The sequence below is a fragment of the Pteronotus mesoamericanus genome, unplaced genomic scaffold, assembly GCF_021234165.1.
Source record: "Pteronotus mesoamericanus isolate MK-2021 breed Mesoamerican mustached bat unplaced genomic scaffold, CSHL_Meso_final contig_40, whole genome shotgun sequence".
NCBI classification, from domain to species: Eukaryota; Metazoa; Chordata; class Mammalia; order Chiroptera; family Mormoopidae; genus Pteronotus; species Pteronotus mesoamericanus.
The window spans coordinates 14393894-14465982 of record NW_026555150.1 but is presented as its reverse complement, the minus strand read 5'-3'; the positions used below and the strand labels follow the sequence as shown (position 1 = coordinate 14465982).

The 72089-nt window shown below is 38.1% G+C and overlaps 1 protein-coding gene across 1 annotated transcript; it reads right to left on the bottom strand.

Moving 5' to 3' along the window:
- Positions 1-40232: 40232 nt before the first annotated feature.
- CCDC160 (coiled-coil domain containing 160) lies at positions 40233-56227 on the bottom strand. Its single transcript, XM_054576971.1, has 3 exons — positions 56149-56227; positions 55003-55060; positions 40233-41216 (listed from the first exon to the last, which is right to left on the bottom strand). The coding sequence occupies exons 2-3, from the start codon at positions 55036-55038 to the stop codon at positions 40233-40235; spliced, it is 1020 nt and encodes a 339-aa protein (XP_054432946.1). The 5' UTR covers positions 55039-55060; positions 56149-56227.
- Between the last annotated feature and the right edge of the window lie 15862 nt (positions 56228-72089).

Sequence of the window (72089 nt, the reverse complement as noted above, 5' to 3'; positions counted from 1 at the left end):
AAATATACTAAAACAGGTTTAGTTTCAACAAATAGTAAAGGAACAATTAAAATAACATCATTGTGACAATCACATTAATGAGTATTAAAAATATTGGTACTATCCAGTATTGGCAACTTTGAAAGGAACTGGGTATTCATAGACTCTTTTTCTTCATTTTACAGCAGCCCTTCAGCATATTTTGCAGTGCTGGTTTGGTCAAGGTGTATTCTTTTAGCCTTCTTTTGTCTGAGAAACTCCTTATTTTGCTTTCCAATTTAACTCAGAGCCTTGCTGGGTAGAGCAGTCTTAGGTGCAGGTCTTTGCTTTTCATTACTTGGATTATTTATTGTCATTCCCTCCTGGCTTGCTGTGTTTCTGTTGAGAAGTCAGACGCTAGGTGTATCGGGTCTCCCTTATATGTTACTACCTATTTCTCCTTTGTTTCCTTTAGGATTCACTCTTTGTCTTTGATATTTGCCATTTTAATGATGATGTGTCTTGGAGTGGGCTTCAGTGGGTTCCTCTTGAATGGGACCCTCTGTGCTTCCTGGACTTGTGTGACTTTTCTCTCCTCCAATTAGGGAAGTTTTCCATCTTTACTTTTTCAAACAGGTTCTCTATCCCTTGCTCCTCCTCTCCTCCTTCTGCTATCCCTATTATATGGATATTATTACATATCAGGTTTTCCTGCTTTTCCCTCAATGCTTCTTCATTCTTTTTGAGTCTTTTTTTATTTTCTTGCTCTTTTTGGGAGCTTTTTTCTACCTTGTTCTCCAGCTCGCTGATTTGGTCCTCAGCTTCATCTAGCCTGCTTTGGATTCCTTCTACAGTGTTCTTCATTTCAGAAATTATATTCTTTATTTACTCTTGTCTCTTATTTATAGATTCTATGTCCTTTTTCATGTGGATATAGTTTGCAGACAGTTCCTTGTAGTTTCCCTGTAGTTTTTGGTAATTCTCTCTGAGCTCACTGAGCTCATTGAGCTTCCTTACAACCGTTGTTTAGAACTCAATATCAGATAGTTTACTTGTCTCTATTTCAGTTAGTACTCTTTCTGTGGATTCTTCCTTTCCCTCGAGTGGACCATATTTCTTTTGTCTTCCATTATTTGTGAGACTCTTATGTTTTGCTTTTGATTTCTACGGTGATCTGTCTTGATTTCCTGACTTTGTGGTGTGAACTTCTATGGTAGGAGACTGCTGTTTTTACTTTCTGGATCTGCCTCTGATGATGTCAGATGTTGACCCTGTCTGACTTTAGGCAGTCTGTTCGAGACTTCCAGTAATCTACTGTTTGTGGCTGTCTCCTTCAGCTGTTAATCTATTCACTCTGCACTTACCAGGTCACCTTAGATAGTTCAGGGCAGGGCTGAGTCCCTCCTGGGGACAAGGTTATTGAGTCCTCTCACACTGCTGCCGTATGGGGGAGGAGTCCGCACTGGGATCCCGCTGACTACTCTCTCCATTCTCTCCCCAAAGCCTCTGTCCCCAGTCTCTCATTAAGTGTCACCAGACTTCTCTGTGCCCCCTTTAGCCAGGGATCTACTGTCTGTGGCTGCCACTGTGCACTCAGCAGGCAGCCTAGATAGCACAGGGCAGGGTTGAATCCCACCTGGAGGGTGGGGCTATTGGGTCCTTTAATGCTGGTGCAACTGGTGGGGGAGTGGCCCACCTGAGCAAGATGGCTGCTGCCGCATGGGGGATGAGTCAGCACTGAGATCCCACCGGCTAGTCTCTCAGCTCTCTCTCCAAAGCCTCCTTCCCCAGTCTCTTCTCAGGCATCTCTAACCTACTCTGCCCCCGCCTTTGCCAGAGACGAGGGTAAGTGGCTGCAAATAATAATTTTGCATTGGCCCTTTAAATGACCCTTTGTGTCTCCAGCCGCCTGTCTCTGGCAGAGAGCATCCCTGCGGCTATTCGGAGCTGGCTGTTTTCTGTGTATTTTTTGGGCTCTGGTGCTGTGGGGTAGAGATTCCCACTTTTGATTTAGACCCCGCTCTTCTCAGGGGGATCCAACTGGCCGTTTCAATATCCTTCTGGTGCTGCCGCCCATGGGGGCCCTGCCTGCTTTCTCAGGTCTGTACTGCACTCCTTACCAGTTAGATTGCGCTGAAGCCGATTCTTCTGTCTCCGAAGTTACAAGGCTTCTCTCTCGCTATTATTCAGTTGTTTTCTAAGTGATTTCTCCCCAATTTAGTTGTAATTCCAGATGGGTCCTGGGAGGAGGTCAGTGTAACTTCCACTCACTCTTCTGCCATCTTGATTGTTCTTTCTTTCTTTATTTTTAAAGATTTTATTTTTATTTTATTTTTAGAGAAAGGAAGGGAGGGAGAAAGAGAGGGAGATAAATATCAATGTGTGGTTGCCTCATGCACACCCCTTACTGGGGACCTAGCCTGCAACCCAGGCATGTGCCCTACACTGGGAATCTAATTGCTGACCCTTTGGTTTGCAGGCTGGCACTCAATCCATTGAGCCACACCGGCTAGGGCTCGAGATGAGTGTTTTTTAATCATGAAAGGATATTTGGTTTTATCAAATGTTTTTCTGCATCTATGAATTGATCATGTTGTTTTTACCTTTTATTCTATTAATATGCTATATTACATTTATTGATTTTTTAATGTTGAACAAACTTTGTATTTCTGAAATAAATCCTACTTGGTTGTGGTGTACAAACCCTTCCCTATGTTTTTGGACTTGTTGGAATTTTTGGATCTGTATTCATAAGGGGTTTTTATGTGTAGTCTTATTTTCTTATGTCTTTGTCTGGTCTTGTTATGAGGGTAATAGTTACTCATAGAATGAGTTGAGAAATTTTCTGCTCTTTTCTATTTTTGGGGGAAAGTTTATGAAACATTGTTGTTAATTTTTCTTTAAACTTTGCTAATTCACTAGTCATGGACATTTCTTTGTTAGAATTTTTTGATGAATGTCTCTATATTTACTCATTATAGTTCTATTTCTAGTTTCTTCTTAGGTAAGTTTCAGTAGTTTGTGCCTTTCTAGCATTTTGTCCATTTTATCTAGGTGATCTAATTTATTGGCATGCAATTGTTCATAGTGTTCTCTTATGATCCTATTTATTTATATATGGTTACTCATAATGCCCCCTCTTTCTTCTTGATTTTAGTAGTTTGAATTTTCTCTCTCTATTTTTTAGTCAGTCTAGTTAAAACCTTTTCAATTTTGTTGATCTTTTCAAAGAGCTAATTTTTAGTTTTGTTGATTTTGCTTATAATTTTTCTATTACCTATTTATTCCTTTTAATTTACTTGTGTTTGTCTGGGTTTAGTTTGCTCATCTTTTTAAAGATTCTTAAAACAGAAGATTGGTTTATAGACTTGCACTATTTCTTTTTTTTTTAAATATTGGTCTTTATAGCTGTAAAATTCTGTTAAGCATTGCTAGACCCGAACCCCATCAGTGTTCTATGTTCTGCATTTTTTTGCATATATCTCAAATTATTTTCTAATTTCCATTGTGATTTCTTATTTGAACCTTTGTTAATTTAGTAGTATGTTGTTAAATTTCCATATATTTATGAATTTCCAAAATTGCTTTGTGTTATTGATTCGTATTTCCATTTCATTGTGAATGGAGAACATACTTTGTATGATATAAATCCTTTAAAATTTATAAAGACTTGTTTTATACTTTAATATATGATATATTCTGGAGAATATTCTATGTGTACTTGAGAAGAATGTATATTCTGTGGTTTCTGGATAGAATGCTCCATAGGTCTTTGTTATGTATACTTTGTTTAGTGTTATTCAAGGCCTCTATTTCCTTGTTGATAGTCTGTCTACTTTTCTTATCCATTATTAAGTAGGGTATTGAAGTCTCAAACTACCATTATGGAATTGCCTATTTCTCCCTTTAATTGTCAATTTTGGCTTCATGTATTTTGGGGCTCTGCTGTTAGGTGAACACATGTTTATAATTGTTATGTACTTTTAAATCAATTTTTTAATCCTTATTAAATGTCTTTTTGTGTAGCAATAATTTTTTTACTTAAAGTCTTTTTTGTCCAGTATCAACATAGCCACGCCAACTCTCTACTGGTGCTGATTGCAAGGTAGATATATCTTTTCTCACCTTTTTACTTTCAACTTATTTGTGTCTTGAATCTAAGAGTGTCTCTCGTAGTCAGAATATTGTTGGATCATTTTTTTCTTACCTGTTATGACAACCCTTGTATTTGGATGGCATGTTTAATCCATTTAGAGTTAATGTAATTACTACAAGGTAGAATTTATATTTGCAAAATTTCTATTGGTTTTTCTACATGCCTTTTGCCGTTTTTTGTTCCTCTATCCTTTCATTATTACTTTTTTAGGGGGTGCCTAAGCCTGACTGCTGAGTGAAGAGTGACTAGATTAACAACTGATGGAGACAGCCACAGACAATACATTCCTGGAAGTCTCGAACAGACTGCCTAAGACCAGGTGGGGTCAACATCTGACTTCATCAGAGGCAGATCCAGGAAGAAAAAATAGCGGTAAATAATAGAGGCTACCAAAATGAAATACACTGTGGTTTTCTCCATGATTTGCAATATTTTCTTCACTACATAGCTTTTTAATGTCCATTTCAAGGCCATCAAGGTTGTGCATATTCAATCATTAGATTTTATACTAATAGTTCATTTCTCTCCTTTCTTGTAATAGTCTTAATACCTTTTTAGCCTTATTAATACTTGTTCATTTGCAGTTGATAGTAGGATTGCAGGGGAGAGTATTTGTGGAGATGTGGGCTTGTTTCCTGGGCTTTGTGGTTTTCTTCTTGAAGCACCTGCACAAAAACACACAACAGGTGGTGGGAAGAGTGACCATTAGTCAACTCGCTGGAGCATAGGACCCACCAAAGAATGACCAAACAACAATCAAAATGCAATTACTTCTAGAGAGCCATTATAAAAATCATAAAAGGCATCCAAAGAGCAGTAAGTTCAGAAGATTAAGGAGACTGCACCACTGAATCTCACAGGTCTCCTACCATAAAGTTCATACAAAAGTCAGGAAGTCAAGACAGATCAATTTAGGAAGCAGAAGCAAAAACAGAAAAGTCTCACAAATATGAGAAGACAAATAAACACCCCCCACAACTGAAAGGAAAGGAGGAATCCCCAGAAAGAGATCTAAATGAAGCAGAGTCAAGTAAACTATCAGATATTGAGATCAAAACAATGCTTATGAGGAAGCTCAATGAGCTCATTGAGCTCAGAGATAATTACCAAAAACTACAGGGAAATTATGAGGAACTTACTGCAAACTATATCAGCATGAAAAAGGACATATAAACTATCAACAAGAGGCTAGATGAAGTGAAGAATACCATTTCTGAGTTGAAGAACACAGAAGGAATCAAAAGCAGGCTAGAAGAACCAGAGGATCAAATCAGCAAGTTGGAGGATAAGGTAGAAAAAAGCTCCAGAAAGAGTAAGAAAATGAAAAAAGACTCAAAAAGAATGAAGAGGCATTTAGGGACATGCAGGACGACCTGAAATGTAATAATATCTGTATAAGAGGAATTCCAGAAAGAGAAGAGGAGCAAGGGATAGAGAACCTATTTGAAAAAGTAATGATGGAAAACTTCCCTAATTTGAAGAGAGAAAAAGTCACACAAGTCCAAAGCACAAAGGGTCCCATTCTAGAGGAACCCAATGAGGCCCACTCCAAGACACATCATCATTAAAGTGGTAAATATCAAAGACAAACAGAGAATGCTAAAAGCATCAAGGTAGAAAGAGATAGTAACATATAAATGAGCCCCAGTACGGCTAGCAGCTGACTTCTCAACAGAAACACTACAAGCCAGAAGGGAATGGCAAGACATATTCCAAGTAAGAAGATGAAGAAAAAGGGTGAGAAAGAGAGAAACACAGGTACAAAGGGGAAAAATGAATAAGTACCTATCAATAATAACTTTAAATGTAAATGGATTAAATGCTCTAATCAAGAGACAGAGTAGCTGAATGGATTAGAAAACATGACCTGCACATATGCTGCCTACAAGAGACCCACCTCAAAACAAAGGACCTACACAGTCTGAAATAAAGGGTGGAAAAAATATTCCAAGGAAATGGACAGGAAAAAAATTGTCATGGTAACAAAACTTATATCAGACAAAATAGATTTCAAAACAAAGGCCATAAAAAGAGACCCAGAAGGACACATCAAAATACTCAAAGGAAGAACCATCAAGGAGACATAAACATTGTAAACCTATATGCATCCAACATAGGCGCGCCTAAATATATAAGGAAAATCTTGGAGGACTTCAAGAAAGATATAGACAGCAACACACTGATAGTAGGAGATTTTAACACCCCACTGTCGACAGTGGATAGATCTTTGAAACAAAACATCAACAAGGGTATGGTGGAACTGGATGATTCATTAGATCAAATGGACTTAACTGACATGTAGAACCTTTCATCCCAAAGAAGAAAAATACACATTCTTTTTTAATGCACATGGAACATTTTCAACCATAGACCACATGATAGGACATGAAACAAGCCTCAACAAATTTGAGAAAACTGAAATCATAACAAGCATTTCCTCAGACCACAAGGGCCTGAAAGTGGAAACGAACCTCAAGGAAAAAACTCAAAAACATTCAAACTCATGGAGACTGGACACCATGCTATTAAAAAATGAATGGGCCAATAATGGGGTGAGAGAAGAAATCAGAAAGTTTTTGGAAGCAAATGAAAATGAACACACAACAGTCAAAAACCTATGGGACACAGCAAAGGCAGTGCCGAGAGGGAAGTTCATAGCAATACAGGCCAACCTAAAAAAAAGTTAGAAACATTTCAACTAAACAAACTAACCCTCCAGTTTCAAGAACTGGAGAAACAACAAACAAAACTCAGAGTGAGTACAAGGAAGGAAATAATCAAGATCAGAGCAGTACTGAATAACATAGAGACTGAAAGAACAATACAAAGGATCAATAAATCCAGGAGCTTTTTCTTTGAAAAGATAAACAAAATTGACAAACCTTAAAGCAGACTCATCAAGAAAAAAGGGAGAGGACCCAAATAAATAATGTCAGAAATGAAAGAGGAGAAATAACAACTGATACCACAGAAATTCAAAGGATTGTAAGAAATTACCATGAACAGTTATATGCCAAGTAATATGAAAACCTTGATGAAATTGACAAATTTGTAGAAAAATATAACCTCCCAACACTGAATGAAGAAGAAGCAGAAAGCCTGAACAGACTGATAACAGGTGGTGAAATTAAAGCAGTAGTCAAAAAACTCCCAGTACACAAAAGCCCTGGACTGGGTGGTTTCACAGGAGAATTTTATGAAACATTTAAGGAAGAGCTATCCTCTGTCCTTCTCAGATGATTCAAAAAAATCCAAGAAGAGGGAAGACTTCTAAACTCTTTTTTATGAAACCAGCATCATCCTAATCCCCAAAACAGGTAAAGACACAACAAATAAAGAAAACTACAGACCAATATTGCTGATGAACATAGGCACTAAAATCATCAACAAAATATTGACAAACAGCATCCAGCAATACATTAAAAAGATCATCCACCATGATCAAGTGGGATTCATCCCAGGGATGCAAGGATGGGTCAATATTTGCAAATAAATAAATGTAATATATCACATAAACAAAAGGAAAGACAAAAACCACAGGATCATATCAATAGATTTGGAAAAAGCATTTGAAAAGGTACAGCTTCCATTTATGATTAAAAATAGTCGGCAAAGTGGGACTAAAGGGGGTATACCTCAACATAGCACAGGCCATATATGAACAACCTACAGTCAACATCATACTGAATGGGCAAAAACTAAAAGCTTTCCCACAAAGGTCAGGAACAAAAAAAGGTTGTCTGCTTCACCACTTCCGTTCAACATAATATTGGAATTTCTAGCCACAGCGATCAGATAAGAAAAAAAAGGCATTCTAATTGGAAAGGAAGAAGTAAAACTATTGTTGTTTGCAATTGACATTATACTGTACATAGAAAACCCCATAGACACCACCAAAAAACTATTCGACCTAATAAGTGAATTTGGTAAAACAGCGGGATACAAAGTCAAATTCAGAAATAAAAGGCACTTTTGTACAACAATGAAATATCAGAATAGGAAATCTGGAAAAAAAAGACATTTTCTATATCAACAAAAAAATAAAGTAACTAGGAATAAACTTAACCAAGGAGGTAAAAGACCTGTACTCAGAAAACTACACAACACTGAGGAAAGAAATTAAGGAAGACACAAATAAATGAAAGCATATACTATGTTCATGGATTGGAAGAATTAACATCATCAAAATGACTATATCACCCAAAGCAATTTATAGATTCAACGCAATCCCTATGAAAATACCAATGATGTATTTCACAGATATAGAACAAACATTTAAAAATTTATATGGAACCATAAATGACCCCGAAAAGTTGTAGCAATTTTGAGACAGAAGAATGAAGGAGGAAAGATCACAATACCTGATATCAAACCCTATTACAAGGCAAATGTAATGAAAACAGTTTGGTACTGGAATAAGAACAGACACATAGATCAGTGGAACAGAATAGAGAGCCCAGAAATAAACCTATATCTCTATGGTCAGCTAATATTTGACCAAGGGGACAGAATCATAAAATGGAATAAAAATACCCTCTTTAACAAATGGTGTCTGGAGATCTGGACAGCTACATGCAAAAAAATGAAATTTGACCACCAACTGACACCATACACAAAAATAAACTCGAAATGGATAGAAGACTTAAATATAAGTCGTGACACCATAAAAGTCCAAGAGGAGAACATAGGTAGGAAACTCTCAGACGTTCCATGCAGCAATATTTTCACCAATATGTCCCCTAGAGCAAGGGACATAAAGGAAAGAATAAACAAATGGGACTTCATCAAAATAAGAGGCTTCTGCACTGCTAAAGAAAACATCAGCAAAATGAAAAGGGAGCCAACCATATGGGAAAATATATTTGCCAATGATACTTCAGCAAGGGTTTGATTTCTAAAATGTATAAAGGACTCTCATGACTCCACTCCAGGAAAACAAATGATCCAATTAAAAAATGGGCAAAGGACCTGGGCAGATGCTTTTCTAAGGAGGAGATACAGAGGGCCCAGAGGCATTTGAAAGGATGCTCAGCATCACTAGCCATCAGAGAAATGCAGATTAAAACCACAAAGAGATACCCCTTCACACTGGTCAGAGTGGCCATCATTAACAGATCAACAAACAACGGGTGCTGGCGAGGCTGCGGAGAAAAGGGAACCCTAGTCCGCTGTTGGTGGGAATGCAGACTGGTGCAGCCACTGTGGAAAACAGTATGGAATTTCCTAAGAAAACTAAAAATGGAACTGCCTTTTGACCCAGTGATTCCATAGCTTGGAATATACCCTAATAATCCCAAAACACCAATTCAAAATAATCTGTGCACCCCAATCTTCATAGCAGCACAATTTACAATAGCCAAGTGCCAGAAGCAACCTAAGTGGCTATCACTAAATGAGTGTATAAAAAATTTACAATGGAATACTACGCAGCAGAAAGAAACAGAGAGATACTACCCTTCGTGACAGAATGGATGGAACTGAAGAGCATTATGCTAAGTAAAATAAACCAGGGGGTGAAAGGCAAATACCATATGACCTCAGCTATAAGTCGAGCCTAATCAACAAAACAAACAAGCTAGGAAAATATAACCAGCAACATTGAAATAAAAAGAAATCGACAGTAATGTGAGGGAAGGGGGTAACAAAGAAGAGAAGGGGAAGGGTCGAATCAAGGAACATGCATAAAGGACCCATGGACAAAGCTAAAGAGGGGAAGGATTGAGGGTGGGAGGTTGGGTGGGTGAGGCAGGGGAAAGTGGTGGCTGGAAAATGGAGACAAATGTATTTGAAAAATTAAAAACAAATAAGAAAGATCAAAAAACATTCTATATCACTTAAACACTGAAAACAATCCAAGTGTTCATCAGTAAAGGCATGGTTAAATAAGTTATTGTGCATCTACCCAACGTAATATTATGTAGCTGTTAAAAAATAAGTTCTCTATGTATTAATATGAAAAGATATGTTGTTAAATATTAAGAAGCAATGTGAAGGAGAGAAAATATATTTCATAAACACTGGAAAATACAGACAAAAATGGGGTAGAAAGGGAGAGGGAATGAGACAGCAATATATACCTTTTTTGTACATCTGATTTTTGAACCTTCTTAAATAATGTATTATTAAATTATTAAATAAAATAAGAAAAAGGACAGCAATTGATTACTCCTGGAAGAATAGAAATAGAGGGGATGTGTCAGAAGTCTGATGTTTTGCATTATAAAAATTGTTGGTACATTTTCAATTTTTAAAATGATGGATGTGCTATTTAGCAAAAAGTGGGTGACCACCAGAAGAATTAAAAAGAGTAATGGTTAAAAATGGTTACTTTTAAGAAGTATGTCTGAAAATAGAGAAAAGTGGGGGCAGAGTACTCTTGAATGTCATTAAGAGCCTGTTCTCTTTCATATGTTTAAACTTATGCTTGTGTTACTTTGATGCAAATTAAAATAGAACACCCTTTACCCCATCAAAAAGAAGGAAGAAAACAGAAGCTATATTATTGATAACGATAAAATATCTACTATTCACAAAGAGGTACTGTATTTACTCTGTGAGCTTTCCTATTCCAAATTCTTTAGTTCTGAGTTAAGATGATGTCTTTTGGCTACAGGAATCAAGACTCAGCTTCTTCAATAGGAAAACCAATGTCTGGTTATGATAAAGATAAAATGAATTTTAAAGAAATATATGCATCAGGAACCATTCCATGTTCAGTTCATATGGATTAACAATTTTTTTATGCTGTTGCATAGATTTAACAGCATGGAAATATTATAACTAAGGTATTTTTCTTTTGATGGGCATTTCTGTTTCCAGCATTTTACTGTTACAAACAATGCTACAGTAAATATCTATACACATCACAAATAATTGAGCCCATGTGCAAGATAGATTCCTAGAAATGGGATTGGTATGTCAAAGGGCATATTCTATTTTCTAGATTTTCCATAATGAATATGTATTACTTTTATAATCAGAAAAATATAAACTTAAAAAGTTAACTGTTGGGTGGAAGTCTTTTTCTAGTATCTTATTATTTACAATTCAATTTTTTAAACTTTCAGATTTCATGTAAGTCAAGGGAAGAGGATCTGGACTGAAATAGATCGTGGTGACTTGTTATGACTCATTCATTGTAAACTATAGTCACTGCTGCCTCAGACACACAGACATGTCTGGGAGGAAGCTGCTTTAGGAGAAAGCATTTCATTTTGTTTCACTAGAGTTTCAAAGCATTCTCAAAACCTATTGCTTTAAAATGAAATAAAATAAAAAGTGAAACAATAATCTGCTATGTTTATGAAATTCTGTTTTAATATTGAGTGAGATTTGATAAAAGTCTCATTTTATCAGCTGTGTTCTAATTACTAAAAGACCCAGGGGCCCAAATAATAATACTCCCAGTATGAACTCTAAGGATTATGGTGTCATTGTAATCATTTGCTTTTAGGTAGTATAGAAAATGTAACAGAAAGATTCTCATTTTACCCAAGAGCCAAGAATTTTGCCCAAATTACCAAGATAATTAGCACCTTGCAGGACATTTTATCCTGTCCAAAAACATGAATGGAGACATTTGGTCCATGTCAAAAGATTCTTGAAATTTGTCCTGGTCAAAATACCCATGGAGACACTTGGTCCATAGTTAACATAAATTCTGCTCTTCTGCAGTTTTTAACCTACCTATCTAACCCGACGTGCCATGAGTGTTACGTTATGGGAGAACATGAGAGTTTAGAATTAAGGTGAGTATGAGGGTTAGTTTCCAAGTTGGGGTAAAGGTAAGAAGAGAATGGAAGAGGCCAGTTGTTGGCTAACTTAGCCAGTTTCTTTATATTCCTATTTAAAATACTATCTTGAGCAAGGAACCCAAGCTTATGTTTGTGAGGCGAACACAGGAAATTGGGCCAATCAGGCAGCAGTCCAAGAAGTTAAAGAGGTTGGCAGTTTAGACTGAAGCGAAAAGAAATTTTTTTAAATGTTAAAATACAACAAGTTCTTTTGACTGTCTTGTGAAAATAACATCAGAAATGAAACTAGTGAGATATAAGTAGTGTACTCAATTTTTCATCATTTTCCAAATCAGAGTAAAAATGTTTAATCTAATTAAACAGAAAGAAGACAGTATATAAATTAAATAGTAATGGCGAATTTGTAATTATCCAAAATTTGAATATACGTCTTTGTTTAATTGTTATTTTTAGTTGTCTAATTCTATTTTTGATTAAGTTGATAATTAATTTGTTTTTTGTTCCCTAAGCAGACACCAATGATGATGGGATATGTGAGTAATAGGGATGCAAGTGTGAGATTAAATTAGATGGTGAATAAATCCATGAAGTAAAACAAATTTACATGCTGAGAATTAAAAGTCAATTTTCAATTAAACATACCCAGAATTTATTTATTTATTCATTTATTCATCCATTTATTTATTTATTTTATTCCCTCAAGCAATGTCTCTACCATTGCTCATGGCCATGGGTCCTGTGAATAAGTTCTTTGGCTAGGCCATTTCCTAAACTGTCCTTTACATCCCCATGGCTGTTCTGAAACTGCCTGTTTGTACTTTTAAAATTTTTTTTATTTTAACAATCTAAAATATGTGGTTTTTATTCTTATATATACTTTTTATTTTTAAACCATGTTTATTCTATTACAGTTCTCTCAATTTTTCCACCTTTGCCCTCTTCCACCCATCCCACCCTGCCCCCCTCTCCCACACTCAATTCCCACTCTGTTGTCCATGTCCATGGGTCATTCATACATGTTCTTTGTCTAGTCCCTTCCCCTTCTTTCTACCTCTGTCCTCTTTCCCCATCCCCTCTGGTCACTTTCAGTCTGCTCCATGTTTCCATGCTTGTGGTTTATTTTGCTCATTAGTTTATTTAGTTAAATAGATTCCACTTATAGGTGGGATCAAATGGTATTTGTCTTTCACCGACTGGCTTATTTCACTTACCATAATATTCTCCAGTTCCATCCATGATGTCACAAAAGGTAAGAGTTCCTTCTTACTTTTCTTTTTAAATGCAGATTGATTTTATTTATTTATTTTAAATGTCAAGATCCATTATAAAATATTAAAAAAAAATCCATTATAAAGTCTCAGCAACCATGACATCAGCACAGAAATAATCATGTAGATCAATGAAATAAAATGAACTTTCTAGAAACAAATGTATATACCTGTCTAACAATGCAATATGTGATTAAATTGATATTTCAAATCAATGGGGAAAATAAAACTTATTCAACATATAAGGTGCATGGATCACTATTACTTGAAATTAAACAAATATAGAGCCCTATTTCACATATTATACAAGAAATATTCAGGTGAGTTAAAAATCAATATGTAAAATCTAAGGAGTTTCAGGAGAAAATACAAAATAATATGTTTCTTACCCTGAAGTAACATATTCGAACCCAGAAGCTGTAAAGTAAAATATTAACAATATGATTATATTAAACATTTAAGAATATACAGTAATATCCATGTTTAAAAAAGTTAAAGGACAAATAATAGAATAGGAAAGTATTTGCAATGCACCTATAAAAGGGTTAATAGCTTTTTGTTCTTGTTGTTATTGTTATTTGGGGTTTTTTTTAGGGAAAAAATTCTACAAACATTTAATCAAAAAATGGATAAAGTCATTTAAGATTTTTAAAAAATATAATAGAAATAGGTGAGAAATATACTAAAACAGGTTTAGTTTCAAGAAATAATAAAGTAACAATTAAAATAACATCTTTTTCACAATCAGATTAATACGTATTAAAAATAATGGTAATATCAAGTATTGGTGACTGTGAAAGGAACTGGGTATTCACAGACTCTTTTTCTTCATCTTCTTTAAACAATCCCTTTAGCATATTTTGCAATGCTGGTTGGGTGGAGGTGTATTCTTTTAGCCTTCTTTTGTCTGAGAAGCTCCTTATTTTGCCTTCCATTTTAATTGAGAAACTTGCTGGGTAGAACAGTCTTGGTTGCAGGCCTTTGCTTTCCATGACATGGGATATTTCTTGCCATTCCCTTCTGGCTTGTAGTGTTTCTGCTGAGAAGTCAGCTGCTAGCCATACCGGGGCTCCCTTATATGTTACTACCTGCTTCCCCCTTGCTTCCTTTGGGATTCTCTGTTTGTCTTTGATATTTGCCACTTTAATGATGATGTGTCTTGGAGTGGGCCTCATTGGGTTCCTCTTGAATGGGACCCTCTGTGCTTCCTGGACTTGTGTGACTTTTCCTCTCCTCCAATTAGGGAAGCTTTCCATCATTACTTTTTCAAACAGGTTCTCTATCCCTTGCTCCTCTTTTTCTCCTTCTAGTATCCCTATTATACAGATATTATTACATTTCACTTTGTCCTGCATTTTCCTCAACGCCTCTCCATTCTTTCATTTTTTTGAGTGTTTTTTTAATCTTCGTGCTATTTCTGGGAGCTTTTTTCTACCTTGTCCTCCAGCTCACTGATTCATTCCTCTGCTTCATGTAGCCTGGTGTTGATTCCTTCTACTGTGTTCTTCAATTCAGAAATTGTATTCTTCATTTCCTTTTGCCTTTTGTTGATAGTTTCTATGTCCTTTTTCATCCTGATATAATTTGCAGTAAGTTCCTTGTGGTTTCCTTGAAGTTTTTTTGTAATTCTCTCTGAGTTCACTGAGCTCATTGAGCTTCCATAGAAGTGTTGTTTGTAACTCAATATCTGATAGTTTACTTGCCTCTACTTCATTTAGATCTCTTTCTGGGGATTCCCCCTTTCCCTTCGATGTGGGGGGGCATGTTTCTTTGTCTTCTCATTATTTGTAAGACTCTTCTTTTTTGCTTTTGCTTCCTAAATTGATCTGTCTTGATTTCCTGACTTTGTGGTGTGAACTTGTATGGCAGGGGACCACTATTTTTTTCTTTCTGAATCTGCCTCTGATGATGTCAGATGTTGACCCTGTCTGATCTTAGGGAGTCTGTTTGAGACTTCCAGGAATCTACTGTTGTGGCTCTCTCCTTCAGCTGTTAATCTAGTCACTCTGTACTCTGTAGGCCAGCTTAGAGATACCACAGGGTGGGTCAGAGTCCCTCCTGGGGGCAAGGTTATTGGGTCTTCTCACACTGCTGCCACTCAGGGGAGTGGTCTGCCTGAGCCAGATGGCTGCTGCCATATGGGAGAGGAGACAGCACCAGGATCCTGCCGGCAACTCTCTACATTCTCTCCCCAAAGCCTCCATCTCCACTCTCTTCTCAAGTGTCTCTAGACCACTCTGTGCTCCCCTATAGCCAGGGACCTACCATCTGTGGCTGCCACTCTGCACTCAGCTGTCAGGTTTTCGCACCACTGGGTCTGGGCAGGGCATCCTGGGGCAGGGCTATTTGGTCCTCTCACGCTGTTGCTGTTCAGGGAAGTGGTCTGCCTCAGCAAGATGGCTGCTGCCATCTAAGGGATGAGTCAGCACCAGGTTCCCATCGGCTACTCTCCCAGCTCTTCTCCAAAGCCTCCTTCCCTAGTCTCTCCTCAGGTGTGTCCAGCAAACTCTGCCCCGCCTTTGCCAGAGCCCAGGGTAAGTGGCTGCAAGCAAAAATTTATGTGTTGGCCCTTTAAATGGCTCTTTGTATTTGCAGATGCCCGTGTCTGTCAGAGAGCAACCCTGCCATTTTTCACAGCTGGCTGTTTTCTATGCCCCTTTTGGACTCTGGTGCTGTGGGCTGGAGATCCCCACTTATGGTTTAGACCCCGCTCTTCTCAGGGAGATCCAACTGGCCATTTCAATATCCTTCTCATTCTGCCGCCCATGGGCGCCCGGCCTGCCTTTCGAGTCTCTACCACACTCCTTACCAGTTAGATTGCACTAAAGCCGATTCTTCTGTCTCTGAGGTTACAATGCTCCTCTCTTGCTATTGTTCAGTTGTTTGTTCTAAGTGATTTCTCCCCAATTTAGTTGTAATTCCAGATTGGTCCTGGGAGGAGGTCAGTGTGACTTCAACTCATTCCTCCACCATCTTCATCCTCCCCAATTTGTCTAAGCACACTCAGAATTTATTAACAGTTTAAACATATATTTAGCATATGACCCAGCAATTTGACTCTTGTAGAAATGAAAACATATGTCTTGCATAAACTTGAACATGAATGTTTATGTCAGCATTACTCAAAATATCCAAATAAGTGGAAACTATCTAAATGACCATCAAGAGATGAATGGATGAACAAAAGTGGTTTTTCAATACAATGGAAGTATTATTTGGCCATAAAAAATGAATAAAGTACTGATACACGCTGTAATGTAGATGAATCTTGAAAACATTAAGCTAAAGGAAAGAAAACAGACACAAAAGGCCACATACTGTGTGTTTCCATTTATCTGTAATATCTAGAATGGGCAAATCCATAGAAACAGTAAGCAGATTGGTGGTTGCCAGGGGCTAGGAAGGAGGAGAAATGAGAAGTAACTGCTTAATGTTGCTTAATGGGTACAAGATTTCCTTTTGGGGTGATGAAAATGTTCTAAAATTAGATAGTGATGATGGTCACACAAGACTGTGGATATAATAAAAACCACTGAATTGTACACATTAAATGGATGAACCGTATTTTATATGAATTATATCTCAATAAAAGTGTTATCAAAAAAGAAATAAGCAATTAGGACAGATCAGGAAAAGAAAGCTGGTCATCTATGATTATATCTCCTTGAAAGGCCATGGCAGGAGTTCCCTGCATATAGGCAGATCTAATGGTGAGCTTGTGAACACAGCTTAAAGTCTCTCGGGCTTCTATTCTCAGACCCTTGGGTGTTTGTAGGACCCACAGTTATTTGCGAAGTACCTGAATGACTCCAGTATTTTCAGCCTGTCATAGGCATAGAGAAATATTTGAGCTGGAAGAAGCAAGGTACTTGGTCTTTATGGCAATCTGGCGGCTTTCTAGCTATCTAAGTCCATGGGTGAATGAAATAAGCTATCCAGTCAGAATCACCACCACTGGGAGCTGGGGAAATGGAAGTCAAGGGGCCAAGTATGGTTGGTTCCGCCTGGAAAAATATACAGTAAAACAGAAGGTAGGTGGGAAACAATCCCTTACTTGGGATGTCAATGGAATAAAAATGGAGACTCAATAGCCAAGTTCGATACAGGAGATCAATAAATGCTAACTACAAAATTATTTTTTAAAGGAAAAAAAGATACATGAACACTTTATTCTACCTTAAACCTGTACAGGTGCTCACCAATCTATTGATTTAAGGCCAAGGCTTTTTTTTTTCCCAGCTGCAAATATGCTGATAGTTTTTTCTCCTTGTCACTCTTATTTAAACAGCATATTTATGCTTCATTTGATTTCCAGTTTCTGTTTATTTTAAATGATTAAAGGAACTTAGAGCCATGAGCAAGGAAATATAGGAGCAGGGCATTTCTAGGTTTTCATATTTTCCCATATTTACAGATTATCTCAATCAAAACTAAATTGACAATGATGTTTTAGCAACCTGAGTCTTTTAATAATAATTTATAAGCATTAAATTTAATTATAAAAACGCTTTTTTTCATAGCCATATCTACTCAATTCATGTAATATTTAATTATAAAATAATGTAATTACAATACCTGGTATTATCAAGTTTGGGAACTGCTATGGTCTGAGTGTGTCACCCCCCAATTCTTGTGTTGCAATCCTAACCCCCAAGGTAATGGTGTTAGGAGGTGAGGCCTTTGGAAGGTGATTAGGCCACAAGGGCAGAGCCATCATGAATGAGATTAGTGCCTGTATAAAAATGACTATGGAGAATTCCTTCAGCTCTTTCACCATGTGAGGACACAGGGAGAAGTTGGCAGTCTGCAATCTAGAAGAGGACCTTCATCAGGATATGACCATACTGGCACTTTCATCTTGGACTTCCAGCCTCCAAAAGTGTGAGAGATATATTTGTTGTTTATAAGCCACATAGTCTGTGGTATTTTGTTATAGCAGCCCACATGGACTAAGACAGGTACAAACTCAACCCACCCAAATGGGTTGAGGCATACAATCTCTCAGAGCTGGCCTGAGGGAGGCCTTCCATCTTCCCACCCTCCCACATGCAGTTTAATGAGCAAAGGTACAGATACTGGAAGGTGTTTGTTAGTTCATCTGATCAGATTAGTGGAGATTGACGAGGAGACTTTTTGTTGTATCCAGTGTACTTATTGGCCACATCCAGTCTAAGTAGAGCCCTGCTCATGAGTGTCTGAGCATAGCACTGAAGGCTGTTTTGAACCCTTGATCTTGTCAACCAACCTGAAGTATCACAGGTATGACACATTGGCTTTTATATGCTCCCAGTGGCCCCCTCTCCTGGCATTCACACCTGCTGTAATCATCTCCGCTCAAGTGAGAGAGACCCTTGCCTTCCTTCTAAGCAGTAGAATGTAGCAGGCATTATGTGATGTCACTTCCATGATTAAATTAGATAATATTGTACCTTCTATCTTGTTGGCAGACACTCTGTCTATTGTCTTCTTAGCTTGCATGCTTTGATGAAGAAAGCAGCAATGTTAGGAAGGCCTATGTGATAAGGAAATGAGGTAAGCCTCTGGACAATGGACAGCAAGAAACTGAGGCCCTTAGTCCAACAGACCACAAGGAACTGAGTCCCGACAAAAACATGAGATCTTGGAAATGGATCCTTACCCAGATGAGTGTCAGCTGAGACTCTAGCACTAGCCAACACTTTGATTTCAGCCTTGTGAGACCCTGAAACAAAGGTTCCAGCTAAACCATGCCTGGACTCCTGAAACTGAAGTAAAAAATTTGTGTTGTTTTAAGCTGCTTTAAAAATGTAGGACTAAATATCAATGCTGCCTTGTTGAGAATATTTGATTTTATATCTCTCTCAAGAGAACTAATATTTTTATAGACACCAGTAGAGTAAGCAAACAAGACATGGCAAATACGTCTTTCAATTTTATAGATAAACTGAAGTATTAATAGATGAAATCATATGCTCTCTGTGATTCGCTTTAAAATTGTCCATAGGAGATGGGTGAAGAAGAATGGAGAGAATATAGATGAAACAAATTGGCCATGTGTTAGTAATTATTGAAGCTTAGTGATGCATATGTGGGAGTTCATAATATTATTCTGTCTACTTTCATGTATGATTAAAATTTTCCATAATAAAATCAAAACAATTTCTACAATGTGACACTGTTCTGCAAAGGTAACAATAATTAAACCAAAATAACTAGGATTTCAGAAACTATTAAGTTCTATGTATAAATACGCAGAGTAATGGAAATATTGTAATTCAAATTAGGCATCATGGATATTTTTGTACTTGATTTGAGATGTAATTTTTTCAAATACTACTTATACATGCAAGTTATGACATTGTTAATTATTCAGTTTGGAGGGAGGGGTCCAAAACTGCAGATTTTAAAATGTATTTTGGTTAAACTCTATTCCATCAATGATCATGGCAATGATTTGTATAGAAAATTTAAGTAGAAAAGTCATATATATATATATATATATAGGGGACATGGTCTACTTAAGTCTTTTTAAAAGAAAAGAAAGTAAAACAGTTTCTATAGAAAGTTCTACCAAATTTGGGGAAAGCATGGAATGAAAATAAAGCAGCTCATTTCTTTTCTTAGTACCAGCACATTTAATAGAATGAAGCCAAATGAGGCCTTCCATTCAACAAAAATACATTTTTTGAACTGATTTTTAAAAATATTTCTTTTTCAAAAGATTTTATTTTATTTATTTTTACAGAGAGGGGTTGGGAGGGAGAAAGAGAGGGATAGAAACACCAACGTGTTGTTACCTCTAGCACACCCCCTACTGGGACCTGGCCTGCAACCCAGGCATGTGCCCTGACTGGGAATTGAACCGGGGACGCTATGGTTCACAGGCCAGATCTCAATCCACTGAGCCACACCAACCAGAGCTAAAAATATTTCATTTAGTCACTCAATCATTCAACAAATATTATTGAATAACTGTACTGTGATAATCAAGTAGCTTATTGTTTGGTATGAAAGAAAGAGGATGTTACTTAAACTCCAGCCTTCAGAGATAAAGTGACACTTACAGACAAGGTCTTAAGAATAGGACATCTTTACAGTAGCTTGGATTACTGTTCAAGCAGGGAATGATCAGGCAGAAAAAATATTAATGGAAATGAAGACATATGCACAGTCCTTTAGAAAACTTCTTATGTATATTGTCACATTTGATCCTCATAGGAGAACAAGAAGCATTGTATACCTAAAGAAGAGCTTACTTGCATGAAACTGATAGTACAGTCATCAGGTAAATCTTGACAAAAATCTGCTTTTGTTAAAAGGAAGTAAATGATGTTGTCTCAGACTGTGCAAGACTCATCTGATGGGAAATTCTCAGCCCACTGGAAATGGCATATTCAAATGAAAGAAATTCCTAACCTACTAGTCTAGTAATATAGCTATATTTTAAAAATCAGATATTCTAGATTTATTACTTAATACAATTTTCCAGATAATTATTCATTTTGGATAACATTTTATTTTCTCTTTTAAATGTAGGAACAATCATTCCTGTTCATTCATTCTTTGAACAAATATTTATTTATTGGATGTCAAGCCCTGTATTAGGCACTATTGGGTATCCAAATGTAAGTGAAATATGTGTTTTCACAGGAATGGATATTAAATATCACAATATATTAAAAAATGCAAAGACTTTATCTAATACATTACTTGTTTTAATTTAGGAGGCTGAAAGAACTGGAAGTAGGCCAAAGAAAAGAAAAAACTCTATGAATTGATATTTAATTTTTAATTGATATTTAATTGATATTTACAGAACAATTCATCCCAAAGCAGTAGAATATACATTCTACTCAAGTGTACATGGAACATTCTCAAAGATAGACCATGTTAGGACACAAAATAAGTCTTAACAAATTCAAAAAGATTGAAATCACATCAAGCATTTTCTCAGATCACAATAGCATGAAACTAGAAATCAACCTCAATTAAAAAGCTTAAAAACATTCAAATGTATGGAGGCTAAATAGCATGTTAATAAATAATGAATGGGTTATCAATGGGATCAAGGACAAAAACAAAAATTCCCTGGAGGGAAATGAAAATGAACACACAATAACCTCAAATCTATGGGACACAACAAAAGCAGTCCTTACGGGGAAGTTCATATCACTATGGACCTACCTCAAGAAGCAAGAGAAATCTCAGATAAAGAATCTAACCCCATACCTAAAAGAACTAGAAAAACAACAAACAAAACCCAGAGTAAGTAGAAGAAAGGAAATAATTTAGATCAGAGCAGAAATAAATGACATAGAAACTAAAAAACAAAACAAAACAACAACAACAACAACAAAAAAAACCCCAACAATTCAAAAGATCAAAGAAGCCAGGAGCTGGTTCTTTGAAAAGATAAAGATGATTGATGGAGCTTTAACCAGTCTCATCAAGAAAAAGACAGGATCCAAATAAATAAAATCAGAAATGAAAGAGGAGAAGTAACTGATGCCACAGAAATACAAAAGATGGTAAGAAAATGAACAAATAAATGCCAAGAAATTGGATGACCTGGGCAAAATGGATAAATTTCTAGAAACATATAATCTTCCAAAGCTGAATCAGAAAAAAATCAGAAAACCTGAAAAGACCAACAACTAACGAATTGAAGTAATGATTTAAAAACTCCCAACAAACAGGCCCTGGCTGGTGTGGCTCAGTGGATTGAGCAGTGGCCTGTGAACCAAAGGGTCACTGGTTTGATTCCCAGTCAAGGCACATGCCTGGGTTGCAGGCCAGGTCCCCAATTGGGGGCATGCAAGAGGAAACCACACATGGATGTTTCTCTCCCTCTCTTTCTCCCTCACTTCCCCTTTCTGTAAACAAATAAAATAAAATCTTAAAAAAAAAAAAAACCTCCCAGCAAACAAAAGTACTGGACTGTATGGCCTCACAGGCAAATATTACCAATCATTCAAAAAAGAACTCCTATTCTTCTCAAACTATTCCAAAAAATTCAAGAAGAAGTCTTCCAAGCTCTTTTACAAGGTCAGCATTATACTAATTCCAAACCAGGTAAAGACACAACAAATCAAGAAAATTATAGGGAATATTCCTAGTGAACATAAATTCTAAAATCCTCAATAAAATATTAGCAAACCAGATCCACCAATATATTGAAGACATCATACAACATGATTAAGTGGGATTCACTTAATCCCACTTAAGTGGGACTAGGGGATGCAAGGTTGGTACTATATTCACAAATCTATAAATGTGATACATCACATAATCAAAATGAAATATAAAAACCACATGATCATATCAATAGATGCAAAAAAACATTTGATAAAATTCAGCCCCCATTCATGATAATAACTCTCAGCAAAGTGGGAATAGAGGGATCATACCTCAACATAATAAAGATCATATATGGGAAACCTACAGCCAACTTCATTCTCAATGGGCAAAAACTAAAAACATTTCCCTTAAGCTCAGGAACAAGAAATCAATGTCCACTTTCACCACTCTTATTCATCACAGTACTAGAAGTCCTAGTCACAGCAGTAAGACAAGAAGAAATAAAAGGCATCTAAATTGGAAAGGAGGAAATAAAACTGTCATTATTCACAGACAACATGATATTGTATATAGAAAACCCTAAAGACTCCACCAAAAAAAAAAAAAAAACTACTTGACTTAATGATTTTGGCAAAGTAGCAGGATACAAAATCAATATTCAGAAATCAATGGCATTATTATACACAAATAATAGACTATTGGAAAAGGAAACTAGCCCTGGCTGGTGTGGCTCAGTAGATTGAGCACTGGACTGTGAAGCAAAGGGTCACTGGTTCAATTCCCAGTCAGGGTATATGCCTGGGTGGCAGGCCAGGTCTCCGGTAGGGGGCACATGAGAGGAAACCACACATTGATGTTTCTCTCCCTCCCTTTCTCCTTCCTTTCCCCTCTCTCTAAAAATAAATAATAAATAAAATTTTAAAAAGACTGACAGTGAATGAAATTATTTTTTTTAAAAAGAAAGGGAAACTAAGAGACCAATTGCATTTACTATTGAAACAACAACAAAAAAATAACATAAGGTACCTAAGAATAAAGTTAATCAAGGAGGTAAAAGAACTGTACTTGGAAGACTATAGGAACTGAAGGAAAAAATTGAGGAAGATACAAATAAATGGAAGCACATACCGTGTTCATGGATTGGAAGAATTAACATCATAAAAATGTCCATACTACCTAAATCAATCTATACACTTAATGCAATTCCTATTAAAATAACAATGACATATTTCTCAGATCTAGAAAAAATATTCCAAAAATCTACATGGAACTAAAATGATGCCAAATAGACTCAGCAATATTGAGAAAGAAGAACAAATTTGGAGGAATCACAATGCTTGATATCAAACTATACTATAAAATCACTGTAGTAAAAACAGCCTGGTACTGGCTTAAGAATATGCATATAGATTAATGGAATAGAACAGAGAGTCCAGGAATGAACCCATGCCTTTATGGTCAATTAATATTTGACAAAGGAAGCAAGAGCACACAATGGAGTAAAGACAGTCTCTTCAATAAACAGTGTAGGGAAAACTGGACCACCAGCTTACACCATACACAAGAAAAAACTCAAAATGAATAAGAGACAAATGTAAGTCATAAAATCATAAAAATCCTGGAAGAAAACATAAGCAGTAAAATCTCAGACATTTCCCATAGGAGAAATGCCAGTATATCTCCTCAGACAAAGAAAAAATAAACAAATGGGACTACATCAAACTAAAAAGCTTTTGCACAGCAAAAGAAACCACCCAAAAATGGATAAAGAACCCACTGTATGGGATAACATATTTACCAATGATACATCTCATAAGGGTTTAATTTCCAAACTATATAAAGAGCTTATATAACTCAACACCAGGAAAACAAACAACCCAACTAAAAAATGGGCAATGGACCTGAATAGACACTTCTCCAAAGAGTACATACAGAGAGCCCATAGACTAATGAAAAAATGCTCAACATCAGAAGTCATCAAAAAGATGCAAATTAAAACCATAATGAGGTATAACCTCATACTTACCAGAATGGCTACTATCAATAAATCAACAAACAACAAATGCTGGTGAGGATGTGGAGAAAAGGGAACCCTAGTGCACTCTTGATGAGAATGCAGTCTGGTTCAGCCACTGTAGAAAACAGTATGGAGAATCCTCAAAAAATGGAACTGCCTTTTGACTCAGTGATTCCACTTCTGGGAATATATCCTAAGAATCCCAAAACACCAATTCAAAAGAAGCTATGCACCCCTATGTTCATAGCAGTGTTAGTTACAATAGCCAAGATTGGGAAACAGACTAATTACCCATCAGTAGATGAATGGATAAAAAATAAATAAAACTGGTACATTTTTACAATGAAATACTACACAGTAGTAAAAAAGAAAGGATGCTTAACTTTTGCAACAGCATGGATTGACCTGGAGAATATGTACTACGTGAAATAAGCTAGTCAGTGAAAAAAAAATACCATATGGTCTCACTTATATGTGGAATCTAATGAACAAATTAAACTAATGAACAAAGTAGAAACAGAGGCATAGATACATGGAACAGACTGACAGCTGTTGGAGTGAAGGAGGGAGTGGGGACTGGCTGAAAGATGGTGAACGGATTAGCCAAAGAATATATATGCATGACCCGTGGACATGAACATGGTGTGGAGATTGCCAAAAGGGGGCACTGGGTAGAAGCAGGTGAAAGGGGAAAAAGTGGGGACAACTGTAATAGCATAAATAATAAAATATAATTTAAAAAATGCATGAATTCAGTAAAGATTCAGGATACAAAATCAACATATAAAAGTTAGTTCCATTTTTATACATAACAATAAACTATCAAAAAAATAAGAAAACAATTCCATTTACTATAGCATAAAAAAATACATCATGATGTATTATAGAATTGTAGCCCTGAAACCTATATAACTTTATTAACCAATGATAGCCTGATAAATTTAATAAAAATAAATAAAGGGAATAATTTTAAAAATAAAAAATTTAAATAGCATAAAATAATTAGGAATAAATTTAACCAAGGAGATGAAAGATATACACACTGAAAACTATAAGATATTGATGAAAGAAATTGAAAAAGACACAAATAAATGGAAAGATAACTCATGTTTATGGATTGGAAGAATTAATATTGTTAACATGTCCATATTACTGCCCTGGCTGGTGTAGCCCAGTGGATTGAGTGCTGGCCTGTAAACCCAAATGTCTCAGGTTGGATTCTCAGTCAGGGGAGAGGCCTGGCCCCTTGGGAGTATGGGGGCATGTGAGAGTGAACACATGGATGTTTTTCTCTCTCTCATTCCTTCTGTAAAAATAAATAAAATATTTTAAAGATGTCTATATTACTGAAAGCAATCTACAGATTTAATACAATCTCCAATGGCAATGGCAAAAATATCAAATTTCCAATGTCATTTTTTTTTAAATAGAAAGAAACAACTCTAAAATTTGTATGGAACCACAAAAGACTCTGAATAGCCAAAGCAATCTTGAGAAAGAAGAGCAAGGCTAGAAGCATCACACTTTCTGATTTGAAACTATATTACAAAGCAATCAAAATAAAGTGATACTGGGATTAAAACAGATACACTTAGATCAATAGAACAGAATAGAGCACCCAGAAATAAATCCACACATATAGGTCAACTAATCTTTAACAAGGGTGTCAAAAATCCAAAATGGTATTAGAAAAACTGGGTATCTACATGCAAAAGAATGAAATTAGAGCCTTATCTTACCCTATACAGAAAAATTAACTAAAAGTAGATTAAGCATTTAAATGTAAGACCTGAAACCATAAAACTCCTGAAAGAAAATGCAGAGGGGAAATCTTCTTGTTATTGGTCTTGGCAAATATTTTCTGACTTCTCCCAAAGTATAGGCAACAAAAGCAAAAATGATCAAGTGGGATTACTTCAAACTCAAAAGCTTTCCTTTTTTAACAGCAAAGGAAACAGTCAACAAAATGAAAAAAGCAACATACAGAATGGGAGAAAATATTTGCAAACCATATATCTGATAAGGGATTAATATCCAAAACATATGAGGAACTCATACAACTCAATTACAAAAAACAACCCAATTAAAAAGTGGGCAGGGGACCTGGATAAACATTTTTCCAGAGATGACATACAAATGGCCAACAGATATATAAAAAGATGCTTAACATCATTAATCATTAGGGGAATGTAAATCAAAACCACAGTGAGATATCACCTCATCCTTGTTACTATGACTATTATCAAAAACACAAGAGATAAAAAAGTATTGGTGAAGGTGTTGAGAAAAGGGAACTCTTGTGCATTCTCAGTGGGAATGTAAATTAGTACAGCCACTATGAAAAACAGTATGGAGGGCCCTCAAAAAGTTAAAGGTAGAACTGCCTTATGATTCAGCAATCTGACATCTGGATATATATATCCAAAAACAATGAAATCGGTATCTTAAAGAGATATCTACACTCTCATGTTCAGTGCAGCATTATTCACAATAGCCAACATATTGAAACAATGTTAATGTCCATCTGTGGATGAGTGGTTAAAGAATATGAATGTGTGTGTGTGTGTGTGTGTGTAATGGAATATTATTTAGCTATAAAAAATATACAGAAATCCTGTAGTTTGTGACAACATGGATGAAACCAGAGGACATTATGCTAAGTGAAATAATCTAGGCAGGTACAGAAACACTAATACTGTATGGTCTCCCTTATATATGTGACCTTAAAAAGCCAAATTCTTAGAAACAGAGAGTAGAATGGTGGTTGCCAGGAGCTAGGGGGTGGGAGAAATGGGGAGAATAGGGAGATGTTGGTTAAAGGGTACGAAATTTGCAGTAATAGATGAATAAGTTCTGGGGATCTAATATATAACATGGTGACTATAGTTAATAATACTGTGTTGTATATTTGAAATTTACTAAGAGGGCAGGCCTTAAGTGTTCTCACCACATGCAGACATACACACATACACAAAAGGAAGCTGTGTGAGATCATTGATGTGAAATGATGTGAGGTCACAGCATATACATATATTCAATCATCACATTGTATACCCTAAAATTAATAAATTCAAAATGGCCATATTCTATTCAAATAATAAAAAAATAGGACAGCATATTAATTAAATGGCTAACAAGATCAAATGACTAGGTTTAATGAACTCATAAAGGTACAAGAAATTTAGAGCCAGGTATGAAAGCCAAGAAGCCCTCCTTGCTTAAATACAAACGAGCTCTCATCTCCTATATGGGGAGGGCTTAGGACTCTGAGAATCAAACCCAGTACTTAAATAGAGTAGCTGAACTTCAACAAAGGTTAAACACCCAACCAAGACAAGGCTCTTGGTTGAGAAAATCTGGAAAATCGTGCATGGATGGAGTCTTCTAAGTGAGAGTCAAAAATTTTGACTCTCCAGATTTCCCTGAACCTTCTGAGTTAGTAGACATGAAGCACTGTATCCCTATTAAGAGCTAACACACACTCCCACCTTGATGCTGGAAGACCATGGAGCAGGCTCTCCTCACAAGGTAACATGTGTTCCCTCTCAGGACTTGCTCCCACCTCCTTTTCTAGATATTAGTCTGATAGTTGGGGTAAGTCTGAAGATAACCTGGTTGGGGATATGCTGGCCCTGATAGGAGAGGAAATGGATTATACTCCAAAGAAGCTGCAAGAAGTAGCTGGTTTATACCAGCAGGAGAAAGAGGAATGTAGGTGAAACTGGATTGTGTGCTTTCAAGATGGAGACAGATATACTCAATAAGAATTTATTCGGTTTATTGAATGCTTTCCTGAGAGATGGGATTTAACACTGCGTTAAAAGACCCCAGAAAAGGGTTATACTAGGGTGGTTCCTAGAAGGAAAATATGATAGCTATGCTGACTGGAGTTGAAGTGTCAGAATTGCAGTGGCAAATAGTTGAGGATGAAATTAGAAGGCTCAGAGAAGTAGATGGGCATGCTGGAAGGGATATCGCCATGTACAGCCACAAAACCCACCAGAACACTGCACTCCATGATGGGAAGAAGCAGAGGGTACACTATTAAACAAGACCATAAGGAACGCACTGGTATGAGGGACACCAGCATCCCTCAAAAGTTCAGCATTGACCTCCTCTGCAGTCCAGGACTGACAGTAGAGAAAGCTATTAGAAACTAAACTCACTGATAGCAATGTAGATGATAAGACCCAAACAACAGAGGTCAGGTGGTGGTGCTTAATTGCTAGAAGCTGAAAGCTTGAAATTATTATAAGACAAAGTTTACGTGGCAGCCAAGGGGCCTGACACACAGAGTTATGGAGATGGTTAGTAGAACATGGTACCCTCTAGGGACAAAATTTATGGGCAAATGGAATTGGTAGCAGAAAAGATATGGAAGGCTGAGGTCAATCGTTTCAATAAAATATTATGATCCGCTGTCCAGTTCCCAGATCTTAGTTAGTTCTTAAACCCAGAACTCAGTGATAGAAGAGGTGACTGGGTCCCTTGAAGAAAGGACCCTGCAATTACACAAGTATACACTAGTGATTCCTCCCTTTCCTTCTGCAAATGGACCACTGGCCATGTTTTTCTGTAACAGTGCATTGGAGGAGGGGTACACACAGATATTTTGAGAACTATTAAGTATAGGTTATGAGTTGATATAGATACCTGGAGACCCAAAACATCATCATGAGAATGGGAGCATATGAGGACCAGATAATTTAATGGACTCCTGGCCAAGATCCAGCTCACCAGAGATTCACTGGATGCAAGAACTCTGATGTCATCATCCATCTCCAATTGTATGATTGGGTGGTTGACACAAGCACTGTTTTGTGTCTTTGGCCAGTGAGATAAGAGCTATCACAGTAATGAAGGCCAAGTTGAAGCCTCTATACTAAACCACCACCACCATTACCACCTTCCCTGACCAAGATAGTATATCATCACATCAGGGCAGGAGTGGAGATTAGTACCACCCTTAAGGATTTAAAGGATGCAGGGTGGTAATCCTTAACATATTTCCACTTAATTTACCAGTCTTGTGCCATATGGGAGATGACTATAGACTATCTCAACCAAGTAATTGCTCCAATCACAGCTGCTGTGCTAGATGTGGTATCTTTGTGGGAGCAGATTAATATAACCTCAAATACATGTTTATGGCCATTGATTTGGCAAATACTTTAGTTTTTGTCCCAGTCAGAAAAGAGAAGCAGATAAAGTTGGCATTCAGATGGAGTAGGATATGATATAAATTTACAGTTTTGTCCCAAAGCTATATTAGCTCCCTTACACTCTGTTATAATTTAGTCTGAAGAGATCAGAATTATCTGGACATCCTGCAGAACATCATATTAAGTTATTACATTGATGGCATTTTATTGATCAGACCAGAAGAGCAAGAGGTAGCAAGTGTGCCTACTCTTGGTAAGACACATGCACTCCTGATGATGGGAGATAAAAACCCCACAAAGATTCAGAGACTTATCAGATCCATACAATTTTTAGAGGTCCAGTGATCGGGAGTATGCTGGGACATTTCCTTTAAACTAAAAGACAACTTTTTGCACATCCCATCTCTTGCCACAAGGAAAGAATCATCATAATACCTAGTGGGCTTCATTGGGTGCTAGAGGCAACATATCCAACACTTGGGGACTCTACTCCATCTCTTATACCAGGTGACAAGGAAGGGTGCCAGCTATGTCTGGGTCCCAGAGACGCAAAGGGCTCTGCAACAGGTTCAGGATGCCATGCAAGCTGAAATGCTACCTGATCTATAGAGTATGGCAGATTTTATTAAATTAGAAGTGTCAATGGTGGAAAAAGATGTTTGGAATACGTGGCAAAACCTTGCAGCAGAATCACAATGCAGGCTCATGGGGTTCTGGAGCAAGGCTATGCCAATGCAGAAGAGAATCATATGCCCTTCGAAAAACAGCTTCTGATATGTGACTGGGCCCTGGTGACCATGGGACACCAAGTAACCATGAAATTAGAACAGCCTATCATGAACTGTGTCCTATCAGATCCACTAAACCACAAGGTTGGGGGACCCAGCAACAATCTATCAAAAGACGAAATGGGGAGTATCCAGGAGTGATCATGAATAGGACTAAATGGCACAAGAAAACTTCAAGGTCAGGTAGCTCAGGTGCCCACGGCACACACCACTGTTGTACAAGTGCACATTCCTCAGTTAGTGTCTATAGCTTTATGGGGACCCCACAAAATCTACTGAAGCAGGAGGAAAAATCTTGATTTATGGATGAGTTGGGTCAATGTGAGGGTACAAGTCAAAAATGGGCAGTGGCCTCACTTGAGGAATAGGGGACTTGAAAGACAGTGCCAAGTAAAAACTCTCCCAATGGGTGGAGTTTTGGATTATGCACTTGATTACCCATCTTGAGTGGAAAGAGAAGTTGTCCAAGGTTAAAATATTTATGAATTAATGGTCAGAGGTTAATGGCCTGGTTAACTTGTTAGTTGCTTGGAACAAAAAAGACTGGATAATTGACAACAAGAAGATCTGAGGCAGAGACATGTGAATGGACATGTGAAAGTGGTCTGTAAGCATGAAGATCTTTGCATCGTATGTTAATGCCCACTAGAGAGCATATAGCTCAGAGGAGGCACTGAACACCTAAGTAGACAAAGTGACCTGGGCAGTTAGCATCAGCCAGTCTTTGTCATTGGCTACCCCAATGATGGCATGATAGGCACAGTGGCAGAGATAGAGGCTATGCATGGACACAACAGGATGGACTGCCACTTAAGGCCAATATAGCTATTTCTACTGCACAATGTTTAGACCGCCAAGTACAGAAACCAACACAGAGCCCTCAATATGGCACCATTCCTCAAGGAGACCAATTGGCAACCTGATGGCAAGTTCACAACACTATGCCCCTTCAGTCCAGAAAAGGTCAATGATTTATTCTCATAGGAATAGACACATTTTAAGTATGGGTTCAGCTTTTTTATTCACAGGGCCTCAGTCAGTGCCTCTTTCTCAGGACTTAGGAAATATTTGATCCTCTGGCATGGGATCTCATATAATATTATGTCAGAGTAGGAAGACCAACTTTTATAGCAAGAAGTTACAAAAGAAGGCCCAGCACCATGGGACTCACTGGTCATATTACATACTACACCACCCAGAGACTGCTGGTCTGATAGAGCATTGTAATACCCAACTGAAAGCACAACTTCAGAGAGAGAGATGATAGAATAATATTTAAAGATATAACTATAACCAAAACTCACAGATCCCAGAAGCTCAATGAACCTCAAGTACAAGAAACATGAAGAAAATGACATCAATGCCCATCATAATCAAATTACTGAAAGCCAGTAAGAGCAGCGAGGAAAAATATTATGTGTAATGGAACAATGCACATAAGAAAACAATGAAGCCACATTTTAAGTGCTCAAAGGAAATAAAATCAACACAACTTCTTTACCCAGAAAAAATATCATTAAAAACTGTAGGCAAATAGGCAATACTTAGTGAGAAAGGAGTGCCATCTTCCAGGATGAAATATAGGCACCGAATCAAAGAATTTTATACAGCACTGAACTCTTGGTTGGAAGAACACATATACTGGGAATCACACGGTGGAAGCAAGAGTGATTCCATTTACCATCCGTCTCCATGACTCACTGAGGGACTATGGTAGGTTTGTAATGTGGCAGTGTGCCTAGAGTGAACTACATTTCCCAGAATTATTTTACCTGTGAGATGTCTCACAGATTTGGCAGGACTTAATGAAGCATGAGTCCAACATATAGTTTCTATGTTGGATATTCAGTGCAGGGCAACCAAGTGTTGTGCAGCTCACATATATTGTCACCTACTGGCTTAGCTCAATGGTGTGGGGCAACAACCAGGCCTGCAGCTGCTGTTATACCCTCCCCTCAATGCTCCTTCAACTTCTTAAATTCCTAGACCAGGGCCAGGTATGTGCAGTTACAGACAAAGAACACCAGCTTCTCCTATAGAATAGCCATATCATCAAAGTTGGAGATGAGAGACTGATGCAGACTTCAGTTCATCACCCTGGGTTCTAGTTTGTCCTTGTTCTCCTTAACTTTATATTTATTGGCCCCTCCTGACGGCCCTGAAGACTTCAAGCTCCAGCTTCAGATACAAATGTTACAGAGGCTATTTAACCAGTTCCCACAAATGAGTAAGGCAAAATCTATGAAGTCTATGTTGATCAGTTGGTAGGTTAAATAGATGTAGATGATGTAGATATACAAATAAAATATTTTAATGATTCTACTTCTCTGATCGAATCCTGACTAATACAGAAACTTTGTGCTTACCATCCCTATGACTACAGAACTAGAGGAATGGTCTCCAAAGGGGGCACACCTTTTGGGGGTACATAGCAAGAGCTATAGCTTTTGCCTGGGCACTTTGGGCTCCTTGTGTCCAGGGACCATCAGGCCAGAGGAGGGGTCAGTGACTTGGCAGGGTTAGTTGACTCTGATTATCAGAAGGAGGCAAATAGGAAATCCTCTGTTACACAGTGGGGTATGGGAAAATATGTGTGGAAAGATATATGCCCTTCCCTTGCCCAATGGTGACTGCACAGAGAAAGGTGCAGCAGCCCCAGCCTGAGGAGAGCATCATGAACAGAAGCTCAGTCCCTTCAAAATGAGTCTAGGTCAGACCAGCCAGTAAGCTACTGAGGCCACCAGAGGGCAGTAGCTAAGGGTGACAGTGGCCTAGCCAGAATGGATAGTGAAGGAAGGAGGTGCTGTTAGTTGCAGACCAAGACCAGCTGTGGAGGTGGGGGCTGTAGTTAGTCCCATTAACAACAGTATTCTTAGACCTCTGGAAGAGGTGCTAGAAGGAATCCAAAAGGAGAGCTGCAGGGGATGGACAATGGTAGATTCAAAGATACATCAAACAGGTCTCTGTTAAGGAAGGGCTTGCTGCCCAACAACAAAAAATGAGGTCAACAGAGAGTCTCCAGCTATTAGTTCTTCAGGGTCTGCCTTATCTGTGGAGAGCCACTCTGTCCCAGATGATACTCTTCCAGTGGCAACCTGTGTCTGGTGACTGACTAAGACAGGGGTATAAAGGCCCAGGCATTTCCACCCAATGTAGGCCACTGGTAGTACTTCAAAAATCCCTGCCAGGTTGACAAGGCTTTGTCATATTTGCATGGCAATTTGACTTCTCTCTCTGTTCAATCCTACTTTCTCTCCCTTTCCTTCAGAGGTGTTGATCCCTAGTAAACTTCTGGCACCCCAAACTCCATCTCAGTATCTTCTACCAGTGAATCCAACTGGGCAGACGCCACATCTTGCTTTTTCCAGTATGCCTTTTGCCCTGGAACAAACATAAGAACTAGAGTCCTTTGTTCTCAGCAGTTTCTTTATAGGCATAGCTTGATATATGCCTAAAAAAAAGATTTCAGATAATTCATATTTTATGGGGTAAAGTCTTTATGCTACATGCACATGTGTTTCTTTGTATTCATTAAGACTACATAAGAGCCCTGGCTTGTGTGGCTTAGTTGGTTGGGTGTCTTCCCACAAACCCAAAGGTCACAAGTTCAACTTCCCATCAAGGCACATTCCTAGGTTTCAGGTTTGTTCCTCGGTTGGGGAGCATACAGAAGGCAGCCAATCAATGTTTCTGTCTCATATCAATGTTCATCTCCCTCTCTTTTTCCCTTCCTTCCACCTCTCGAAAAATAAATAAATAAACTAACTAACTAAAACCACAAAAAAGTATATTATGCATTTTAAAAGTTTGATGACCTCAAACCCAGAAATGTCCTCCAGACTCTTTGTTTATATGACCTGTATTTATGAATGCCAAAAGCAGCTCTCTAGCTTTTCTTCTACCTTCTTATAATGATGGAGAATTGTTATTTTGTAAAATCTTGATTACATTTGTAAATTTAAAGCAAAAATTTTGTTTTGTTATTGAAGATATTTTATTTTATTATTATTATTTTTTTTATTGTTCAAATACATTTGTCTCCACCTTCCCGCCACCACTTTCCCCTGCCCCCCTCCCCCACCTCCCTCCCTCAGATATTTTCTTTCATAAAGAGATCCTGAAAAAAATGTTTACTTAACAGGGTGTCAAGGAAACAACAAGAGTGAAATAGGGTGAGGCAGAAGTAGGTTTACAGTTGTGGGTATGCGAAACACAGGTTATTCTTGTATTATTATTTATTAATTATTTTATTTTCCATACAAAAAACTGTAAACCTACTATATATATATATATATATATATATATATATATATAAAATCATCAAGAATATTTAACACTTTCTAAGCATCAAGTGGGCTGACAGCAAATTTTTTCTTCTAAAAAAGTAGTCCTCCTTCAATAAAAGCAGTTTAGGAGACAAAGATTCCAAGGGGGAATATTGCACTAAATATGATAAATAATTCTGAATTATAAAAAATAAAAATAAACAGATCCCCAAAGCCACAATGACTGTTGATTAAAGAATCCTGGGTGTTTATTAAGTTGGTTCTGTCAGTGCTGGAGCTTGCTTTAGAAACTCTCAATTGGGCTTCATATTTCAATTGTTTTTGTTTAGATTATTATTACAATGAAGTTCATTGTTGTAGGAAGAGGATGCTATGTCCTTCGTGTAAACCTTATAGCCCATCATGAGAAGACATGAACACTTTATGATCTCTCCAATAATAAGATGCATCTTCACCGGTCGTCTCAACCATTTAAGAGGCGGCTGACTCAAGTAGAGTCCAGATTGCAGTAATAAACCAGTTTGTCTTTGAGAAATTTTAACTAATCTTAATGGAGATTGAACATTTGGCTCAAATGTTCAGCACAAAAGGTGGCCTGATATGATGGAACAAGCATCATATGTGTAATTGGACAGTCTGGGTTTGAATCCCAGATTTACCATTTATTAGTATTTTTGTGCGGATTATGTAAGATGTCATACATGGAGTGTGTGACACATAATAAAGTTTTGTACTAGGCTTTAACCAACACTCCAAATTCAGGCTAGGATATTAGTGACATAAGGAGAATCAGGTATATCTCCTATCATGGTCTGGAATATAGTACATGACAACGCCTACTGTGAAGTCAGCAGGCATAAGCTGGAAGGTGAAAGAAATGCTTCAAGGATGTCCTAGAACACATTCTGAGAGAAACAAGTATGAATTCAGTCTCCTGGGAAATGGCAACCTGAGCCCCCTGAAATGTAGCAAACACCAAAAAGCTGGGCACGATCAACAGTGAGAGAGGGGGCGGGGCATAGGCTGTGAAAAGTAGCTCTGGCCACTGAACAGGGAGACACCACCTTGATACTCAGAATGAAAGGAGGGCACACCTACAATACATGGGGAACTACAGCTTCGGTGTCTCATGAGTACAAAGAACAAGACAATGACTTATTCTTATTTTATCTGAGCAGCTGTAGTAGCAGGTCCCCAGCTGCCTGGCTCCCTGTGCCAAGGGGAAATACAAAATGCTATAATAGCCTCTCTTGTCTCCATTCCCTTTTCCTGGATGAGCTTTTTCCCCCTGGAGCACTAGAGCAGGGCTTTCTATCCCCTTCTGGTATTCTGCCTGCCAGGGCCAGGGGCCAGCTTACACTAACTTGACTGGAAGGGGGCTGGGTAAGCTCTGACCCAAGAAAATTCCCTTTACAGGGTCAGCCTTGAGGCCAGAAAGACCATTGTGACAAATTCATGACTTTTTAGAGCTTCATATACTAATGAAATAAAAATGTCCTCCCTGCAACTTGTTTCAGCATTCCAAATATATCAGACATCACTGAAACACATACTATGGATGGGTTTAGCATGCCCTCTCCAGAGAACACAATTTGAGGAATAATACAGTGTGGGGGCGAAAGTCTGCTTACAGGTGGGAGTATGCAGAGTTTATTCTTGTATTATTACTTATTAATTATTGTATTACTTTCCATATGAACAACTGTAAACCTATTTTTGCCCCACCCTATATGTGTAGAGTTTGGTGAGAGTGATCGTTTGGGAGAAGATAGCTGGACTTGGTCTATTTCCCCTTGTCAGTTATGTAATAATAATAATAGTGATGAGATGTTGACAATAGTGACATTTATTCACTGTATACAGTTTCATTTTATTCTCCCAACAGCACTACTTATTAACGCTGCCTACAAAATGAGGGAACTGAGCTACTGGGAATTACTAGCCGTGTGACTTTCTCAAGCTCACATGGCTAGTAAGTGGATAATCAAAGTTTGTGCACTTAATCTGTGCTATACTGTGCTTTCATGGAGAGAGGAGCGACTGCGGTGTTTCTCTTTCATACATGTCTTTGAAACCAGACTGCTCACAGTGGACTTAGCTGGATATTATGAGCCAAATCTCTTAGCTCTTTTGTTTCCAAACAAAAATAATGGCAACCCAAGGTACAGTGGCACCAGGAAAAAAATTTTTCCTGCAGTTTGTTATCTGGAACTTGGTCTTTATATCATGATAACTACGTTCTCTAGTCTACCTGCAAATGAGTAAAATTTGGAATCATGGTAATTTTCAGAGTAGAACCTCAAATGAGACTTTAAAAGTCAGCAAAATGTAACATCCGTCTGTTCTAATTTGTTGCTGTTACGAATCCTCTTTGAAGCCAAAGAGACCTTCTACATTCACATTCCAGAAATGCCCCCGCCCCCGCCCCCATGCTTGGCTTGGAAAAATCCTTCTTATCCTTCAAGGCTCAGCTCAAATGTCACCTCCTTTATGAAGTCCTTCCCAGCCCCACAGGCAGAATTAATTGATCCTCCTCTGTGCTTCCACAGCACTTTGTATTAGCACTGCTAGTATAGCATTTACCACGTTCTTTCAGTTAGTCACATAAGGTCACTGAGGTCAGAGACCTGTCTTATTCATAAACCCTTTTATCCCCACATCCTCAGCCTAGCATATACCACACTTCATCAAATTTAAAACCCTACTGAACCATTATTTTATGAACCATTAAGAAATGTTTAAAAAAAAACCCCAAACACTAACAATTATACTATGACATGCCGATTTCAAGATGTGTCACAAATTCAGGGATGTCAAAATATTTTAAGTGTGTCTTAGAAGTTATTAACTATAGTAAGAAGTGATCAGCAAATGTCTCTAGAATGGGATTGTAAACCCAATGTGGAGAAGATATTCCTAGAGTCCTGTGACAGCCCATGCTTCTTAGTATGTAAGAAAGTGGAATTTGGTGAGGAATGGTGTGTAACTGCATTGCTGATTTCAAGTATTTTATGCAACAGATTAAAGGGATGAATAGCCTGATGTACCATCATTGTTAAAACAAAACAAAACAAAAAAAACCCTTTATCCCTGGCTGGTGTGGGTCAGAGAATTGAGTGCCAGCCTACAAACCAAAGAGTCAATTCTCAGTCAGGGCACATGCCTGGGTTTTGGGCCAGGTTCTCAGCTGGGGACATGGGAGAGACAACCGATCCCTGAATCTCTTACACATTGACGTTTCCCTCCCTTACCCTCTCTCTAAAAAGAAATAAATAAAATCTTGAAAAAAATACCTCCACATCTCTGATTCGGTATGCTAAAAGGGACAATGACAATATATTCTGATAAAAATTGGGGGCACCTAATGCAACAAATGAATGTGATTATGGAGACAATAGGACAGAATATTAGGACTTCATAAAGGATTGATTCTGGTTCTCCAAGCCACTTCAACCCACTGCTACTCCCATCTGCCCAGAAGAGGAATTGCTTAGCTTTCTCCAAGCTTATCACAACCCTGCTTTTAAAAATAAAAGCATCAAAATATGTGAACCCTTCCCAGCTCCAAACTGTTGGCTCTGTTACCTTGGCTTGCATTTCTCTTTAGACCTCTGGACCTGGTGATTGTCTGTTGTCTCCCTGGTTAGTGTTTGGACCTAGGCTTTCCATAGGCTGGGGCTTTCTGGAGCTCAGCATCCTAGGCCTGTCTCACCAAGAATCTATTTTCTAGTTCCTTCCTAGAAATACAAACGCCCTACCCTAGAGCTGGGCCAAGCCACACACTTATTTTTTCTGGAACTCTCTCCAGCACACTCTTTCCCTGTCCCTCTAACACACATAAGTACACATACACACGCATGCAAGATAAACCAGGTTTTCACTTAAGATTTTAGATAAGCTCCTCTTTAAAAATTAAAATATGCTACGAGGATTGCACCCAGTGGCTTAATTAATACAATTTGTGAAATATTTTAACATGTAAACAGCTCTACACGCTAGCAGTCAAGGACTGAGAGTCTTTCTGGGACAAAGACAAATGGATAATTTTTGAGGGGGTGATGAGGAAGACAAATAGGGCAGAGTTCCTAGTTTGCTTTTGTACCTAGACCCTTTGTGAGAAGCCAGTGACCACCAAAAACCTAGAAGTCATCTTTCCCTTTTGGGCTGCCGGTGCCTGGGTTATCAGGGCTAAATCAGAAAGTGCCAAAGATGATTATCTTCTGATGTAGTCCAGCGTTCCCAGGTGAGGTGAGCCCTGCTCGGCCTTCAGATCAGCTTAGTTGGTTTCCATCATGCCTTCTTCAACAGTAAGGAGCAAAAATAAAACAAGAGATAGGAGAAGGAAGAACCTCATTTACTTCCTTTCCTGATTAGTTATGACACAGTATTTGGAAATGCCCAAACTATAAAGAAGAGACTTTGTATATTTCTTTGAAGGGGGGTGTCTGAAATCTGTCCCCCAAAGTACTAGAACTGAGTGCACCTGATGCCATAGGAGTTTTACTTCTTCACAGATACAGTCATACATGCAAATAAAATCACTGCGGTGAAATCATAGAACATTAGAAGCAAAGAAAATCTGGATAAGAGTTCTACTCCTTCATTATACAGATAAAGATTTTTAGGACTTTTATGTAGCTAGTTAATGGCAAAGCAGGTCTTAGCACCCAAGTGTTCAGACTGCCAGTCTGGGGATTTCCCATATGGGAACACACCTAAATCTTTACAATTGTAGCCCACCCTCATAGCCTGTAATTACATTTGGTTCTTTGGACTTACACATACCAAACAAATGGAGCTCAAATTACAAAAAGTCTTGATGATTGATACAAACAAATGCAAAGGATCAACTGGTCCACAGTTTCTACCAAAGGATTGAAGCAGTACGTTTTTATTCTCTGAAAGTATAAAATAAATGATCACTGCCCAGGCTGCTTACAGGGCTGGATTCCTGTATAAATCAAGTCAGCTCACTGACAACTTACCTAGCTGACACCCAACACCTTTTACCAAGTCCCAATCAGCTGGTGGTGTAAGCTGGGCGGGAAACATATAAATTCCCCCTCACCTTCTAGTAGAATTTTGGAAGAACTGTATAAACAACGCCCCTTGGTGGTCAACAGAAGAAAACACAAGAGCCATTGCTGACAAGTCAGGGCTCTAGCCAAGGTCACAGCCATGTCTCTAAGTCATCTTCTAGTCTATGGGAATCGTGGCCAGGTCAAGGGAGAAAGCAGGGGGAGGGCAACAGGGAGGATAAAAATCTGCATTTTTTTCTGGAGATGTTTATATGTGCCTAATTAAGCTTAGATATCAAAGAAAGGAGACACATTTTTTTATTTCATTGAGTCTGAACAGGCAGCTATAAGAGCCACAGACATATGTTATGCTTATACACATAAACATGATTTTTATTGTCAACATCAATGAACACAGATGGAAGAATATTCATGTGCCAAGGACGTAATGCTCACAAGATCACAAAATGGCTGTTGGCTTGTATTCATAAGTGATTTGGTGAATCGCTACAGGTCTGAGTGAGATGGTATTTTTAAAAAAGATTTCTGAAGCTTCATTTCCACCTGGACCTCTGCAATAACTTCATTAGACAGAGAAAGCAGACACTATGAATTTAAAATATATACATTGGACAGATATTTTGATTCACCAAAAATGAAAATTACATCCCAGTAAACACATTTTAAGTAGCATACCAAAAAAAGCACCAAAAACACTGATTTGGCTCAATGGTTTGCCTAATTAAAGGCATTTTAATTTTTGAAGTATTAAAAAAAATCCCCTGTAAAGCTGTGAAGGGTACTTGATGATGTTACAGTAGAAAAGTGTTTTCTAAGCAACTCCAGGGCCCTGTTATTTCTTGCTTGCAGGGTCTTCTCAGCTCTCAGTTCATCCTTGATAGCATCAAGCTCTCCACGGATCTTTTCCATTTCTAATTCATAATACGATTTTATTTCTTCTTTTACGAGTGCATTTCCAACCTCAGTCTGATGCTTTAACTTCTTCACAGCTTCTTTTAAATCTCTGTTCTCTAGGCTCAACTTGTGGATGACTTCTTTGGCTTGCTGGAGCTCTTCAGTTAAGTTTTTGACATTTATTGCTTTTTCAGATAGGTCATTTCTTAAAGCTTGAAGTTCCCAGTGTTTCTTCCAAGTTTCTTGAAAATTTAGGGATTTTGCAGAGACTTCCTTTTTGGCGTTCAAAAGTTCTTTTTCAGCATTTTCATATTCCTCTTCTATTTTTTTGCATTTCATATTAAGTTCTTCCAGTTCTTCATTCAAAATATTCAGGCTAAGTTTTGGAGACGTCCCTTCAGTATATTTTTTCTTCTTTTCTTGTCGCCATGGAATTGGTGATTCCTTTGTATTCCAGATGCAATGGTCTTCTGAGCTATTAAAGCTTTCTTCAGTTCCAACATCTAAATTAGATGATTCACAGGAGGTAGAGTTTGCATCTGCTTCATTCTTTGAAATGTTCATCTTTCTTTCTCTCAAATTTGGTTCTTGTTCTTTTTCATTTGGTTGGTAAATAAATTCTTTCCTCTTAAATTTATTCTCTTCTTGAAACTTTCTACGAGACAAATTATAAATTCCTTCTATTCTCTTGCTCTTATGCAAAGTCATTTGTTCAGGAGAAGATTCAGGCTCTAAAGTCTCACTTAGAACATCGTGAGCACTAAAACAAGGAGCAAACATATTCTCTTTCCAGTGTCTTCTCCTGTCATCCATTTCTTCAAGGACCTCTTCCAATTCCTGAAAAACAAAATTTTAAAATCAAGGCACATTATTTACACTGGAAGCTGGTAGAGTGAAAAGAACTAAGAATGCTGGCTCATGCGTGAAGGAACCTAAATATTTGAAGGCTGGCTCCCCCTGTAACTCCTGAGTGGCCTGGCCTCAGTTCCCTCATTTATAAATTGAAAGGGCTAACCTAGCTAAGTTCTACAGATCCTTCAAGCTTTAAAATTCTCTGATCCTGTGAAATATAAGCAATAAGTTGACACGTCTGGCTATTTCTTGTAGGTAGAAAAAATAATTCTACGAGAACAGATTGCTTCAAAAAGAGTAAAAGTGATTTTAAGTTAATAGGCTAATATTAATAATAGGCTAATACCTGTGCTTTCAATGTCCCTGTTTTTTTCTAGTTCTTTTGGGTTGGACTACTGTTTATTCATTCCCTAAAGTGACTAAAACACCAGAGCTTAGTGCAATGTGAGCTGCTTTTGGTAAAGTATACCATGCAGACTTCCTCATGACTAACTCTGCCAAATGCCCTTCTGTCTTGACCTGTAAATTCCTGCTATTCCAGTCTTGGGCTTTGCTTTTAGGCAAGACTGCCAAGTGTACACAATTCTATCTGTTTTGACAACAACTTCATGATGAGAACCGAATGTCAACAATTGAAAATATTAATGCCACAAAATGTGTTTTTCTCGAGATATTGACTCTAAGTGTATTTTTTTTCTTATTTTTTAAATTTATTTTCAGAGAGAGGGGAAGGGAGGGAGAAAGAGAGGGAGAGAAACATCTATCAGCTGCCTCTCACACGTCCCCAGCCGGGGACCTGGCCAGCAACCCAGGCATGTGCCCTGACTGGGAATCAAACCTGCAATCTTTCAATTCTCAGGCTGGTGCTCAATCCACTGAGCCACACCATCCAGGGCTCCAAGGGGAGTTTTTAGGTGAAAACTTAGCATGCTAAATCACAACCAATTTTCTAAATACATAAAAATCAGATGATATTTATTTATTTTTTCCTTATTCAAAGGGAATCCTTACCTTATAGCTCTCCTAAAGCAGAGAAATATTTGAAAGCACAGTTCCTACTTCTGAGAGAAGTGGGAAAGAAGGAACCAGACAACTCACTGAAGGGCCACTGGCATCTGAAGCCAACAAACTGATAACTGCAGTTACTGCTAAAGGGTGGGAAGAAGGAGGAAGGGGTCACTTCATTCATTTTATACATTAATTTACTATAATATATTTGCAGCATCACCACAGAAAAAGATCAAAGTATGCCTGTATCTATTTTTCCCATGCACACAAATGTAATTTTATCACAGTAACAAAACTGGCAACTGTTGTATTTATTTTTAATTAATGTTTTATTTAATATTATTGAAGATTATGTTATATTATGTTATTTAATATATATTTATATAACATTTAATATTATGTAAAGATGGTAATAGTAGTGTATATTATTTGTAGAATTTTGAAAAATGCAGAAAAGGAATCTCCCTCATAATTTCATGGCCCTAAGAAAACCACTTTTTGATATATTATCTCTCTATTATTTTCCTTTTAGCAACAATAGTTTAAATTTTAACAGATTTCCTTGCTACATACAATGAGAGAATAAACTTGATATCTACATGTACTGAACATGCCTGATCCCCTCCCCCCAAAAAAGAAGAAAGGGACTCACTATCCCCAAGGGTATATCCCCACTGGCACTACTTGGCTTTGAGGAAAGAGAAGGTGCAAATAGTCAATGAAGGTGTTAAAATGACGGGTTCAAAAGCCATAGGCCAAGTTTTATTAAAGTTAGGTCAATTGGACCAGAGTAATAAGCTGACACTTGACATTTATGGCATAGATTTGCCTTTGGAAGCATCATCTCCTTTCTCTTAAAATAGTCATTTCTGACTTGACTTATTTTTCTCGTCACCATCCAGAAGCACCAATGATCTATCTGTTCTTAAAGGGGAAAGATAATCATAATCCTGGTTTCTCCCCCTCTAGTATTATGAATGCAAATGAGTGGGGAGTATTACAGCAATCATAAAGGAAAAAACAGAAGAAGGAGAAAAGATGGTGATGCTAATTGCCAGTCACATATTTTAGGCAGTCAAATTTTTACTAAACAATTCTGTAAAAGATAAAAATGCTTATAATTAGATAGCAATGGGAGAGAGGTTACTATTCCAGATGAAAGGCACTGGTGAGGTTGATTAGGAAGGAGGTGTGTAGAGGAGCAAGTAAGGTGAGGGCATTTTGTACCTGGAGATAGTTAATAATGACAAATGTGAGCTAGAGGTATGGGTAGAGATAAAGATTAAAATAGAACACTCTTTTGATTAATAATTTGCACCTTGAAAAAGTGGCTTCTATTTCAAACCTTTCATAAATAAATTTCAGTACCTTTTTTTCTGAACGTTTATACAATTTCCTGATATAGCCAACAATTTCCACAGAAATGGGAACAGTACACTCATTTTATAACTGAAGGTCAGAGAAGTTAAGTGACTTGACTAAGGCCACACAGCTTATAATGGTAAAACTGAAACCCTGTTTCCCAGGTCAGTGCTTGTTTTAAAATTCCTCTTTATTATTCTGCTAGGTTTCACTCCACAAATTGAAAGAAAACAACCCACTATTTTAAGAGATTAGGTATTTTTTTGAAAGGGCCACAAAAGGACAGAGGAAAAATAAAGGGGGCCAGGGTAAAGAGAATTGCATGTCACATATCAAAGGACAGAAAGAGAAAGGCTTGAAAAGCCTTTGGAATTCCCCTCCCATGCCTTATAAAGAGCAGGGTCAGGGGTCTCTGAGCTTCTTTTCTTTTCCTTCTCTCTCTCTCTCTCTCTCTTTCTTCCTTCCTTTCTCCTCTCTCTCTCTCTCCCTCTCCCTCTCTATTCTCTTTCATTGGCAAGATATCCTTTAATGGCTTGATACCAAATCTACTCAGAGTATAGCAAAGCCCACACTAGGGGTAAAGGCTGCCAGACTCATCTTCTTTTTGTAAATTGCATTGTTTGTGTTTTTCTTTTTTATCGTATTTTTCCATTACCATTTAGTCCCCTTACACTGCCTCCCCCAGCAATCACCACATGATTGTCCGTGTCCTTGAGTCCTTTTCTTATTTACTCAATCTCTCCATCTCCCCATTCTCCCCCACTAGCTGTCATCTGCTCTCCATCTATGAGTCTATCCCCATTTTCCTTGTTAGTTCAGTTTGTTCCTTAGATGCCACATGTGACTGAAATTATATGATATTTGTCTTTCTCTGACTGGCTTATTTCACTTAGCATAATGTTCACTAGGTTCATCCATACTGTTGCAAAGGGTAAAATTTTCTTCTTTTTTACAGCTGAGTAATAGTGCATTGTTTGTTGTTTTGTTTTGTTTTTTTTATGGAGGACAAGTATAACATTACTATTGTCTGGCAATGACAAGCAATATGCTTTGAAACAGTCACACTCCTCTACCCTGGAGTGGTAACCATTTTTCCCTCAATAAAATTCATGACATAATTTTTTTGCAGCATAAGGCAAATCAAACCAGAAACTCTTATTGAAAGTACAAGCATGCTTTTTTAATGGTCAATTGTAAACATTTGATATATTTACTATTATAAACCAATGCCACATTGGATACTGAAGGACTGAAGGGTAGGGGAAGGAGGTCCAAGAAAAATTAAAAAAAAATTAAAGAACTAAGCCAGAACAAGGAAAATGATATAAAATCATATGACAAAAATAGTATTAGTGGTCCTCTAAGACAGTGATCCCCCAGAAGTCTTTGGGACTGAATTGCCAATGCCTGGGTGTCCATAATAAAGCTACATCTATTCATTTGTGTCTGATATGAATTAATAACGGACTCCTGCCTGAAAACATCACCACTGATCCTCTGGCGACTTTCTTCTTTTTGCAGTGGCAAAGTAGTAGGGCATTTTGGTGGAGTAAGGGATCTCCTGACTGATAAAAGTGGTTTATATTCCCCTGAGGAATTTGGAAAGCACTAATAAAATCAATTGAGAATGGATTTATAATGTAATGTGATATAACATAATACAATTGTTGAAAGCTAAGCAAAGAATAATCATTTATTATGGGTCTTTGGGTAAATCATTCCATAAAAATCTTAGGTAAATGTATATCTATCCTCAAATAGTTCCAAAAAATAATACACTCTTGTTTATTGTAAAAAGAGAAACCCCCCCAAAAATCTGAATTTCATTTTAAAGGTATGGGTCCCTGAGGAATAAACTCATATTAAAATGGATGAGTGATCAAATGTGTAAAATCTATTTATTTTCTAAAATATTCATATTTTAAATCACCTGCTCTAGGGAAATTTGATGACATAAAAATGAAAGACTTTTTTTCTGTTGCCTTATTCACATTAGAATTTGATTTCAAAATTTTAGGACCACCTCTTTTGCATAGCTTTACATATGTCTGCAAAAAGAGATTATTCTTCCAAGCAGGGGTATGCAGGTACTGGGAAATACTTCTGGAAATCCTCCAGAAGATTTTTCCCACCTCACAACAGTGTTTCATCCCAAACTTTGTAAATTGGGAATGATAGTTGGAAAAGGTCATCTCCAACCTGTGACGTGCAACCTTTTGTCACTACACTTAGCTCCTCTCAACTAGAGCCCTGATTTTTAATCAAAGCCCAGGGGCAGTAAGGGGAAGACAAAGGGCCCTTCTTAGCCCAAGGAACTTTTCCCCATTATTCTCGGATGTTTTCAGCTCTCCCAATCCTTAGAAAAGCTGCTTGGTGAAAATAGGGGCCGATGGGGAGGGGCGGAGTCTGCTACAAAGAAGATCACTGGCCTTAGTTTTTCGCTCAATTGTCCAGCCTGTTCGCATTTAAAAGCAGTAGTTCTCAACATTTTTTCCTTCTTCCACTGTTCCCAGTCACAAAACACTGCCAACATTACCTTCTCTACTTATTCAAGAAGATTCTGAGCTGGCCCATCTAGGGAAGGTTTTCCATTCCCCACCCTATTGAGAATTACTGGCTTGCAGAAAACTATTAAATACCACAATTAGGACCCAAAGGAACTGTCTGAAATCAAGGTGGGTGAATATATTTTACTGTGCAGAATTGTGGGGAACAAGGGAAAGGAAGTTCTTGAGAAAGGAATTGAGTGTGGATTATGGTGGAAAAAAAAGACTGAAGGAGTCAGTTATCTTCTTGGCTTCCACTCTTTAGAATTATGTGAAAATTTATTTTCCATGAGCCTCAGTTTCTTCAGGTGTAAAATAAGGACAATATAAATTATTTCACAAGTGGTTAAAAAATTAATGAGAGTGATGTTAGAGGAATGGCAGCGTGAGAGATCCCCTTGGTCTCTCCCCCTGAAATTTCAACAAGTTAATCAACTATAACTGAAAAAAGGATTCCCTGCTCAACATACAGGCACACCTGGGAGATCTTCACACTGAAGCATTTAAAGGTGGGCAAACGGGAACAAACAAGGAGGCCAGAAGGGAAGAGAGCTCAGATGGGCCATGAATGTGGCCTTGCAGCGTGCAGTGGGCTCAGCTCAGAGAAGGGAGGTAGCTGGCTCCAGCCAGCTCTTCCTTAAGCCAGCAAGGAGGAGCAGAGACTCTTAGTAGGCACTACTATAGGAGTGAGTGGGGTGAACTGTGGCTGAACCAGCTGACAGGCCTAGGCAAGGACACAGCACAGGGGTTCTGCTGTGACTGTCGGTTGTCAGGTTGTCAGTTTTCCAAACAAAGAAATGGAGCCACAGAAACCTGATGTCTTTTAAAATCTGAAAACTCACTTCCTGTGGTGCTTGCTGCTGGATGTTAGAGCACATTATCCCCGAACACAAGAACTTTTACATCAGAATTGCTATTTCCCTCTGTGACTGCTCCCAGGTTGGGGCATGTGACCTCCACAGAGGCCTGAGGCCAACATCATTGAGAGGGCAAAACAAACCCCATTGCGGCTATATGCAGAGGTCAGCTTTAGGATTGCAGAGAGCTTAAAAATCTGCAATTCAGCATCACCTACTGGAAAATAATAGAAAGACCTCTTCATAGAAATCTGCTAGTTACCATAAGAGAGATGCAAATTAAAGCCACAATGATATACCACTTCACACAGGTCAGAAGGGCCATCATAAACAAATCAACAAACAAGTGTTGATGAGGTTTTGAAGTAAAGGGAGCCCTAGTACACTGATGGTGGGAATGCAGACTGATGCAGCCACTGTGAAAAACAGTATGGAATTTCCTCAAAAATCTAAAAATGGGACGGCCTTTTGAACAGGCAATTCCCCTGCTGGGACTATACCCTAAGAACACCAAAACGCCAATACAAAAGAACCTATGCACCCCAATGTTCAGAGCAGCACAATTGACAATAGCCAAGTGCTGGAAAGAGCATAAGTGCCCATTGGTAAATGAGTGGATCAAAAAACTGTGGTACATACTTACCTGGCAGGGGAGAGAACATGATCACCAAAAAAAAAAAAAAAAGTGGTACATTTACACAATGGAATACTACACAGTAGAACAGAAGAAGGAATTCCAACCCTTTCGACAGCATGGATAGAACTGGAGAGCATTATGCTAAGTGAAATAAGCCAGGGGGCGAAAGATAAATACCATATGATCTCACCTGTAAGCGGAACCTAATCTACAAAACAAGCAAGTGAGCAAAATAGAACCAGAGACTTGGAAATAAAGAACAAACTGACAATGACCAGAGGGGAGGGGGGAGGGGGATAATGTGGGAAAGAAGGGGAAGGGTCAAGTCAAGGAACATGTATAAAAGACCCATGGACAAGGACAACTGAGGGGGAGGATTGAATGTGGGGACATGGGCAGGGCAGGGGGGAGTAATGGGGAAAAGGGGAACAACTGTATTGAACAACAATAAAAAATTTTTTTAAAGAAATCTGCTAATGAAGTACAATTAATACATAAATGTCCAGACAGAGAAGGAGCCCATCGAATACCATGAATAATCAAGGTAGTGAGGCAACTCAGAAATAAAATGAAAAATCTCCAGACAGCAAATGGAAACACACGGAAATATGTAATATAAATGACAGAGAATTCAAGACTGCAGTTCTGAAAACAACAAGATGTGAGGAAATACAGACAGGTAAGTCAATACACTCAGAAAACAAATTAATGAACAAAAGAGGTACTTTACCAAAGAGATTGAAACTTTAAAGAAGAACCAAGCAAAAATCCTGGAGATGCCAGTTGGAGGAAAGAATTAGTAATATTGAACATAGGAATCTAGACATGACATAGAGGGAAGAAGAGAGAGACCTGAGCATAAAAAAAGAAAGAGTTCTAAGAGAAGTATCTGACTCAATCAGAAAAAGCAATATAAGAGTTATAGGTATACCAGAAGAAGAAGGGAGGGAGGAGGGAACAGAGAGCCTATTCAAACAAGTAATGGATGAGAACTTTCCTAACCTATGGAAAGAACTATATCTTCAAATCCAAGAAGAGCAAGTAGAACACCACCTAGTTAGAACACCTTGTTAATTCAAAGAGATACTCTCCAAGGCATATTGTACTTAAACTGTTCAAAATTAATGACAAAATATTCTCAAAGCAGCCAGGGGAAAAAGAGTAGTGGCCTACAACGGCAAGCCCATTAGGTTATCATTGGACTTCTCAGCAGACACTCTACAAGCCAGAAGAGAGTGGAACCAAATATTCAAAATACTGAAGGAGAGAAATTACCAACTAAGAATAATATATACAGCAAAGTTATCCATTAAATAAGAAGAAGAAATAAAGACCTGATCACCAGAAAACCTCCACTGCAGGAACGACTCAAGGGGGATATTCTACCTGAAACAGAGCAAACAGTCACAGCACTATGAGTGAGATCACCAAAAAACCTTATATCATAAATAAGGATAATTTGCAACAACAGAAATGTAAAAAGGGAGGGGCCAAAAGTATGAACTTTTAAATGAAGATGGAGGTTGGATGTACTCAAAATAAAAAAATAATTACTGTATATATGCAACTTCCTTTTTCATAAACCTAATGGTAATCACACACAAAAACCCCAAAATTGAGATACATAGCTTCAAAGGAGAATAAACATAGGAAAGAAACATAGACTACCACCAAACAAAAATCAACAAACAGAAACACAAAGGAAAAGAACCAATGGAGACACAGAGCTACCAGAAAACAAAGGATAAAATGGTTATAGGAAATCCTCATACATCAATAATCATGCTAAATGTAAATGGATTGAATTCACCAATAAAGAGTAGTAGATTGGACCCCCCCAAAATCAAAAACAAAATCTAACCATATGCTGCCTTCAAGAGAGACATCTAAGCTGTAAAGACAAAGGTAGATTCAAAGTGAAAGAGTAGAAAATAATTCTCCAAGAAAACAACATCCACAAAAATGCAGGTGTAGCTATACTTATATCTGACAAAATATATTTCAAGTTAACAAAGGTAACAATAGACAAAGATGGTCATTTTATAATGATAAAGAGAACACTAAATCAAGAAGACATAACACTTCTTAATATATGTGCACCCAATCAGGGAGCAACAAATTACATAAAGCAATAACTCACAGAACTAAAGGGAGAAACAGGCCAAAACACAATCATAGTTGGGAACCTTAATACTTCATTGGCAATTTTAGACAGATCATTCAAACAGAAAATCAATAAAGAAATATCAGCCTTAAATAACATATTCAACCAAATGGACATAATTGACATATAGAACCTTTCATCCCAGAACATCAGATTATATGTTCTCCTCCAGTCACATGGAGCATTCTCTTTTTTTCCCCCTGAACCTCATTCAATTTTCTTTTTTTTAAATTTTATTTATTTATTTATTAAAAATTTATTGTTCAAATACATTTGTCTTCATTTTCCCACTACCACTTTCCCCTGCCCCACCCACCCCACGTCCCACCCTCAATCCTTCCCCACTTTGGCTTTATTTCATGGAGCATTCTCAAGGATAGACCATATGTTGGGGCACAAAACTAGCCTCAGCAAATTTAAGAAGATTAAAATTATACCAAGCATATTCTCTCACCACAATGCCTTGAAATTAGAAATCCACTATAAAAAGGAAGCAAAGAAACCCACAACTATGTAGGGATTAAACAACATACTATTAAAAAATGACTGTGTCAAAGAAGAAAGGAAAGGTGAGATCAAAAGATATATAGAGACAAATGAGAATGGCAATATGCCATATCAAAACTTTTGGGATTCAGTGAAAGCAGTAGTAATAAGAGGAAAGTTTATATTATTACAGCCTTATCTCAAGAAACAAGAGAAACCCCAAGTAAACAACCTAAAATCACATCCTAAATATCTAGAAAAAGAAGAAGAAAAGCAATCCAAAGTCAGTAGAAGAAAGGAAATAAGAAAAAGTAGAGCAGAATCGAATGAGATAAAGAACAAAAAGACTGTACAAAAAAATACAACAAAGAGCTTGGTTCTTTGAAAAGATTAATAAAATTGACAAACCCCTGGCTAGGCACACTAAGAAAAATAGAGAAATGACCCACATAAACAAAATCAGAGATGAAAGAGAAGTTACCACAGACATCACAGATATACTAGAATATTATGAAAGACTATATGCCACTAAATTCAATAACCTAGAAGAAATGGATAAATTCCTAGAAATATATAACTTTCCTAGACTATATCATGAGGAACTGGAAAATCTAAATAGATCAATCAGCAATGAGAAAGTTAAAGCAACCATCAAAAACCTCCCCAAAAATGAAAGTCCAGGACCAGACAGCTTTACCAGTGAAGTCTACCAAACATTCAAAGAAGATTCAAAACCTACCCTCTTCAAACTCTTCCAAAAATATGAAGAAGCAGCAACAGTTCCTAACACAGTTTATGAGGCCAACATAACCCTGATACCAAAACCTGGCAAGAATAACATACAAAAAAGAAAACTACAGAACGATATCTCTGATGAATATAGATACAAAAATCCTAAACAAAATACTAGCAAATCAAATACAACAATACATAAAAAAAATAATACATCACGATCAAGTGCAGTTCATTCCAGGGACACAAGGATTGTTCAACATATACAAATCAATCAGTGTTGTACACCACATTAACAAAAGAAAGGATAAAAATCATATGATCTTATCATTAGATGCACAAAAAGAATTTAAGATACAACATCCATTTATGATTAAAACAATCAATAAAATAAGAATAGAAGGAAAGTATCTCAATATAATAAAGTCCATATATGATGAACCCTCAGCCAATATCATACTCAATGATGAAAAACTGAAAGCTTTTCCTTTAAAATCAAGAATGAGACAAGGATGCCCATTCTCATCACTCTGACTCAACATAGTTCTGGAAGTCCTAACCAGAACAATAAGGCAAGAGAAAGAAGGAAAAAAGCATCTAAATTGGGAAGGAAAAAGTGAAAGTGTCACTTTTTGCAGATGACATGATTCTGTACACAGAAAAACCTAAAGGCTCCACTAAAAAAATATTGGAAATATTTTAAAAATTCAGTGAAGTTGCAGGATACAAAATCAATATACAAAAATCTACTGCTTTCCTATATACTAACAATGAAACTTCTGAAAAAGAAATTTTAAAAAATTCCTTTTGCAATTGCAACCAAAAGAATAAAATACCTAGGAATAAACTTAACAAAGCATGTGAAAACTTATATACAGAAAACTACAAAACATTATTAAAAGAGATTGAAATAGATACAACAAAATGGACAGATATTCCGTGTTCATGGACTGGAAGAATCAACATAGTTAAAATGGCCATATTACCCAAAACAATATACAGATTTAATGCAATCCCCATCAAAATCCCAATGTCATTTTTAAAGAAATAGAACAAAAAAATCATATTTTCATATTGAACCACAAAGGACCATGAATAGCTCAAGCAATTCTGAGAAAAAAGAACAAAGTTAGAGGTATCACACTACTGGACTTCAAATTATACTACAGGGCTATGATAATCAAAACAGCATGGTACTGGCAGAAAAACAGACACAGATCAATGGAACAGAATTGAGACCCAGATATAAAACCACATGTGTATGGGCAGATAATTTTTGACAAAGGAGCCAGAAACGCACAATGGAGAAAGGAAAGCCTCTTTAATAAATGGTGCTTGGAAAATTGGAAAGCCACACGCAAAAGAATGAAACTAGATTACAGTTTGTACTATGTACAAAAATTAATTCAAAGTGGATCAAAGACCTAAATATAAGAATTGACACAATAAATTACATAGAAGAACACACAGGTACTATACATACGGATCTTGGTTGTGGAGAATATTTTATGCATTTGACCCCAAAGGCACGGGAAATAAAGGCAAAAATAAATGAATGGGACTATATAAAAAAGCTTCTGCACAGCGAAAGAAACCGACAACAAAACAAAGAAGCAACCAACCGAATGGGAGATAATATTTGCAAACAACAACTCTGACAAAGGTTTAATATCAAAAATATATAAAGAACTCATAAAACTCAACAGCAAACAAACAATCCAGTTGAGAAATGGGCAGAGGACCTGAACAGACACCCTTCCCAAGAAGACATACAAACAGTGAACAGATATGAAAAGATGTTCATCCTCAATAGCTATTAGGTAAATGCAAATCAAAACTACCATGAGGTACCACCTCACACCTGTCAGAATGGATATTATCAACAAGGCAGGTAATAACAAGTGCTGAGAAAAGGGGACCCTCATTCACTGCTGGTGGAATGTAGACAGGTACAACCACTATAGAAAACAGTATAGTAGTTTCTCAAAAAATTAAGAATAGAGTTACCATATGACCCAGCAATCCCTCTCCTGGGTATCTACCCTAAAAACTGAAAAACATGGATTCACAAAAATATATGCACCCCTATGTTCATTGCAGTATTATTTATGGTGGCCTAGACATGGAAACAACCAAAGTTTCCTTCAATAGAGGACTGGATAAAGAAAATGTGGTGAATATACACAATGCAATACTACTCAGCCCTAAGAAAAGATAAAATACTGCCATTTGCGACAACATGGATGGACCTTGAAAATATTATGCCAAGTGAAACAAGTCAGTCAGAAAAAGCTAAAAACTATATAAGTTCAATCATATGTGGGATATAAAACAGAAACTTGTGAAAAGATACAGCAATGTGGGAGTTACCAGAGAGAAGTGGGTGTGGAGTTGGGGTGAAGGGAACCTCATATATGGTGACAGAATCTGGTTTGACTGTAGGTGGTGGGCACACAGTGCAACATATAGATCTACTATCATAGAAATGAACACTTGAGCCCTGGCTGGTGTGGCTCAGTGGATTGAGTGCTGGCCTGTGAACCAAAGGGTTGCTAGTTTGATTCCCAGTCAGGGCACATGCCTGGGTTGCAGGACAGGTGCCCAGTAGAGGGCGCAAGAGAGGCAACGACACAGTGATGTTTCTCTCCCTCTCTTTCTCACTCCTTTCCCCACTAAGAATAAATAAAATCTTTTTTTAAAAAAGAAATGTACACTTGAAACCTATATGATCCTATTAACCAATGCTACTCTAATAAATTTAATTTTTAAAAATTAAAAAAATTAAAAAATAATGAAAATGGAAATAATTTTTAAGTATACTGTGTAAACAATGGGTCTTGTTCATTTCTTATGTTTCCCTTACCCTCCTTTAGAACATAAACTAGCCAGTTAAATAACTCAGCCGTTCTCCAAACATGTGTGCTTCAAAGTTGCCAGGTTGAAGTCATCAGACCTCAGAAAAAGGCAATTTGAAAAAAAAAATATGTAGGTGGTATTACAGTAAGGAGAGGGGAACCTGAACTCAAATCTTACATTAATTTAACCTGCATTCTCAGGAAAGAATTAGCCCTAAATCCTGTAAGTTGTTTATGCCCCCAAATTTCTGAAGCTAAATGGGTTCTTTATGCAGAGAAGTGGTAGTGTTTTTGGTTTTTTTTTTAACAATCAAAGACATTTTCATTTTTATCACCGATTGCTTTACCAAGAACTTTCCAAATTCCCCAGTGTTTTTCAAAGCCACCACCAAGTTCTTAGAAATAGTACAACTGGAGTATCAGTTTGAAGGTCAGCAAGGATGATGCTGCACTCTGAGTTTTTCCTGTGGTTCTACAGTATTTCATACAAACTTTTATTTTACCAACACACTGTGATCTCCTGGCATCTTCTTCCTCTTTGTATCCCTAGCTGTTATCTGATACATAGTAGCCCTCAGTAAATATTTGTTGAATAAGTGATCCTTAATATTCTTCCTGAAAATTTTATAATGCTTTTACTCTAATTGAATTTTTGTAAGTACTTCTAATTTGTCTTGTGGCTGATGAAGTGGTTTGTGTGATATTTTAGGGAAAGGACTTTTATTTTTTCCCCAAAGTGTGTTTGGTTCAGCTAAAATCTTCAGGACACTTTTATTTTGTGTTTTTTAAATTTAATTTTGTTTATTCCTAGAGAGAAGGGAAAGGGGGGAGAAAGAGAGAGAAACATCAATGTGTAGTTGCCTCTCACCTACTGGGGACCTGTCCTGCAACCCAGGCATGTGCCCTGACTGGGAATGGATTTGGCGACCCTATGGTTTGCAGGCCAGAACTCAATCCCCTGAGCCATACCAGCCAGGGCTACTTTGTATTTTTATGAGGCTTTCTTGATAGTATACTAACAATGCAGATTAATGATCTAGTTACAAGGTTGAAGATGCAGGTTAGGTGAGGCTCTGTGCTTCTAAATACTGTAACAAGAAATAAGCCAGCACAACTGTACTTACACTTCTTGACATCCAAGGTCTTCTATTCGATGCCATTATTCTCCTTCTCCAGTTTGAACTGTAAAATAAAACCCCCCAGCATAATTAGAAAATATAATTAACCAGAATGCCCAAATCTGTGTTTCTGTCTGAGGTGCATCTTAAAATTACACGTGATATACTTTGAATGTCATTTGGCCCATCTGAAATGTGATGCAGACACTTTGAAGAAAGTTTTCTTTTTAACTTGTCAACCTACTTTCCCAACTATGATGCCACTAAGTCTTCCTTTCCCAAGCAATGCAAGTGTCAAATGGGACAAGAATGATGATGGCACTGGAGTTAAACAAAGTAGCATCTCCTCGTCTTCAGCATCTATTGACCAATGGTGACTGCAGCAAGCAGCAGTATACTTGTTATTAATGAGAATGCCAAGAGCCACATTAGCAAAGGCTGGAGCTTAAGCCTTGCCTCCTCCCTCAGAGCACAGTTAATTTGAAAAAAAGAAAATTTAAAAAAGCAGGTGTTCCAATCCGTGCCTTAATCTTTCAGAGTCCTAACACATGAGCTAAGTACCCGCTTTACAGGACAAATAGTCTTTTCTATTGTTTGGCAGATACTGAGAGCAAAGCAAAGTGCCATTTAAAACTGGGTCCTGTGAACAATTCTTTGTTAGTAGCGGGAAATGTTTCCTTCTAGAAGAGACAGAGTTCCCTTAATTCTGAAGGCTGAGTACTTTATTATCATGGAAGTCACATTCTTGCTACAAAGCTATATCTATGCATACATAATTTGGAGGTTTTCTCTGTAAATGGTTAACTGAAACTCCTGCCATTACTGCTTCTAGTGGAGAGAAAGTGGCTGGGGTCAGGGCTCTGCTCGACCCCCACCGCAGGTGACACCGTCCACATCCCCAGTCCCTACCGTTTGGCTGGCACGCAGCACCGGTGGGAGGGGCAGCGGGCGAGGCCCGACCCCACTCCTCCTTTCACACTCTGACTCCCATCCCCTGTTCCCTTCCCTCCCAAACCCTCCCCACCGCCAGGCCTAAAGGCAGAGGAAACTCGCGGTGGGGTAGAGGTGGGAGACCGTCCTCTATAGCGAGGCGAGCTCGGGAAGAACGGCGACGAGCCGCGAGAAGCCTGGCTTTCCCGCGCGCAGACGTACCTGGTGGCATAGGTGGGGTCCGGTGGTCCCAGTCCCCTCTTCCCCAAAGCCGGCCACCGCCGTCCGGAGGCAGCCCTTAGCTCAGCGCTGGCCACCGCGCCCAGGCCGGGCGGGCGCCTGGCAGAGCCTCCGCAGTGCAGCGCCAGCGCGGGCCTCGCTGTTGCCTAGCAACCGGCTGGCCTGATTTAAAAGGACCCGGGTGCTGCTGAATGGCGTTCACAGCCAGGCCAAGCGCTGCGCATGCCTGGTGTGGCGGTTCTCCCGGCGGCTTCTGGCCTCAGGAAAGGAGAGCTCAAATCTCAAGAGAGCTGGTCAAGATGGGGAACGGCGAGACACTGCGAGGCAGCCCCACCCACAGAGGGCTTATTACGGGGTTTCTGGGTGACTCACAAAGACCCCTGGACACTGCGATTGTCAGGGAAAGAGGGACTGGCCCAGACTTAATCCCTAGGCCTGCAGGTCAGTAACAGGGCTGTTGAGAAGAATTATCTCTGGAAGATTGCCTGGATTTGGTTCAGGGTCCATTCCAATGTAGCAGTTGCATCCCACCCCCCACCCACACATACACCTCTGCCACTCGGCATTATGGTCCGGCCAGAATTTCTCCCTGTGGACAAGGCTCCAAGGACTTGTTTCAGGAGAGCATTATCCCCTGGTTGTGCCCCTGTGGAAGACTGAGCTTGTATCTCTCGTGCACCTATTTGAATTTAAAACTTATTGGGAACAACTAATTTACACTACTGGCACTATAAAATAATTTCCTTTTGTTACTTCCACAACTACTCTCTTAGAGCTTCAAAAGTTGTTCACAGTTTCCAGGATTTGGTTGGGGAACAAGCCTATATTCTTCACTATGTTATACATTTTGGTCATTGTATTTTGTTGCATAATTAATTACCTTCTCTGACTTTTCAGATTAGACTGGTTGCCCAGTGCTGATTCCTCCATTGGCTTTAAGAACTAGATCAACAACTCAATCACATACACTGGTTACAGTCTCATTTGGAGCCAGCCAGGGCCTGACCAAAAGATGGAGCTGGCAAAGGTTGTGGGGCCTGAAACAGTAGAACTGGGGTTTCCAAAATAGTAATAATAGTAACTCTTAGGAAACCTAGTATTTTCTACGAAACATGAAGTTGAAAGGAAACATTAGCTCTAGAATCTCAGGTGAAAACAGGTGGAAACACATTTAAAAAGCGAAAGTCTAGTCCTGCCAGGGTTGCTCAGTGTGTTGGAGTGTCATCCCGCACACCAAAAGGTTGCAGGTTTGATCCCCGAAGAAGGGCACCTACCTAGGTTCCATCCCAGTTGGGGCACATATGGGAAGCAACCAACCGATATTTCTCTCTCCCCTCCCCCACTTCCTCCCCTTTCTCTAAAATCAATGAAACATATCCTTGGGTAAGGATTTAAAAAAATCAAAACAAAATAAAAGTGACAGTCTAATTTATCAAGACCAGGCAAGGGAGTGACTTAGATACAATACTAGGATACATTTCAAAACTTCAAAACTTCTTGGTAATGGAATCTAACAGGTGTTTGGGAGCTGGCAAGGTTGCATTTTAGGGTCCTGAAGCCTAGTCCTTATTTTCCTTTATCCTCTTTATAGAACCAATATCAACAAGCGTTGGAGACAGGGATAGGCCTAATGTCAATGTATATTTTCTTATGGACCCCATCAGAATTAGTTTGTGGGATCCTGACAAAACCTTTTCCTTGATATTAAGTTTGCAAATTACCTTGTATTTACAATTTCTGTTTTAACTATTTTTAAACAGTCCCACTGTTTTGTTTGACATGATTCCTTATCAGTGTAATAAAATAAACTTTATTAATTACTCTGTGTCTTAGTTTTCTCATTTGTACAATTGGGATAATAATTGTAGCCGGTTCATAAGAGTATTGTGAGGATTGAGTGAATAAATATTTTTAAAACCCTCAGAGCAATGACATACACATAGCAAACCCTATATAAATGTTTGATATTATCATTGGTACCTCATCTTATAAATTCATTACCCTCCTAAAATATAAACATAAACACAGTGATGGGGATGATGGCTGTGCTCTGGGAAGTGGAGTCTGAAGTCTTGAAGTCCAGAATTCCAAACCATTATTTCAGGTTCCCATTAGGCAAACCCACCTCTCTCCCATGTCCCTGGAAAAAATGCACAAATTGTTAATTTGGTCTTGCTGTAATTCTATTTTTAAATATGGTGGGTCCCCCTTTCAATTCACTCAAAGTATCAAATGGCAGAGAATCAACAACAATGAGGACAGAATCTTGTTATTCTAAGCCACTGTAGACTTGGAGATAGATTTTCACATATGAAAGTCAAAAAAACATTTACTATCATCTCAAAGGCACTTGATAATAATAGAATCATACAGTCATACAATAGAGCCCAACCTTCTTGTTTTACCAGGTAGGATATTGAGACTCAGTGAAGTAATGTGATTTACTCTTTGATCACACAACAAAATAAGTTTCTTTTGATTTCCCTGGCAAATTATCCTTGTTTGAGGAGCCTCAAACCTGGGATATTGGGGACAATGAAAACTACACATTTATAGGTATATATTACATGTCAATAAATATTTAAATTATTCACGGAGATAATAATAGATAGTATTTCTCACACCTCACATCCTATACATCAACAGATTCTGTTGGCTGTGCCTTCATAATGTATCTAGAATCTGATGGCTTCTCATCATCTCTACTATTAACACCCTGATCCTGGCCCCCACCAACTCTTGACTGGACTGGACTATTGAAATAACATCCTAACTGCTTGAACCTTTGCCCACTGTGTTAGCTTCTTACAGCTGCCATATCAAAGTATCATAAATGGGTGGCTTTAAACAACAGACACTTATTTTTCTCACAGTTCCGGAGGCTAAAAGTCTCAAATCAAAAATTCAGCAGGGTAGATTCTTTCTGAAGACTCTGAAAGATAATCTGTCTTTCCTAATTTCTGCTGGTTTCCAGAAATCTGTGAACTTCCTTGGTTTGTAGATACATTATTCCAATTTCTGTCTGTCTTCACAAGGTGTTCTCACGTGCGCGTGTGTGCGTGTGCATGTGTGTGTGTGTTCACATAGCTGTCTTCCCTCTATGTGTGTCTGTGTGCCCAAATTCCCCTCCTCTTATAAGGACATCAATTATTGGATTGGGGCCTACTTTAGTCAAATATGACCGCACCTTTTTTTTTTTAATCCTCACCTGAGGGCATTTTTTCATTGCCTTTTTTTTTAGACAGAGAAACATTGATGTGAGAGAGAGACATTGATTGGTTGCCTCCAGTATACACCCAGACTGTGGATCATATGCACCTGGACCAGGGATCAAACCTGCAACCTCGGTGTGTGCCCTGACAAGGAATCAAACCCGTGACCCTATGGTTACTGACAATGCTCCAAACAACTGAGCCACACCAGCCAGGGCCAATATGGCCTCATTTTAACTAGATTACATCTACAAAGACCCTATTTCCAATAAGGGCATATTCATAGGTTTGGGGGTAAGGAATTGAGCATATCTTTTGTAGGGATACAATTCAATCCACAATACCCACCCATTATCTATTCTCAACACAGATCCAGAGAGAACATTATAAAATATGAAATCAGATCATGTTATAATTCCGCTCAAAAGCCAACAAAATCTCTCTATTTGACTTGCAGTAAAAACCAAAATCCTTATAATATCCTACAAGGGCCCACCCCTCCCCCCAACACACAATACCTCTCTGACCTCCTCTCCTGCCATTTTGTGCCTTGGTGGTCCCACTCCAGCAGTACTGGCTGCCTTGTTCTGGGGACACCCAAGAGCCCTCCTACCATTAGGGGCTTTATTCTACTTGATCCCTCTGCCTTGAATGCTCTTCAAAAGGTACATGATACTGACATATCTTACTTCCTTACCTTCTTCCACTGTTTGTTCAAATCTCATTTTTTCTGTGAGTCCTACCCTGACCCTTATGTTTAATACTGTCAACTTTCAACCTCTGCATCATTTCCACTACTCCTGACTCTACTTTTTTACAAATATAGTACTTACTTTCTAACATGCTATATTAGAGTTTTTACTCTGTTCTCTCCATCCCCACCCCTTCCAGGCTGTTCCAAGAGGACAGGGACCATGGATTTTTTTTTCACTGATACATCCTGAGCACCAAGAGCAGTGCCTGGCACATGGTAGGCACTGAAAAAAAATTTGTTGAATGGATGGAGGGATGAATGAATGAATGACGCTCATACCATGTTCTGGGAGTGTTTCCTTTAAACTTCACAACAATTTAATGATGTAGGTACTATTATTATCAGTGTTTTACAGATGAAAAAACTGAGGCACACAAGGGTTAAGTAAGTTCCTAAGGTCACATTTTAAAAGTGGTGGAGCTGGGGTTTGAATTCAGGCAGGTTTATCTTCAAAAACTATGTAACGCTGGAATATAAAGGGCACTATTGCCTGACCCTATTGCCTGGAGACCCTATATCAAGTAATCCCTTGTTTTGACATTCACATTTTTCGAAAGGCAGGCAATGAACCATAATAGTTTAAAACTACTGACATATCATATTTTGCATTGCTTGCACAAATGCTGGAGACTTGCTATCTCAGTTCAAATGCCAGCTCTGCCACTTACCTATTCTGTGTTTTTGAGCAAATTGCTTAACTTTTTTGTATGCCAGGTTCTTCATTGAAAAATTGGGAGCAATGATAGTACATACTTCACAGGGTGGTTCTGAGGATAAATTAGTTAATATATGTAAAGCAATTAGAGCTGTGCTTGGTATATACAAAGTGATCAATAAGTCTTAGCCATTCGCAGTAATAGTCACATGTGATAAGAGTATCAAATTTTGATTCAGTCTTGCTTAAAATGTGGAAGTTGTTATTGAGGTAAAACTTATCTCTGATGTTAGACTAATGGTTACCATAGGGGAGATAGTGACTGGAAAGAGCACCAGGCAAACATCTGGGGTTTTGGTAATATTCTATTTCTTGGTCTGGGCACCAGCTACACAGATGCATTTTCTTTGTGGAAAATTATGAAGTCGTATGTCTAAGATTTGCATATATTTTCTATCTGTGTACATCAATATATTTTTTAATTTGAAAACAACTTGATCCACTTCATATCACTTTATCATAATTTTAAAGTTCCTTTTCTTAAATTTTCCCCAACTCTAATTTATTCAAGCAATGATTGCTGAGCACCTCAACAGGCCTGGAATTGGGCTGAGTGCTAGAAGTATTCAGGTAGATAAATGTGATAAATGATATGATGGAAATATTTACAAAATAAAAGTGGTCTCAGATGAAGAAGTGGTCTATCAGATGGGAGAGATATTTGCATCATGGAGGTCTTAAGCTCCTTGGAATTTGAATCAACTGAGCTGGATCTTGAAAGATGAATAGTAGTTTTCCAGGCAGACAAAGGAGGTAAAAGCAGAAGGAATAGCATGTGCAAAGGCACAGAAGCATGAAACATCATGACAGGTTAGAACACCTAAAATAAGAATCTTAAAGCACAAGGCAGTAGATGGGAAAAGCTGGAGTGAGAGTAAAGCACAGAGAAAAAAGGTAACACTTGTAGGTGAAAGTGATTCTGTTTTAACAAATTAAAATATTTCAAAATACAAATAAATGTATTCATACAGTTTAATACCTCACCAAATTATTCAATTTGATTCAGGAAATATTTACTGATTTATCTGAAACATGTCAGGTATATGTGCTAAATAGTGAACACTCAAAAATTAGATCAGTGAACCCCCAGCACAAGAAACATGGAGAAAACTAAGGCACATGTACCAAGGCACATGATTATTAAATTGCTTAAAACCAGTGATAGAAAAAAAATCTTAAAAGCAGCCAGAGATAAAAATAGACACATTACATACAGAGGACAGGAGATTTCTCATCATAAAAATGCAAGTCAGAAGGCAGTGCAACATCTCAAAAGTAGTGAAAGAAAAAGAAATCAACCTAGACTTCTTGCCCAGTAAATGCATCTTTCAAAAGAGAGGCAAAATAAAGACTTGTTCAAATATAAAAAAAAAAGCTGAAAGAATTAAGCACCAGAAGACCTGAATGCCAAGAAACTTTGAAAGAAGTCCTTCAGTCCTGGTAGAGGGTGAAAATCTGGATCTGCACAAAGGAATGCAGAGAACTGGAAATAGTAAATATGTGGGTAGGTATAAAGACTTTTTTCTTATAATTTAAATCTCTTTAAAGACAGTCAGCAGTTTTGAGCAAAAATTATCAATATTTTGTAGATTTATAACATGTAAAAGTAAAGCATGACAAAAATAGCATAAACATTGGAAGGGAAGAAATGGAAGCATAATATTGCAAGGTTCCTATAGTATGTGTGAATGTCATGTATCACTTTAAAGCAGAATCTAATAAGTAAAAATCTAATAATGTGTACAGATTGTTCTCACTTTGCTTGGTTGCAATATGCACAAACTTCAGTTACCACTCTTAAGTTAAATAACACCAGTTATTACATAAAGTAGACTTTGTAACTATGTAAGTAACAGATATGCCTCATGATCGATTACAAATCAAATCACTTCTTTCATGGTTTGTTGGCAATTGGTCACTTCACAGCTGGTGCTAAGTTCATGAACAGACACCAAAGTTGATTCCATGAAACCCAGTGATAAATCCAAGTGACATTTTTAAAAATGAGTAAGAAAAAAAGAGAATTGGCCAACCATTCTTTTGCACATAGGCATCCAGCTGCCCCAGAATTATTTGTTAAAGAGATTATTCTTGCCTCATTGAATGTCTTGGCACCCTTATCAAAAATCAATTGACTGCCAATTTAAGGGTTTATTTCTGTGCACTTTCAGTTCTGTTTCATGGATCTATATGTCTATTTTTGTATCAGTAACACAGTCTTCATTACTGTAGCTCTGTAGTAAGTTTTGAAGTTGAAATATGTGAGTCCTTCAACTTTGTTCTTCTTCTTCAAGGTTTTTGGCTATTTTTAACCCCTTGAAATTTCATATTAATTTTAGGGTCAATTTATCAATCCCAGCAAAGAAGCCATCTGAGATTGTTTTATCCTCACCAGAGAACACTTCTTCATAGCTTTTGGAGCAAGAATAAGGGAGAGAGGTAGAGAGAGAGAGGAAAAATATCAATGCGAGTCAAAAACACCGATTGGTTGCCTCCTGTATGCGCCAGAACTTGGCATCATATGTGCCCAGACCGGAGATCAAGCTCACAACTGAGTGTGTTCCCTGACTGGGAATTGAACCCACAAACTTTCAGTTATGAGACGACGCTCCAATCAACTGAGCCACACTGACCAGGGCACTAGCTCAGATTTTTATAGGAATTGTCTTGAATCTATAGATTAAGTTCAGTTGTATACTATTTTATGGTATATAATTTCTCCAGTTTTTCCTTTCAACTTCTTGCTTCATTATGTTTTTAATATTTCTCAGTAAATAACTGATTGTACTTTTCTGACAATCTTTATTCATTTTAGCTACTTAAATATTTGAGTTAAATCTACCACCTTATTTTTGTACTATAAGTCCCTCTTTTCCATGTTTCCTTCCCTTCTTTTTCACCTTATTCCACAGTTTCTTGCTCTCCTGATTTCCAGTTTATGTCCTGTGATTTTATTTTTAAATGGTTATCCATCAGACTGCAATATAAAAACACAAAAATTTGAAACTAATCAGTAGTCTTTTTTGAGACAGCATAGGAAACATTAAATACTAGATTCACTTACTTCTCTCAATTTGTGTTAACACTGTATTTTAATTCTATGTATTTATATACTTTAACCCTCTAAGACTTATTTAGTTTTTTATACAGTTAATATTCGCTTAGGTTTATCCCTATATTTTTCACATGCTTTGTTCTTCTCTCCTACTTGCATCCTTGGCATTTGTGATAATTTTTATTCTAACATTGGAATGTCCTTTACTGAGGTTCTGCTGGTGGTATGTTCTCTCATTATATTTCACTCTCCTCATGAAAGATACTTTTGCAAGGCATAAAATTATAGATTGCTAGTTATTTTATGTTGGCACATTAAAGCTATCATTTAATTGTCATTTGCTTCCGACGTTGTTATTGGGAATTAGCTGTCAGCTGTCTAGTGTCTCTCCTCTCTTTGAAAGTAATTTGTCTTTTCTCTTTGCATGCTCTACTCTGGTGTTTTTTCTCAGTTCTGAAAACTTTCAACTATTGCCTATGTTTCCTTTCCTTCTGGAGATGTGATTTTCACTTGAATCTATCATTCTAAATTCCAAGTTTATTTCTTGTTTGCTTTCTTCTTTCTTCAGAAAAAATCTTTATCTACTAGATGTTATATTATATAACTTGATTTGAAACTTACCAAATAATTAGCAAAGCCTAGCTAGAAAATCATTTTGTACCCTGTTTCATATACACTAGTCTCCCCCTCATCAACAGTTTCACTTCTGCAGTTTCAGTTACCCATGGTTAACCATGGTCCAAAAATATTAAATGGAAAATTCCAAAATAAGTGATTCACAAGTTTTAAATTGCCTGCTGTTCTGAGTAACATGATGAAGTCTCTCACTGTTCTACCACATCTCACCTGGTGTGTCAATCATGCCTTTGTCCAGCTTACCCATGGTGTATATGCTACCCACACATTAGTCACTCAGTGGCTTGTCTTGTCTATCAGATCAACTACCTCTGTTCAAGAAATGCATATTTACTTGTGTTAATTGAGTAAATATGCTCAATTTTTGGCCCCCAGTGCAAATGTAATGATGCTGGTAATTTGAATATACCAAAGAGAAGCCATAAGAATTTCTTTTAAGTGAAAGGGTGAAAGTTTACAGTAAGACAAGAAAAACAGTCATGCTCAGGTTGCCAAGATCAAGGGTAAGAATGAATCTTCTACCTCTGAAATTGCATAATTTATAAATCATATTTTATTTTAGGTGTGTATGGAGAGGAAAATATAGTATATATAGGGTTCAGTACTGTTGTTCCAGTCATCTACTGGGGGTCTTGGAATTTATGCTCCAGGGATAAAGGGGGACTACTGTATTCTATCTCTTTGCCTTTCTGTGCTGATTTTTATTTTTTCACCTTTCCTATAAGTTTTATTTAACCTTCATTGCATTTTTTCCATTACCATTTAGTCCCCTTAGACCCCTCTCTTCCCAGCAATCATCACAATATTATACATGTCCTCTCCCACTAGCTGTCATCTGCTTTCCATGTATAAGTCTGCCCTCCATTTTCCTTGTTAGTTGACTTTCTTCACTAAATTCCACGTATGAGTAAAATCATATGGTATTTGTCATTCTCTGACTGGCTTATTTCACTTAGCATAATATTCTCCACATCTATCCACAGTGTTGTAAAGGGTAAAATTTTTCTTCTTTCTTATCATGGAGTAATATTCCATTCTGGAAATGTCCCATATTTGTTTTTTTTTTTTAAATTTCTTTCTTTATTTATTTTTAAATACATTTGTCTCTGCATCCCCCCCACCACTTTCCCTTGCCCCCTCTCTCCTTCCCTCCTTCAGCTCTTCCCCTGTGGTTTTGCCCATGAGTCCTTGCTATATGTTCCTTGACTTTCCCCTTTCCTTCCCTTCCCTTTCCCTGCCCGCGCCTCCCTCCTTCCCTCTTGTCTCTGTTGATTTCTTTTCCTTTCAGTGTTGCTGGTCATATTTTCCTTGCATCTTTGTATTGTTGGTTAGGTTCCGCTTATAGGTGAGATCATATGGTATTTGTCTTTCGCCCCCTGGCTTATTTCGCTTAGCATGATGCTCTCCAGTTCCATCCATGCTGTCGTGAAGTTTAGTAGTTCTTTTTTCCTTTCTGCTGCGTAGTATTCCATTGTGCATATGTACCATAATTTTTTGATCCAATCATCTACCGATTGACCCTTAGGTTGCTTCCAACACCTGGCTATTGTGAATTGTGCTGCTATGAACATTGGGGTGCAGAGGGTCTTTTGTATTGGCGTTTTGGTGTTCTTAGGGTATAGTCCCAGCAGAGGAATCACTGGATCAAAAGGCAGTTCCATTTTCAGCTTTTTGAGGAAACTCCACACCACCTTCCACAGTGGCTGTACCAGTCTGCATTTCCACCAATAGTGGACTAGGGTTCCCTTTTCTCCACAGCCTTGCCAGCACCTGTTGTTTGTGGATCTGTTTACGATGGCCATTCTGACCGGTGTGAGGTGGTACCTCATGGTGGTTTTGATCTGCATTTCTCTAATGGCGAGTGATGCTGAGCATCCTTTCAAATGCCTCTGGGCCCTCTGTATCTCCTCCTTAGAAAAGCGTCTGCCCAGGTCCTTTGCCCATTTTTTAATTGGATCATTTATCTTCTTCGAGTGGAGTCGAGTGAGTTCTTTATATATCTTGGAGATCAAACCTCTATCTGATGTATCATTAGCGAATATATTTTCCCATAGGGTTGGCTCCCTTTTCATTTTGCTGATGTTTTCTTTTGCCGTACAGAAGCTTCTTATTTTGATGAGGTCCCACTTGTTTATTCTTTCCTTTATGTCCCTTGCTTTAGAGGACATATCAGTGAAAAAATTGCTGAATGGGATATCTGAGAGTTTCCTGCCAATGTTCTCCTCTAGGACATTCATGGTGTTGTGACTTATATTTAAGTCTTTTATCCATCTTGAGTTTATTTCTGTGTATGGTGTCAGCTGATGATCCAATTTCAATTTTTTGCATGTAGCCATCCAGCTCTCCCAACACCATTTGTTGAAGAGGCTGTTATTGCTCCATTTTATGCTTCTGCCCCCTTTGTCAAATATTAGATGCCCATAGAGACCTGGGCTTATTTCTGGGCTTTCTATTCTGCTCCACTGGTCTATGGGTCTGTTCTTGTGCCAGGACCAGATTGTTTTGAGTATAGTGGCTTTGTAGTAGAGTTTGATGTCTGGTATTGTGATCCCTCCTACTTTGTGTTTCTTTCTCAAAATTGCTGAGGTTATTCGGGGTCGTTTATGGTTCCATATAAATTTTTGAAATGTCTGTTCTATTTCTGGGAAATACGTCATTGGTATCTTAATAGGGATTGCGTTGAATCTATACATTGCTTTGGGTAGTATGGACATTTTGATGATATTAATTCTTCCAATTCATGAGCACAGTATATGCTTCCATTTATTACTGTCTTCCTTATTTTCTTTTTTCAATGTCGTATAGTTTTCTGCATACAGGTCTTTTATGTCTTTGGTTAAATTTATGCCTAGGTACTTTATTTTTCTTCTTGCTATATCGAATGGTATTTTTCTCTGATTTCTTCTTCTTCTGTTGCATTGCTGGTGTACAAAAACGCCTTTGATTTCTGAATGTTGACTTTGTATCCTGCTGTTTTGCCAAATTCACTTATAAGGTTGAGGAGTTTTTTGGTAGAGTCTACAGGGTTCTCTATGTACACTATCATGTCATCTGCAAACAATGATAGTTTTACTTCCTCCTTTCCTATTTGGATGCCTTTTATCTCTTTCTCTTGTCTGACCGCTGTGGCTAGGACTTCCAATACGATGTTGAAAAGAAGCAGTGAGAGCGGACATCCTTGGCGTGTTCCCAATCTTAGTGGGAAAGCTTTCAGTTTTTGCCCGTTGAGTATGATATTGGCTGTAGGTTTTTCATATATGGCCTTTATTACATTGAGGAATGCCCCATTGATTCCCATTTTGCTGAGTGTTTTGATCATAAATGGGTGCTGTACCTTATCGAACGCTTTTTCTGCATCTATCGAGATGATCATGTGGTTTTTGTCTTTTCTTTTATTTATGTGATGTATCACGTTTACTGATGTGCGTATATTGAACCATCCCTGCATCCCTGGGATGAATCCCACTTGATCATGGTGGATAATCTTTTTAATGTATTGCTGGATGCGGTTTGCCAATATTTTGTTGAGGATTTTAGCATCTATGTTCATCAGCGAAATTGGCCTGCAATTTTCTTTCTTTGTAGGGTCTTTCTCTGGTTTTGGGATCAGGGTGATGCTGGCCTCATAGAAAGAGTCTGGGAGTGTCCCCTCCTCTTGAATTTTTTGGAATAGTCTGAGAAGGACAGGGGTTAGCTCTTCCTTAAATGTTTTGTAAAATTCTCCTGTGAAACCGTCCGGCCCTGGGCTTTTGTGTGCTGGGAGTTTCTTGATTACTGCTTCAATTTCCCCAGCTGTTATCAGTCTGTTCAAGCTTTCTGTTTCTTCCTCCTTCAGTGTTGGAAGATTATACTTTTCTAAACATTTGTCCATTTCATCAAGATTTTCAAGTTTCTTGCCATATAATCGTTCATAATAGTTTCTGATGATCGTTTGTATTTCTGTGGTATCAGTTGTTATTTCTCCTCTTTCATTTCTGATATTATTAATTTGGGTCCTCTCCCTTTTATTCTTGATGAGTCTGCTTAAAGGCTTGTCAATTTTATTTATCTTTTCAAAGAACCAGCTTCTGGATTGGTTGATCCTCTGAAATGTTCTTTTCGTCTCTATGTCACTCTGTTCTGCTCTAATCTTGACTATTTCCTTCTTTCTCCTTGCTCTGGGATTTATTTGTTGTTGTTTCTCCCGTTCTTGAAGTTGTAGTGTTAGGTCTTTTATTTGAAATATTTCTATCTTTTTAAGGTAAGCCTGTATTGCTATGAACTTCCCTCTCAGGACCGCCTTTGCTGTGTCCTATAGGTTTTGGACAGTTGTCTGTTCATTTTCATTTGTTTCCAGAAATTTTTTGATTTCTTCTCTTATCTCATTATTGACCCATTCCTTGTTTAATAGTGTACTGTTCAGTCTCCAAGAGTTTGCAAGTTTTTGAAGTTTCTCTTTGAGTTTGATTTCCAGTTTCAAGGCCTTGTGGTCCGAGAAAAAGTTTGGTATTATTTCAATTTTCCTGAATTTGCTGAGGTTTGCTTTGTGTCCTATCATGTGGTCTATCTTTGAAAAACTGCCATGAGCATTTGAAAAGAATGTGTATTTTTCTTCTTTGGGATGTAAGGTTCTATATATGTCAGTGAAGTCTCTTTGATTCAGTGTGTCATTCAGCGCCACAATATGTTTATCAATGTTTTGTTTGGAAGATCTGTCCATTTTTGACAGTGGGTTGTTGAAATCCCCTACTATCAGTGTGTTGCTGTCTATATCTTTTTTGAAGTCATCCAACAATTTCCTTATAAACTTGGGGCTCCTATATTGGGAGCATACAAGTTTACAATGTTGATGTCTTCTTGATAGATTCTTCCTTTAAGTATGATAAAGTGCCCCTCTGGGTCTCTCTTTATGGCCTTTGTGTTGAAATCTACTTTGTCTGATACAAGTATGGCAACCCCGGCCTTTTTTTCTTGCCCATTTGCTTGGAATATTTTCTTCCATCCCTTTACTTTCAACCTGTGTAGGTCTCTTGCTCTGAGGTGGGTCTCTTGTAGGCAGCATATGTGTGGGTCATGTTTTCTTATCCATTCAGCTACCCTGTGTCTTTTGATTGGGGCATTTAGTCCATTCACATTGAGAGATATTACTGATAGAAACTTACTCATCTTTTCTCTTTGTACCTGTGTTCCTCCCTCTCTCATTCTTTTCCTTCATCTGCTTAAACCAGTCCCCTTAGCATATCTTGGAGTGCTGGTTTGGTAGAGATGTATTCTTTTAGTCTTCTCTTGTCTGGAAAACTCCGTATTTCCCCTTCTATTTTAATGGAGGGCCTAGCTGGGTCGAGCAGCCTTGGCTGTAGGCCCTTGCTTTTCATGGCTTGGAATATTTCTTGCCATTCCCTTCTGGCTTGTAGTGTTTCTGTTGAGAAGTCAGCTCCTAGGCGTATTGGGGCCCCCTTGTATGTTACTTTCTCCTTCTCCCTTGCTGCCTTGAGGATTCTCTCTTTGTCTTTGACATTTGCCATTTTAATGATGATGTGTCTTGGAGTGGACCTCTTTGAGTCCCTCTTGAGTGGGGTCCTCTGTGCCTCCTGGATCCATGAGAGCCTTTCTCTCCTCAAATTAGGGAAATTTTCCATCATTACTTTTTTGAGGAGGTTCTTTATCCCTTGCTCCTCTTCTTCTCCTTCTGGGATCCCTATTATACGGATATTATTGTGTTTCAGTTTGTCCTGAATTTCCTTAAATGCCTCTTCATTCTTTTTGAGCCGTTTTTCCATTTCTTGTTCTTTCTGGGAGCTTCTTTCTACCTTGTCCTCCATCTCACTGATTCGATCCTCAGCTTCATCCAGCCTGCTTTGGATTCCTTCTACTGTGTTCTTCAATTCAGAAATGGTATTCTTCATATCCTCTTGTGTCTTCTTGATAGTTTCTATGTCCTTTTCCAGGCTGATATAGTTTGTTGTAAGATCCTGATAGTTTCTCTGCAGTTTCTCATAGTTCTCTTTGAGCTGGCTGAGCTCATTGAGCTTCCTTAGAACCATTGTTTTGAATTCAGTATCTGATAGTTCCCTTGCCTCTATTTCATTGAGCTCTCTCTGTGGGGAGTCCCCTTTTCCACTCCTTTGGGGGGAACTTCTTTTTCTTCCCATTTTTGTGAGAGTCTGTTAAGTATTTTTGTGCTTTACTTTTCTTTCTGGGCCTGCCTCTGATGATGTCAGTTGTTGACCCTGTAGGATCTTGGGTTGTTTGTTTGAGCCTTCCAGGAGTCTAATGCCTGTGTCTGACTCCTGCTTGGAGCAGCTCTGTGACCCCTTCGGTCAGGGCTGGGCTATTTTTTGGGATCTCCCTGCACTCTCATGCAGGCTCCTTGAGCGCGCTCCCAGCACGGCAGGATTCCCCACCTGCCTGGGCTGGCATGTGCTTCCCCTAGACCAGTGGGCTTATGCGCGACCTCGCGTACTCATCTGGCCCCCTGGCCAGCGAGCTCCGCGGCACTGGTCAGTTTAGGGTCTTCTATTGTGTATTTTCCCTCCTTTTGGCTTTTTGGGTGTGTTGCTTGCCCTCGCCAAATGGGGACTACGGAAATGGGAGGAAGTCAGCTCCAGGACTCTCCGGTTAATCCTGTCTCCAGTCTCTCTTCCAGGGATTCTGGGCAGCTCTACTAATTTTGTGGGCCGCTCCGCAATCGTGGGCGGGCGGGTCAATTTATGCCTGCCTTTGCCGCTCTGCGCACTCCCTCGCAGGCTGTATCGGTGCCAATCTGTGGGAGGCCTTGCCGGCCGGTGCAAACATTCGCCACACACGCTCGCCAACCCTCGCTGGTCACTTGGCGCCAGAAATGTTCCATATTTGTTTTATCCACTCATCTACTAATGGACACTAGGGCTGCTTCCATATCTTGGTGATTGTAAATAACGCTGCAATGGACGTAGGGGTGCTTGTGTTCTTTTGAATTAGTGTTTTGGGTTCCTTCAGATAAATTCCGAAAAGTGGAATCACTGGGTCAAAAGGTATTTCCATTTTTAATTTTTTGAGGTATCTCCAAACTGCTTTTCACAGTGGCTGCACTAGTCTGCATTCCCTTTGAAATTGCAAAAGGGTTCCCCTTTCTCCATGTGCTCGCCAATACCTCTTGTTTATTGATTTATTGATGATAGCCATTCTGACAGGTGTAAGATGATGTACCATTGTGATTTTAATTGGCATTTCTCTGACGGTTACTGATATTGAGCATCTTTTCATATGTCTATTGGCCATCTGTATATCTTCTTTGGAGAAGTCTCTATTCAACGTCCTTTGCCCAGTTGGGTTTTTTGTTTTTCGGTGTAGAGGTTTGTAAGTACTTGATAAATTTTGGATACTAACCCCTTGTCAGATGTATTAGCGAATATGTTCTCCCATTCTGTGGGTTGTCTTTTTATTTTGTTGATGAGTCTTTTGCTGTGCCAAAAACTTTTTGGTTTGATGTAGTCCCATTTGTTTATTTTTTTTCTTTTGTTTCCTTTACCTGGGGAGATATATCCAATAAAAAGTTGCTACAAGCAATCCCCGAGATTTTGCTGCCTATGT

Bases quoted from the DNA above. Each gene is read 5' to 3' on its own strand.
- CCDC160 (XM_054576971.1), bottom strand. From the start codon at position 55,038: ATGGCATCGAATAGAAGACCTTGGATGTCAAGAAGT. The intron at 41,217-55,002 runs GTAAGTACAGTT...TTTGTTTTTCAG, and splicing joins GACCTTGGATGTCAAGAAGT to GAATTGGAAGAGGTCCTTGA.